Consider the following 72089-nt stretch of genomic DNA (forward strand, 5'->3'; position numbering starts at 1 on the left):
GAGGTAAAGTAATGTCATGGCGCTAGTTGAGCTAGGGATATGGATAGTGAACTGCAGCTGGGAAGGAGGGTCTCTAAAATTATCTCATAAATAAATCCATATCCGTCACTAAAAATCACTTGGACATGGTTACAGCTTCTCTTAAAGAGGATTGGATAACACTCTTCAATCTGTACAAGGAAAAAAGCATAGGAAGTGCCACCATCTAAGTGTAGATTGTAAGGGAGAATTAAAAAATTGCACTCACATTTATTAAAAGAATCAGAGCATAAAAACAAAGGAAGACTACAGAGTTTGGCAAGTTTGTGGCTGGATCAGCTGTGTTAATTCTGAGGCGGCTGGAGGAGTGTGTGGAAAGAGCTGAGGAAACACTGCTGATCACAGCCAGGCAGTCTAATGGCAGCCGGCATCCAGGGAGAGAGGCAACAGCAGTGGAGAGCTCGATGCCAGTAACAAGCTGTGGCCATGGCAGAGATGCAGAGAGAATCCGGAGGATGACATGGGGGGTGTGGTTATGCATTTGGGGGCAACAAGGACCGTCCCTTTGGCAAACCATACAGAGGGATTGGATGGATCGCTTATAATGGAAAGAGGGGAGGAGACTGGGCGGGCAATGTGTAAACTATGTTTGATAGATCACCAGTAAACTATTCTATTAATACTGTGTATACAGCACATTTAACATATCAGCGTGGTGAATTAGGACACATAAGAAAAGACTCTTACAAAAATAGTTGGACAATGTGTGAGATAGAAGAATAAGAAATAGAGATCCAATACCATAAAAATATTCAACTTATCTCAATATTCCCTCTCCGCCGATGAGCTTTCTATACTACATAAAGGTCTACATTTTTACTCTATGACAGGACCGAATCTATATACTTTATTTAAAGATCTTAACAAATTTATCAAAAATCTTACAGTAAAAAAGTTTTTCATTAACCAATCATCCCTTGGTGCCAAAAATAATGAGGCATGTCTAGACTATATTTCCATATCTGTCCCTGTTGACAACCTACTGGTAGATGCTAATACCCTACAGATTCTGGAAGAACTACTGTGGGAAAATGGGGATATCAATCCAGAACTTTAGTCTGATCACATTCTCCGGTACATACTCAATTTAAAGCCAAATAATTTTTTTTAACCCACCCACATTAAAGGGGCATTTATTGAAACATTTTATACCATGGTTTACACTGACCTCAAAAAGTTGTGTTCCAATAATACTATCAGCCATCATAATTTAACTCCTTCCAATTTTTTCGGCCCTTAAGGCACTACAGGAGAACCATAAAATCATCATTAAACCTGCCGACAAAGGGGGGGGGGGTGTAGCAATTGCGCACAGAAATGGATGTGGACAACCATTTTGCTAAGATCCACCATCTTGTGTCATTCTCACAAATCAGTCCCCTCCCTTTTTGTTGAATGGCATGTGGTCTGTGTGTGTGCTGAGTTCAGGAGTACACAGGGCACAGCTGGATACACTTCATGGTTAGATGGTTCCATGAGGTCTGCCAGACTCTTGCTCTGGCCTGATAAAGTTATAAATCCGTCAGTCACTGGACATGAAAAGCATTCCGGAGTAGCAGTAAAACGTACATTCCACTGAAATCACTTTTTCATACAAATCCATAACTCCCGACAGGAACAAAGTACAATAAAACAAAGCATCTATTCAGGTAGGACATTTTAATACAAGTCACCTGATACCTCACCCCCTAGATAACGTCTACCCGAGAGTAGAAAGTGATATCTCTTTAACCGTCACAGGCAGATATGTCATATCTGGTGTCTGGACATTCAGCAGATGATTCTGCATATTATCCTACCAGTGAATAGGATGCTACATGTAACTATGGAAGGTTATTAACCATGGTATAAACGTGGGAGGGATTTGGGTCACAGCCTGGGTCTCCGCCTAAACCCCCTCCCCAAATGAGGCGATTGGCCCTTGGCTTCAGTAGACACCCCCTGCTGGGGGACTAGAAAATAGGCTGTCAGGCCTGGAGAGGAAGATGAAGAGATTCTCCCTTTTAACACCAGGAACCAACTTTGGAAGAAAAGGTACCCTTTTGTTCAGGACACTTGAATCTGCTTAAACCAAGGACTTCGGCAAGTATTCTACCTCCCTAAACTTCTTTCTGTTATCTCTCTGTTGTGTTATTGCTTTCTGTATTTATATATATATATATTGGCTACATCTTTTTCTGTAAATATTTTTATTGCACCATTTTGACTTTTTTAGTAATAAATCCTATTTTCTGAAAAGTAACTGTTTCTAAAGCTCTTTAATGCAAACTAAGAATCCCTGTCTCTGAAGAGTGCTACTGTGTGTTTTAAAATCTCTGTATACATCTGCCTGCGGTGACAGTGTGTATACAGATGCTTATTCAAACATCATAGTGTTACTGCTAAGATTTGTGAGTTTCCTCCTTCTCTGTAAAAAAGTGGTGGTGGCAGTGTAAAGGGTTAATTGCGTAATTAACCTGACCCAGTAACAATCGCTTTCAGGCTGCGGGCACATAGATTGTGGTCCAGTGAGCTGGAAAATCTTTGTGCAGGGTGCAACTGAGCATGGCATTGTTATGCAAGTGGCAGCACGGTTTTAGATTGGCTAGTCCTTCAGTCACAAGTTGGTGAGAAGGACTGGGGTCTGATGCCGCGCCCGTCACAGGGGGCATTGTGGCATTGTTGTTTTCAATAAAACAGATTATATGAAGGAGGTCCACAGACTCCTATCTGACTCCCATACTTATCTTAAACTTTGTGGAGATCCATCAGATATTTTTGCTAGTGATATAAAACATCTTGTTCTAGCAGCTAAGAGAGACAAAATTATTAACAAAAAGGAGGCCACTTTCTTTCTAAAAGACTTTTACAATGTACCGTATTTTTATTATTTACCCAAGATACATAAAGACCACACCAATCTGCCCTGAAGACCTATTGTAGCCTCCATGGGGAGTGTGACACATGGGCTGGCCCAGTACATTGATTTTTTCTGACAACCCCTAGTCCAAGAATTACCTTCATATATACGGAATTCCAGTCACCTTATTGACACCCTTAAAAACTACTCTTGGGAACCCACATATTGCTGGCTGTCTTTAGATCTCAGCTAGTTATACACTTCTCTTCTGCATCTTATAGGCCTTAGAGCAGTAGAACATTTTCTTGTGGGAATCACTATTGATATACCATCATGTCATCACCCTTTCACCAAACATATCATATTTTAAAGGAGATATATTGACAACATTGTTGACATTTGGGACGGCCCCCTTTCCACAGTCACAAATATTGTTAACCATTGTAATAACATTGATTTCGGTTTGTCTTTTACCCATGTAGTTGATACCCAATCTCTCATCTTTCTTGACTTGGTTCTTGGTTCCTCAGGCTCCCAGATAATCACCAAGAACCATTTCAAAGCCACAGCAGGCAACTCCAATGTTCATTCGAGCAGTTGTCACCATCCTAGATGGAAACAGAACATTACAAATCAGTTCCATCAACTCTGTAGAAATCATACCCTAAACACTGATTGCCTAGAACAAAGTTCAATATTAAAACAAAAATTCCTAGAGAAAGATTATCCAGTAGCACTTGTTCAAGATACCATCCTTTATTACCTTAATCCTCCAATAAAATCACCTCCACAAGAAGAGATGGACTCTATACGTTTCATTACGCAATTTAGCTCCCAATATAAAAAATTGGAAAGGTCATCGAGAAACATTGAAGAATACCACTACAAGATCCTAAACTTGGACTTTATTACCTTCCCAACCCAGGTTTATGTATCATCAAGCTCATAACATCAAGAGTCACATAGATCCCAGTAATCTCAACAGAAAGAAAGGTTCGCGCAATCCATCTGGAAATGTCTTTCCCAATCTAATAGGCATGTTCTGATGCCAAAAGAAAACACGTTTAACATGTCCATTTGTACAGAATGGTCAAAAATCCTTCACTACAAATGTGAAAGTTTACTCTATCTCAAAATTCTGTACCTATTCCACTGAATTTGTGATTTATGGTGTCATGTGCCCATGTGGCCTACTATACCTATTACAGTGAAGGAAATAAGTATTTGATCCCCTGCTGATTTTGAATGCCCACTCACAAAGAAAAGATCAGTCTAAAAATCGAATGGTAGGTGTATTGTAACACTAAGAGACAGAATAGCAACAAAAAATTCAAAAGACATCCGTTTAACAAATTATGCACTGATTTGCATGTTCATGAAGTCTTGGAAATGCCGGCCTCGCCCACCAGCCCTGACCAATCCACCTGGAAGAAGCCAGTGTGTGAGGACAGCCAAAGGAGAGTGTCAGTGGTGGTGGTGATGGTGTGGGTTGGATTTGGAATCACCCATGCTACAGGCTAAATTTGAGCCTTTAGAAGTAGAGGAGCAGGAAGACTGGTATTCCGATGACACTGAGGAGTGGGACTGGGGAGACACTACTGAGGACTTTGAGTCACTGACAGAGCCATCAGCAAGCTCAAGCACCCCAGATTCTGCTTGACCTCCCCACAGGACTGAACCCATTCATATTAATATGACCTAAGACCAGGGTCAGGAATTCTGACCTCAATCACCTGATTCACAGGGCCCCAAACCCCTGTGTATACCCAGGACTGGGGAACAAGGATAGGCTCCCCAGATACTCCTGGTTTCAGTCAGTTGTACAGAAACGGGTGGCCCAGGAGTGGGGATGGAATTACCCCTACGCTCCCCAGGATGTCATAGACATTATTGATAGTTCCAGGCAGCAGTGGGAAGATGACCTTGTTTGGAGCTATCTTCATGTCCCCAAACCTTTGCAGGGGGCCCTACTTAACCAAAGTCTGGAACTGATTTCAGGACATTAAACACGAGTGGAGCAGTGGCCGGGCTGGACAGCCAGCAAGGACCCACTCTGTAACTGCCCAGAGGACTGATAGCTCCACCGTCAGATTGCCTATCCCACGCCAATACTGCTGATGGTTGATGCCGGATTGCAACCCAGCAGGCCCTGCTACTCCTGAAGTTAAAAAAGGAGGACTGTCTGTCTTTATTTGTTCATGGACTAGGCTGAGGTCTACCTTTGTTATGTTCTGGATATGCTGGTCTGGGAGTACTTCAGTAGACCACCTAACCCCATTGTTTCCTTAGGAGGGGCTCCTCCTTAAAAAACAAAACAAAAGGACATTCTTAAATGCTGCTGCAGTGCCTTTCTACCTTGTAGATAGTTAGTCAGATTTAGGACTGTGTAGTTCTTTGTTGCCATGTGCTTTTTTTTGTGTACCGTTCTGAAGGTAACCCACACGGCTGTCTCCCTGCTTGAAGAATAAGAAGATATCTGGCTACCATGAAGAATTTCCCTTGAAAAGGAGGTGTTTCATATCCTTTGTACATTTTGTATATATGTTACTGTGCATTTTCAGTTATTTGCCTGCTGTTAGCAAAAGTTAGCTAGAGTCAGGATGTGTATATATGTTTGTAAATTTGTATATTTCTCAGAATATATTTTCCTACTAATATTTATTTGTAAATATTTTATCCCCATCCAAGTTTGTTCACTTTTCCACTCTTTTTTTTTGTATGGGATGCCTCGTTCCTGGGCTCAGGAACAATTTATATTGTCCCCCAGCCAGTGAGGACATGGCTGTTTTTCAGTGGGGGTGAATGTAGCACCCTCCTAGTTAGTTAGGGGAGCTAGCTGATTATTTTTTCAGTTAGAAGGCTGAGTAGCCATCTGGTTGATATTCAGAGGGGTCAAATTTGGGTTAGGACTGAGAGGCTCTGCAGATCAACTCACTGATACCTCCTCCTGATCTAAAAACTTGGAGAAGTCTCTAGAACTCAGTGGGTGGGGATGAGGAGGAGCTGGTCTTCCACTCTTGAAGGATCCTGGCCAATTCCCAGGCAGGAGGCTTGGCATGGGATCAGGACAGCCCTTAAGGTCAGGACTGAGCCTGCTCAGAGGCAGGAAAGCTCAGGTGAAAGATGTAGAGAAGGCTGAGATGAAGAGGTCTGGGAGGGGGCTCAGTGGAAAGGGGCTTACCTCCAGGCAGAGGTGCTGGAAAGGGGGATAGTTCAACCTCAGGAGTCCTCTGAGAGAGGACCACCTGTGCAGCAGGGATGGAGCCAGCCCAGCGGAAGGCCTGAAGGCAGCAACCAACCCAAGGAGAGTGATTAATCTTGCACCCCCTAGGCCAAGTAAGGGGAAAGAGACATTCTGGTGGGAAACCTGACTAGCTCTTTACCTGGGATCCCCTTGCCCAGGGATTTGTCCAGATAGCTGGATGAGAAGAGGATTCATCTGGGGTCTGGGTGGTACACCAGGAGAGGCTGGAGAGCTCCCCAAAAAATAACTTTTGCTGTAAAAAAGACTTGTACATAGTTTCCAGGAAGTTGTCCTCATTTACTGTTCCTTTGGCATCCAATACACCCCTTACCCTATCCAAGTTCAAATACCCCTAATAAAACTTAAAATACAAGCTCAAGGACTGTTCACTGTCTCCTGTATGCAAGCTGGAATGCAAGTCTTAAAAAAATGTGTGTTGCCTGGCTGTGCAGGACCATAGGGGTCCCCAAATCTTCAGTAACTCCTAAGGGGGTAGTGCTACATACAGCTGATATCACAGAATAATGGTCTGAAGACATGATCTGACTATCTTTAGGTACACACAATAAAGTGTATGTAAACTATGACTTTTCTTTCTAACCCTTTGAGACGTTACATCATTGAAAGAATTTTGTTATAGACATTTAAAGAAGAAGTAGCACTAAGGTAAGCTAATTTCTTTTGGCGCTCTGCTCTCTCCTCCTATCAGCATGCATCTTGCACTGCAATACACATGATCAACTCCATGTGCTGCTTCTTCCTTCCTTTCTCTGAGCTCTGCTGTACAGGATATTGCAGGGGGACTGATACCAAGTCAAATTCTGGTACTTACACTGCTTGCATTTGGAATTACACATTTCTTTATGTATTGAATATACTTAACGTATAACTAAAGGCAATTTTTTTTATATATTTTATTAGTGTCAACATTACATAAATAAATAGTCTCATTACTAATCATTACAGAAAAAATATCCTTTACATATTTTCCCCAGTACCCTCCCTCCATGACCCCAACTCCCCCCCCCCCCACCACCCAAGCCCTCTTTATCAACTCCCGTTTCTTTTTCCTTTTTCTTCCTATTCCTCCTATACTCTCTGTAACTTCCTTCTCCTCCTTCCTTTCCTCCTGCATCTCTTTTCCCTACCTTTTTAGATATTATTCTTTCTTCTCTTCATTCTCTACTCCTACTAGTTCAACATATCTATTTGAACTTTTAAACTCATTCCATTTTTCCCATGTTCTTTTAAATTTCTTTATTTTATTCTCTACAATATGGTAGCGTTCCTCTATCCTTTATATGTAATTCACCCTATTTATCTAGTATTTTATTTTTGGTGCCTCTTGTGCTTGCCAAAATTAAGGTATTAATCCATTTGCTGCATTTATTAATGGAATATTATCATATTCTTGTATTTTTCCACTGAAAGCTCAGTTTGATGGAATAAACATATACCTGGATCCTTCCCCATAATCTCACCAAAGTATTTGGTGAATTATTTCTTCCCAGTACTCCTGTATCTTGGGGCAATTTATGATAACAACCCCAAACACACCTCCAAGACAACCACTGGCTTGCTAAAGAAGCTGAGGGTAAAGGTGATGGACTGGCCAAGCATGTCTCCAGACCTAAACCCTATTGAGCATGTGTGGGGCATCCTCAAACGGAAGGTAGAGCGACCATCTTTCCATCCAATTAAACATGCTGGAAACCCCCAGTTGTATCGTACGTTTTGTTTTCTCATCTGTTCCAGAAATGGTTTCAAAGTTCTCCTTCTAGTTAATGTTTCCGGTGTTATATCAGCAAATATTTATAAATTTGTTTCTTCATATTTTATTACTGGTATCCCTCTTATCTTCTTCTATAGATCAACTTTATCTTTGTAATGATGAAATCGCATAATCACATCTCTATGTATTCTGTCGATTTTCAACTGATCTGTTACTGATCTATCCTTCATTGTGTTCAATATTTCCTCATTATCTCCATTAAATCTTCTCCCTGCTGTGTTTTGGGAAAACATTGTATCCTCAAATTCTTCCTTCTATCTCTGTTCTCTTGATCTTCCAATTTATATAAAAGTCTTTGCTATTTCGCATATCCTCCATTTGTTTTTCCAGATTGGTTACTACTTAGGCATGTTTATCCAATTTTCCCTTCGTTTCTTCCACTCATGATAGAACTTGACCCTGTCACATACCTTGTGCGCCTGACGGCAGAGGAAGGCCTCTTGTATGGCTCTTGCTCAAGGGCCACTGAAGGTGGGACAGCAACCACAAGAGCGCAGAAGGGTATGAGTGCCTGGTCAGTCCTGTAGTCTGTGTGGGAATTGCTGGCACTTCGCTGGCCGATGGGATGGCTGGACCGGCTGGCAGCAGAGCCGACTGGTAACATAGCAGGCAGGCAGTGGAGCAGGCTGGTAGCAGACTGCATGCTGGGTCAGACAAGCCGGGTCGGTAACAGATAAGCAGATCAGACATGAACGACAGGCAGAAGAATGGTCGGGTCACAAGCCAGGGTCAGTGATGGTGGGAGCATATCAGGCAGGGTCAGAAGGCTGAGGCGGAGTCCAAGAAACAAGCTGGGGTCACTCACAGGTAATCACAGGAACAGGCACAGGAATACAGGAAGGGGAGCTGTAGATCAGACAGCAACTCACTAGTGCAGCAGATGCACCTTTATAGGCCAGTGGGTACTAGAATTAGCCAATGCATACTTCCGTACGCCCACGCATGCGCATATGTGTGCGCATATGTGCACAGCCACACACAACAGTGCGAGTACCTGCAGGCCCGTGCCTGTGCGTTCGCGTGCGGCTACAAGCCTCAGCCATGCCATGGCCAACATGTCCCTGACAGCCCCAAATCCTTATGTATTACTGCCATCTCATTTTTTATGGAGCGTTCTAATCTCATAAACATTTCTGCTGTTTTATTAGGCATTTTTGAGCTTTTCTCTTATTCTTCAGCATTTTCTATATCCAATTATTTTTCCATATCTACAGTTTTTTCAATTTTACTCAGATTGGATATTCCCAGAGACAATTTAGAGCGGTCACTGATGTTATTTTCCATCTCCCTTCTTCCACTTGCTCCATGTTGTCTCTCAAGGGTTTCACTCTCTGGACTTTTCTCTTGTGGGGGCATATATTTTTTAATTGGGCTTTTACTTCTTTGGGATGTTTTGAACCCTCCCCCTTTCACATATTTACTTGTCATAATGTTAATATCTCTATCTTTTTGAATAGAAGGACAGAAGGTTACTTCCACAGAATAGATTGGGGTCACTGGAGCAGGTTAGCTCCAAACTCTTAACACCCGCAAACAGTAGCTGCCACACGTTTTGCAATGGAACATGCACCATTCACAGCATCTGCAGCAGCAACTCTTATTTTTAAGAAATGTCTGTAATGCTTTCTGCCACATCCAGATAGGAATGCAAGTTTTAGAATTGTTTAGCTCACACAGAGACGATAAGTCTTTAATTTTTGCTTCATATTATCCAGAGATTTAAAATGAAAATTAAGGAAAATATCAAAAAGAGCAAAAATGTTTACAAAATAGATGTGGGTTACCTATTCTCATAAATGTCTCTTAGCATTCCTTTTATAGTTGTGATGGAAACAAAAGCTTCTAAGCTGTAAATCGCAGCCATTTTTTCAGGTCCCTGGAGAGGATGTTTACAGAATTACCAAAATTTTCCAGTCTTACAACCAACGTAATATTGACTAGAATTAAATTATGATTTGATAGAGATCAACTCTGATATAAACCAGATGCCTATATTGCTTAAGAGATTTAATGCGTTCCGATCGCCTGCTGAATATTGTAGCATAGGCATGCTTGGTGTGAATTGAGCTTTAAACTAGAGTGTTCTAGTGAATAAACATATGAATCGTACTAACGCTCCACCACAGTCAGATGATTTGAATTGGTTTTCATAGCTGCCTTGGTAATTTTATTCAGTACAACTTCCTCATTCTTCCAACTCAGTTTGGGGTTCAACAGACCTCATTATTGTCACGCCAGGGAGTATCGAAGTCCCAGCATAGGACAATTCACACTAGTCTTGTTTTTAACTGGAGCATGCAATTTTATGTTCTTACCACATTCTTATAATCATCCACACACTTATGCTAAAGGACAAAAGTGGTTAGAAGGCAAAAATCTAACATTGTGGAAAGAAACTGAAGCATTCCAAGGAAATGAAAACAAAGAACTTACAATCTTCATGGGAAGAGTGCCCTGGTGGAATTAAACCCAGAATCCTGTGGTGCCCAACACGTACCTTTTTACAACACGTTGCTTTTTTAAAAACGTTTGCGTCAAGAGAGGCTTTTTTGATAAATCAATGTACATTTTTATTTAAATAAATAGTAGTGCAACTGTACATCAATAATAAATACAAATTTAAAATTACACAGTGGCAAAATGCAAATAAATAAATATTACAAATAAATAAATAAAATATGCATTAATAAAACTTTGAAAGTCTTTTCACCTTTTTAGCAGTGAGGGGTTGATTTACTAAAGGTAAATAAGCTGTTCATTTTGCAAGGGAATTTTCAATCTTCAAGGGAATCTTCCCTAGCTTAATGAAAGGGGTGAAAGTTCACTTTACCAAAAATACCCTATGGAGTGCAAGGAAAATTTAGGAAAAAACTGTATCTTTGTTGCATATAATTGGATGATAGAAGTTATCAAAGCTTCACCTCATTCACTAAGCTAAAGGAATTCCCTTGCAAAGTGAACATTCATTTACAAATCAAACTGCTTATTTGCCTTTACTAAATCAACCCCACTATATTCCCCTTTTGCAGTTCAGGCTTACACAGCTAACCCATATACATACATACAATTATTTACAATTTGAGTTGTCACAAAATTTGTGTTGTCTGGAGTGATAGTCATACAGGCTTAGTCAATATAGCACATTTTTATTGATTTGGAGCATTTAGGAGAATAAGGTTCATTGTGTTTTGCAGATTGTGGTTTTCCTTAATGAATAAGTTCTTTATTGTTCAGTGACCATGTTGTATTTTTTCTGATATAGAGCTATGTATTAAACATTTTCATATGCGTCTAAGTTCTTTAAGTGGCTGTATAAAGGAAGGTATTGCTGCACAACAGGAATGACCATACAACATTGACACCATGTAAGGTGTGAGAATGATTGCACTGGGAGATGATTTTTGTCCGATAGAAAGGTTATCTGAAAAATCAGATACTTTTGTGTATGGCTATCATTAAGTCTGCTATGAAACATACTCAGTGTCCTAAACTGGTTATACATGTAAAAGATTCTCCTGTTCAGCTTAGCAGTTGTCCTACTTCTCTGCTGTCAGAATATGTGAATAGTGAATACTTTTGATTAGCTTAAATCACTGTTTGCCTGACCTTTTTTAAACCCAAGTCCACTAATTTCTCAATCAAAGTTTTTCTATCTAGATGGTGTCAGCAGGCCTCGAACTTCGAACTGCGCATGACTAGCTTTTGTCTGCATTAAAGGCCAAATCTAGTCAAAACTTTTATTAGTTCAGTATTGTAGTAATGTGGGGAAAATGTTGTTCCCCATTGGGGGTTTTTACTCACATCATGTCCTGAAGATGGGGGCATGTTTATTAAATTGCAATTAATGGCAGTTCAGCCATAAGCTCTTTCAAAAATGAAAATCCTTTGTATTTAGGCACATAAAATATACAGATTGGCTAAACCAGATAACTGCACAACCATGTTCAAGCTCTTTCAAGTCAAACTGAACACACAAGCGCACACACAGACACACACACACGACAAACTTTTAAATCACATTTGTCATTGTGTTCTCTTAGTAACCATTATGTCTATACTACATTAGATAAAGTACTGGACATGCCCGTATGAACTAACCACCATTACCTTTAGAACCATATATAAACTATAGAATGGGCATGCACAAATAGATAATTATGTCTAAAAATAAAGAATAGGAATGTGATTGGCATGGTGCACACAAGCCATCTAAGCCATGACATGTATTATTATTAAGCTGTGATTGGTCCAGTACTGAGGAGACACAAAGTAGCTTTCAACAGGTTAGGTGGAATTTGCAGACATTGCCTCCAGTGTATACCAAGTGCACTAACATCAAACCAAAATGTGTTTTTCAAATATTAATGGTCTTTGTGTACTTTGACATTTCATTTGTTTTCCAGTTACTATGCTGAGTCTTTCATGACCTTTGAAGTTTTGACCTGTTTGGTGCAATGAATTTCTTTACTACTGCCTATATATAGCAGGTTGTGATCTATTAAATCACTTACTTTAAATGTGCTTGTATACATAGTATGCTGCTGTAGAATGTAGATGTCCTTTCTTCACATATAAGTCCTTAATAATTACGCCATTTCCCTGAAAATAGGTGAGAAAGCTGCTAAGTCATGAAGCATTACTTTGCCCATGAACCAAAGCTAAAAACAGTTTTAAATAAATAAACCTCTAAGTATAGTACATGTCTATTTCTTTGAGTCCAGACTTGGGCTGAAGATGTTGGATTGATGGATCATTTTAAAAGGATCTTCACCTAAGTCGTCTCCTGGTCGGTGTTCATAAGAATGGTCTACAGCATGGAGGTCCTCTAAGGGTATTGTGTTTTTAAGTGGCATAAATCGTGCCATCTGTCCTCCTGAAGGGTGGCCTCCTCTGGGAGGTGAAAGAGTAAGCTGAGCAGGATATTTCTCAGAGAAATAGAAATTATATCCGTCTGCTAGTGGCACTTCTCGGAAGTTGCATTCATCTTCTTTATAAATGATCTACAGAAAACACAGTAATTAGGGGAATGGTATATGAATACTTGTAAGTTCCTTATTTAGAACTTATTTGTTCAATATTGTATTAAAAAATCACGCATTACTTAAATGGTAAAAGTCAACTTATCGCTATCAGTGATGTTCAGGTCCACAGTGGATATCCAATAAACTTTATTGTAATCAAGGTTAAAAAAACATGCCATTAAGATAAGTCGTCATTGCCAGAAGTCACATGAACACATGTTAAATACACATCCTATGCAGTATCATTATTACACATGCTATACAGCTTTAGATTTACAGTAACATCCCACAACGTCATGGGTCAAACACTCTGAGGTTTGCCCATTTCAAAGATCACTGTTGATAATATAGAATTTCCTTTATCTTAAAGTATAAAACAAGTTCAATGACCCATCTACAAACTCTTTGTGGTAGGTTGCAAAGATATGTTTGGTTGCTTTTGTAAGAGAGCAAGTGATCAGCTCATCTGGCTGTGCACTAATCAATGCTAACAGTCAGGGCCGGTGCTATCATTAAGCAGCTCATGCATTTTGACCAACTTTCCCTTAGTTGTAAGGTCAGTCATAAGCTATGACTAAGGTCAGGAATGGCCAAAGGCATCAGAAGGGGAGACCCTTCTTTTAACTTCATATGCTTCAATAAAGACTATCTGCATTTGTATCATTTGCTGCCTTTTTGGAGATTTGCATGTTTATGTGATCTAATCCTTTTAAAAAGTGGTTGAAAGTGGCTAAAAATTGGTGTGTGTGGCCAGTTAGAATGGAGTTATCTTAATGGACGTTACCCTTTTTTCTGTTCTGCTTACTATATTACTGTGCAATTTACAAAAGGTCTCCAAAATTACATGTTTACAAAGTTCGAAGAATACAGCAATGCTAGCAAATTAAATACAGCCACCTTTCTTGGGTTTGGAAGGAATTTTTGCCCTTTTCTGGATCAACACTGAATTTGTTAAAGGCTGAATTTAACAATTCTGCTTATTTTCACTATGGGTTATTACAATTAGGCATCAGTTTTCAGTAATGAGTTAGTGATCTTTAGTAATGAACTTTGCAAAATGTCATGAAAGGTACAATGCTGAGCAGAGCAGAGTTGAGCAGAGCAGAGCAAGGCAGACCAAACTAGATAATAGCCAGGTTCCAATGTCAATATTTTTATTTGAAATCTTCTAGTCTTTGCCAAAGCATTTTGTCACTCATCTGAAGGTGCATAACCATGCTTTCATGCCTGATATATAATGTATTGATCAAAAACATGCCAATTTTAAATATATATAATAGAGACTTACAGATCCATATAAGTGGTGCCTGGAGTCCATGCAAAGGTAGCGAGTGCTTTTCTTTCCCCGAATCACCAAGATGCTTGGCTTTACTGCTTTGATTTCCAGCAGGCCTGAAAATGTATCATTATTATTTTTATTAGTATGCAGTCTTTTCTGCAAGGAATGATAACTGTATAATTGTAAGCTGCAGACTCAGAAGCTCTTAAAGTTTATCTCAAGCCAACACATTTTTTTAGTGCTAAGAAATGTGGTCAGGTTCTTTTTTAAAGAAAAAACTGAGGTCGGGTTCTTTTTTTTTGCAGTCTGTTTCATTAGATAGATTCACCCTCATTATTTTCCTAAGGACTATTCTGACCGAGACAGAAAATAATGGCAAATCCAATATTTAATGGATGTCACCAGGAGGCGATGGAAAACTTTCAATGGGGACATCCCTCCCCATTTGGAGAATAAACTTCAAGCCATTTTAACCATTACCTACTCTACACAAAATGTAGAGAAAAAGTCAAATAATTATTTTAAACTGCCCACAGTGACCTTTATACATTAAAGGAAATTGTCAAGCTATGACTATGGGAGCTGTTATTGCCAACTTGGTTTTAAAAGGTGGAAGCTCTTGGGCTGTTGTCTTTAATGTTGCTTCAGTGCTTAGTGGGTCATTAATTGAGGACAAACATACAGGTCCAGAGTCCTTACTTAACTGGTTGTACACTTGCTTTTGGTCAGCAACTCACTATCAAGTCCAGAAAATGCAGCTTTAAAAACTGAGTTGGTAATGGCAGCTCCCTTATTCCTACCATATTAGTTTACCCTCTAACAGGTACGCTGACAAACTTTGCTAAAACATGTTACATCATTAGATCAGTGTGCTGTCACACAGACAAGTACTTTTTTCAAGTTGATAAACTCTCTTTATATGAACAAAGACTTGTTGAAAGTTAAGTCATTTTGCCAATGAGAGTTTTATCTCAAGCAAATAAAAATATCGAATTTTGGCATAATAGGTACTCTTCAAAATCTTACTAAACATGTTTGCATTGGTTTAGAGTTTTCATGTAAATACTCTTTTTTTAGCACTGTAATGCATTATGTAATACCTCATGATGCAATGCTGTAGAACTGCTGATAACGTGGTAAGTGCTTTCATAAATACAATTGTTCTATATAAGGTACACTGAGGGCTCACTCGTGCAGATAATCAGCGACCTTCAAAGTTATATTTTCTCTTACTTCCCATGTGCTGGTTTAATTTTAGCTTAATCAGCACATTTGAAATATTCATGTAACTGTTTATCATGCAATCATGATGTCTTTCTGTGTTCAAATGTAGGAATCTTAAATGTACTAAAAGCCTAACTGCAAATTATAGATGAAAATGTAATTATCAAGTTTTGAGGATACTATTGTAGGTCATGTGCAAAGTGCAGTGACTTGTACAAATCAGCAAAGCAGAATTTCATGGATCTCTCTGTGTGGCCAGTTTTACAATAATATAGTGTGACTTGTATGTTTTGTTTTAGGGTGACTGCATTTTTTTTAATCAACTGTGCTTTAAATAGTAACAGATATCTTTTAAAGGGATGCAGCTATTGATTGCCCATTAATGGTAGCCTTTTCCTCCATAGGACTATGGTCCACCAATGAGCCTCAGAGCCATTTTTGTTTTATGCTTTTTATACAGAATTCTGCTTTGATGTGTGCAGACCTTACTACTACTGGCAAACAAATTTCATAGTCCACGAACTTAACAATGCACTTTTTGCTCACAGTTGATGCACATTTCGTGCTATCATAACATCTGTCTAAAGATTCTATCAGCAAGGAAACATTTTCTATAAACACCACTTTGGGTCATGAATTTATTGTTTTTTGTCAAATATTTGTGGAAGTGTTAAAAAATAGCCACCAGACCACAAGGTGAAAAAAATCATCCCATGGGGTTTCAGTGGGAATTTTCCCATAACCATGAGAGATTTCTTCTCACACCTCGCTGTGTCTGAAGAACAAGAAGTAAGGGGAGATCTTTCCAGTGGGATATAAACTGCCAAAAAACTTGGTTGGTTAAATTATTCAAAAAATTTAAAAAGTTTGGGCTATGGACACACTTTAACCAATAGGAAGTGACAAAGCAAAATGCTTCTGGTATTGGTAAACTGGGATTTGATTGGTTGCTACTGTATTCTATTTGTATATGTCCATCAACATTATTGAATAGAAATATAGTACATTATCCAATGACACTTATAAAAGGGTTGCCAATCCATACACCATACCGCTCATCATACACCATACTGCTCATCAGACAGATCCATAATGAACAAGCATTGATGTTGAACTTCAGCCATTCATAATAAAAGTATATTTTAATTGTAACAGCTAGTTAAAACTATCAGCTAGTTTAAAGCCATGAAGTGTTGCCAACATGTTTATATTTGTAGGTGAATATATATGATCTGCTACAAAAGTATGCTAGAATACATAAAACAACATACATCAAGCTGTGAGCAGAGCAGGTCTGCTGATAATCTGTTTTGTGTTCTTTTTTTAAACTTTGTTAATGTATTGCAGGGTTTTTTTTGGCACTGGCAATGGCTACAACTGAGAGCTTAATTCACAGAAAAATGTTAATACCATGAATGCACTGTCATCGTGAATAGGAGAAATATGAATACAGACTGACACTTTAGTTGTTTTTTTGCTTTACAACCATCACTGCAAAATGTTTAAAGTGTCAGTACACCCCAAAGCTGAAATATAAGTGGATACTTGTGAAATGACTCACCCATCAACTCCTTGAGGTTGATTTACTAAAGGCAGATATACTGTGCACTGCAAGTGCAGTTGCTCCAGAGCTTAATAAATGAGGTAAAGGTTCACTTTGTTAAGAATACCCAATCACGTGCAAGAAAAAAAAAAAAAACAGCATTTTTACTTGCATGTGATTGGAGGATAGAAATCAGCAGAGCTTCCACTCATTTCAGAGCTTCCCCTCGGACCTAGAGTAACTGCACTTGCAGTGCACAGACTATTTGCCTTTAGCAAATCAACTCCTTGTGCTTTAGCATCAAGAATTCCTACTGGTATTAGCAACTACTCCCCATCCCAGTGGAGTCTCACTCCTTATGCTGCATTTGCTGCAGTGAAAGAAAATCAAATATGGAAAAATCCAATCATAATGACTGTAGCAAGTGGACCTTGAAAGTCATGGGCAGAGGTTAGCCAGTTCTGCATCAACCCAAAATGAAAGGCATAGTAACCAGAACAGGAACTAAGGGGAAATTCCCTTTGTGGCTACAAAGATTGCAGCAAACACCTTATGAAGGATCTAACCATTTCCCACCCTATCCAGAACAACAGACGTTTTTGCTGGAGTTCCACTTTAGGATTTTTAGAGCTTGCCCTATATGTATTTACATTGCAATGATAATTACTATCTGAACTACAATCATTTTTTGCATTTAATTTCCTCTTTCATGGCATTAAAACCTAAAGAAGAAAAAAATCAATTTGTTTACCACACAAGCTGAAAATTCATAGAAAATAAATACAATTTCCATCCTGTCCAATCCCCTGATTATTTTAATAATCTTAGAAATTCAACTAAATATTAGTTTCTATATATTTATTTCTTATATTAGAAGATCATGATTATTAGACTATTTAACTACTGGTGTGAAGGCATATTCTATTGGTAATATAGCACAATGAGTAATGATGTGCAGTACCCCAGATTACCTACACAGATTTCAGCTTTTCCTGGAGAAGACAGAATAGGGGCCAGAATGGATAGATTAATGGAAATAATAATAATAACAGTTGGATTTGAGTATACTTACTGTATACGTTTTTGTCTTTGGTTCCGCTGACTTCTCCCTCTGAAGTGATCTGAAGATGTAGGTGAGTGTGCTCATTATCTGTATAGAGGTGTCTTAGTCGTACCTGGTCTGAGTACCCCAAAACAGGATTATCATCTCTAATAGGACTGGCTAGCACCCTAATAGAACTACACAGTGCCCAGACCAACAAGCACAGTCCTCCTCCTGCAGACTTCTGGGTAAAAATATTAGGCTGTCTTCTTAGCATCTTCTTGCAGTGAATATGCAATAAAAAATGTGAAAGAATGCTTCCCAGATAAAATATATATAGAGATAAATAGTACAAATGCAGAAATGTATTATTCCAGTTATAATAAAAAGTTCTTAATTTAAAAAGATAAATAATAGTTCTGTTTAAGAAGTCACCTTTCTAGTAATAGAAGCTCCTGTGCTCAGAAGCTACCTGGTTCTTAGTTCAGACTCACGTTTCTAATGACAAAATGAAGAAGAGGAGACGAATTTATACTCTTTGGTCTTTAACCCTTAACACCAGTTTTTCTCTGAGTAATAACTTTTTTTTGCCCCCCCCCATCCTAGATCTGAGTCATTAGGCATGTGAACGAATTCATTTTAAGCAGCTATTTACTTACTTCCTAGCTGGGGGAAGGACAATACTGTAAACATTTTTTCATGTTTCCGACCAGAGATTACCAGGTCTGGGGTTACAAAATGATGCAACAAGAGAGTGATATAAACTGCCTTGTGTGTGTTTGGGGAAAAGGAGAGGAGGAGGGATAGGCATGTCTCCCATTAACCCTTTCTCTACTGCATAGCTGAATATATTATTTTTGTTAAAAGATTTTTTTTTTTAATTAATTTTATTAAATTCTGCATAGATGAGCAATTGCAGTTATTGGAGTGGTGCTATGAAAGCAAATAGGTAAAAATGTGTTACTCTTACTTTATTTCAACTTTTGTCTTTCAAGTGCATTTTTGTAGAAAACTTGTACTCCTTAACAAATACAGGCATGTCTATTTATGTACTGCAGGTGAACAGTGCACTAATCTGTACTAGACATAAATCACTGCTTGAACCAAACACAACGCAGAAGTGCCTGATTACCAAAGGAGGAAAAAAGACAAGTGATTTAACACAAATTACATAAATCCATCTTTTAATTAACCTCTTAAAGGAAACATCTACAGAAAGAAATAAGTAGGCTGCCATAGCTAACCTTCTAAAAAATGATAGTTGCCTGGCTTTCTCTGGTTTCATAATACTCACTAATCCAGGTATGCAGCAACTGAAGTCAGAACTCCAGATCTGCATCACTCCTCTAAAGTCTCCAAAAACAAAACAAAACAAAACAGGTGTTTAAGTAGAGGTACTCCTAATGGTGACCAAACAGTAGGGTACTCCTGATGGTGACCAAACATAATGCTCCATATCATGCAGAGCTCTGAGGAAGGGTACATGTCCCCCAAAACGTGTCAGCCTTCCAACTGTGTGGTACAGAGCCAGATGACATCACCTTCAGCTGGAGCTGTTATATGATACTCCTGTTGTTACTTTTGTTAGTAGGCAATTGTTTTTTGCTATTTCACAGGGTTCGTTATGTTTTTTGATAGTCGTATGGTGGTAATGCACTAGGCATTTACACCCTCCTGTGTGTGTGTTTCCACATTTGCATACTTGTTCTGAGTTAATCAGAAAGTTATGGCTCTCCACCTGATAGAGAGATCAGCAACAGCAGGGTTTTTTTCAGTGGGAATGTGGGGGAAAGCAGTTCTGGCATCTGCAGCACTGAAAGTATGTAATAGCAAGGCGTGCTGGACCTAATATTGCTGGTGGGGGATCTATTGTTGCTAGGGGCCATATGTTACGGGGGGGTCTTTTTTTGCAGGGAAGGATCTATTGTTGAGGGAGGGGTTCTATTATTGCTGGCTGGAGATCTGTTGTTGCTGCTGAGATTCTATTGTTCTTGGGTAGATCTACCATTGCTGGGGGCCTATTGTTGTTGTTCCTGGCTTCAGGGAATCAATTTTACTGCTTTTTTTGTTATCATTAATAATTTCCATACAAATGACTTAGCACCACAAAATGAAACATGGTTCTGTATTATATAAAAGGGGCAATGCGGCATGCCTGAAACACTGGGAGTTGCAGTTCGAGGCTGCAATCCTGTATGGACAGAATCAGTTCTCTGGACTAAAGGTCACACAAGACCCTGTGTGAGCAGGAGGAGCCTGAGGGAGTTTTTTATTAAATTGCCTGGGAAAGCCAGCTGTCTTGGCACTGTGAGAGTTCGAGCATCCAGACCTTTTGGAGCAAGCGGGGGGAGACAAGGCCTTCCAAGAAAGTCTTGGTGTGGACAGGAGAGTGCTGGTATCTGTCCATCTGGTCCACCTTGCGAGGATACCGCTGAGTGCTCACATGACCATCTGTTGTTTGTTGTCCAAGTTACAGCCACACCAGAACCAGACTGAAGGGTCCCTTCTATTTCAAAATTTTATCACCATGACGGGGAGTTGGCGAGAGAGCTGCTGGCCCATCATGTACTGTTATACTGTTAGCAGTAGATGAACCTCTGAGAGCAGGACAACCTTAGCATCCAACCTGTGTTCATCCATAGCAATCAAGTACTCTGCCGCACTCAAAGCCCGTACCGCACCACTACCAACCTAGGACTTTGGTCATATTGAATCATTATTTTTACCTTCAGCCTGCTACTATTCCACCTTGCACTGAACTGAGCTGCACCTGTTGTCATCTTACTATTTGCAGGATTGTAGGACTATCATAAGTGCACCAATGCACAGTTATAGGGCCCCAACGTAAGCCAGGAGAAGACTAACTCAAAGGACTGCCTGTACCATTAGTCTCACAGGTCTCACCCCCCCTTTTTACATTCCTCTATCTTTGCTAATGTTGATTCTAATTTAACTGTGCTTACCCAGTCAGTTTAGGCCTAGAACCACCATCACTAGTGCCCATTGGTAGTATAGCTCTGGTATTGTTAGATAAACCCTCACTGCTGCACATCTTCGATTTTTTGGATGGTATTGCTGCTGTTTATGCTGGTCTGGATAGCCTATGCCCCTTTGTATCTAGCACTCAGGGTTAGCCATCCTTGATGCCACAGTGTTATTATAAATGTTAACTTTCATGTATTAACACCATTGATTAATTATATATTAAGATTATCTTTGCTAACTGGTTTGGTTTCTGCTTTTGGTATAGCACTATTGGTGGGTAATAGGAATTATTTGCTGTGCTTCACTGTGTTTATCTGCTTTTGCACTCAACCCGGTGTGTCAGAGGGGCTGAGGCCCTTGGGAAGGTGGAAGCAAAGAACAGTGGACCCTTCTACTCAGTGGATCCTACAGGAGTAGCGGTACATATATATGCTATTATATTATGCCATTCATGACCAGATAGTTTTGCATATTTGGCCACATGTTAACCTCTTGCCATCTGCACTGTATATATTAAAGTATTTAGCTGTGGCTTAAAGAATTCCTGGATAAACCTAACTAGTCTTAAAAGTGCTCTGCCCCCCCCCCCCCCCAACGCCTATGCTGACTAACCGATGTAATAAAGATGTATATACTTACCTATACCTATACCGCTGTGCTTCATTCATGTGATCCCCTGTGTCAGTCAGTGTCGGCTGCAGGGGAGAGGAGGGAGCGGCAGCAATGAATGAGCCAAAGATGTCAATGGGTGATGTCATGGCCCCATGCTTTACCATCCATTGTCGAGTGCTCTCTCCTCTCCCCTTCGGCTGCTGCTGGCTGTCCCAGGGTAGATCAAGTGATCGAAATTAAGCAGGCATGTTAAAAATAGATAAGCATACAGATCTTTCTTACACAGGTTAATCAACATGCAGTAGGTGTTTGGGGGGGGGGGGCATTTTAAAGACTAGTTAGGTTTATCCTGGAATTCTACTTAAAATCCTTTAACACTTTTGCTGCTGTCCCATAAATGTTACAGGGGTGGCAGTGTTGGTATGTGAATGTACAGTAAGTGTAATGTGATACACTTATGGGAGATGAGGTGCAGACATAGGGCTCCTCATCTAGAGCAAGCACTCTACCACATCACACTAATCTGTTAAAGCATGGAGGCAGGGGTACACATGTGAGGCCCTGGCTACGTGGTTGGAAATCAAACCCATGACCCATTTACTGCAAGGCAGACATGCTAACTGCTAAGCCGCTAAGCTATACTGAGTGTATTTTCTATTGAAAATGTAGATTTGATTAACAGTAGCACAAACACTGTTTGCCTTAAAAAATGCAACTACCATCTTTCTATGGGGTCTCTGGTTTCAGAAAGTATATAATGTTTTATGGTTTAAAGTGCAATTTTAAGTTCAAAATGTATGTGTTTGCAAAATGTAAAAATGTACAGCCTCAGCCTGCTGATGCCACTGCAGCCTGAAATTGACAATGTGCCCGTTAACACTATAACTGTATGATACAGTTAGTATTGATTAAAAAAATAAAAAGTTACAATATTTAATAAAATATATACATTATTTTTGCCTTTAGATTTTGCTCCATTTGTCAGTCTATACTAAAAACATAAACAGGTAATTTCGTTTAAAAAGTTTACTACATAAAAACTTTAGATGTTCTTAAAAAACACTGTGGGGGGAACATAGACACACAGAGGCGGCTCCAGAGTGAGCACACATGAGTGCCCCCAGAGCAAGCAGCTTGCTCTGGGGGCACTCAGAACAGGGGAGGAGCCAGGAGCTCTGGCTCCTGTACAATACGCTTTATGCTGCAGCAGACTTGAAGAGTGAGCTATATGTATTTTCTGTATATCTTGTATATTTTTTGTGTCATTTACATATTATACAGACTCACTCTAGGGATCTCTGTAGAAAATAAAAATGTATGTACTCCCCCTTCTGTTCGATGTAATGTAATAAAAGAAACAACTAGTCTTGGAATTCTTTTAGTTTGGAGATTGAGCCCATTAAGTAATTTCATTCATATTTCTTTTCTGGGAGTCAAGCTTTTGACATGGCCCTGGATGTGATTGGGTGACCTCAGTGTGGGATCTCTGTGACTCCCCTCCATGAAAAATCTGGTATGGGACGCTGGTTGGTGATATTGGTGGACATTAAGAAAAGTTTTTTACCTATTGGTGGTTTGTAAAGACTAACAATAGGATTGTATGTAATTTATTTACAGGTGAAACTCGAAAAATTAGAATATCGTGCAAAAGTTAATTTATTTCAGTAATGCAACTTAAAAGGTGAAACTAATATATGAGATAGACTCATTACATGCAAAGCAAGATAGTTCAAGCCGTGATTTGTCATAATTGTGATAATTATGGCTTACAGCTCATGAAAACCCCAAATCCACAATCTCAGAAAATTAGAATATTGTGGAAAGGTGCAATATTCTCGGCTCAAAGTGTCCCACTCTAATCAGCTAATTAAGCCATAACACCTGCAAAGGGTTCCTGAGCCTTTAAATGGTCTCTCAGTCTGGTTCAGTAGGAATTACAATCATGGGAAAGACTGCTGACCTGACAGTTGTGCAGAAAACCATCACTGACACCCTCCATAAGGAGGGAAAGCCTCAAAAGGTAATTGCAAAAGAAGTTGGATGTTCCCAAAGTGCTGTATCAAAGCACATTAATAGAAAGTTATGTGGAAAAGTGTGGAAGAAAAAGGTGCACAAGCAGCAGGGATGACCGCAGCCTGGAGACGATTGTCAGGAAAAGGCCATTCAAAAGTGTTGGGGACTTTCACAAGGAGTGGACTGAGGCTGGAGTCAGTGCATCAAGAGCCACCACACACAGACGGATTCTGGACATGGGCTTCAAATGTCGTATTCCTCTTGGCAAGCCACTCCTGAAGAACAAACAATGTCAGAAGCGTCTTACCTGGCTAAAGAAAAACAGACCTGGTCTGTTGCTCAGTGGTCCAAAGTCCTCTTTTCTGATGAGAGCAACTTTTGCATCTCATTTGGAAACCAAGGACCCAGAGTATGGAGGGAGAATGGAGAGGCACACACTGCAAGATGCTTGAAGTCCAGTGTGAAGTTTCCACAGTCTGTGTTGATTTGGGGAGCCATGTCATCTGCTGGTGTTGGTCCACTGTGCTTTATTAAGTCCAGGGTCAACGCAGCCGTCTACCAGGAGATTTTGGTGCACTTCATGCTTCCTTCCTGACTTCATTTTCCAGCAGGACTTGGCACCTGCCCACACTGCCAAAAGCACCAAAACCTGGTTCAATGACCGTGGGATTACTGTGCTTGATTGGCCAGCAAACTCGCCTGACCTGAACCCCATAGAGAATCTATGGGGCATTGCCAAGAGAAAGATGAGAGACATGAGACCGAACAATGCAGAAGAGCTGAAGGCTGCTATTGAAGCATCTTGGTCTTCCATAACACCTCAGCAGTGCCACAGGCTGATAGCTTCCATGCCACACCACATTGAGGCAGTAATTGCTGCAAAAGGGGCCCAAACCAAGTACTGAGTACATATGCATGCTTATACTTTTCAGAGGTCCGATATTGTTCTATGTACAATCCTTGTTTTATTGATTGCATGTAATATTCTAATTTTCTGAGATTTTGGATTTGGGGTTTTCATGAGCTGTAAGCCATAATCATCACAATTATGACAAATCACGGCTTGAACTATCTTGCTTTGCATGTAATGAGTCTATCTCATATATTATTTTCACCTTTTAAGTTGCATTACTGAAATAAATTAACTTTTACACGATATTCTAATTTTTCGAGTTTCACCTGTATATATGAAGATGTAATTCTATTGCCTTAGATATACATATATTGATTCTCTTTGTTTTCTATGGCATTTATAGAGCTCTTCCTAGCCATCCTTTTGCTTCAGCTTACCCATGATGAAAGACACTGTTCTGAAACGCGTCAGCTACTTCAACTCAAGAAACACTCCTTTTCCTTTCTTTTCAACCAGTTGAAGTAGGATTCATATTTATATCAAGCTTGTATTACCTACTCAGCCGTCTCATATATACTAATACTATGTTGTTTTTAACTGTATGTGTTCTGTGTTATGGCTTAATGCCTTTTATTTTTTTGCAATAAAAAAGATGTTATTCTTTTTACTTTGGGTTGTGTTGCCTAAATTGCCCCATTATATGCTAAAGGGAAAAATCTTTGTCTATATTTCCTGGGGTGTTGGCAACAATATAGTGGTTCTACAAACGGAATACACCATTAGACAGCGAGCAGACTACAAGAAAGGGCCAGCACATTGGGCCTTGATTACAGGGGACTTAATAAGGATCAGCTGGTCCAGATGCTGGAGAAAGCCAGCCAACAGGAAGAGTCGTGTACAGACAATGGCCAAGCATTTTCTAGGGAAGATGAACTAGAACTCTCCAGTACAGGCAGCAAAAGCCCTTAGGTCATATGGTATGAGGAAGAGATGGTCATTCTGGGAAAGGATGCCACCACAGAAACAAGACTTGTTGCCATTGAAAAGGCACAAAAAAGACAAAAAGAGTGAGAGGCGTAAAGAGCCGAGCAGCCGCTCCTGTGCCTATCCCTGCAGTACCGGAGGACCAAGGAATCTCCAGAAAGTATTTTTTTTAGTCCTACCAAGAACATACGGGCAATGTGGAGGGGTTCTTTCAGAACTTTGAACATCAGTGTGAACTACTGAAGGGCCTGCCCTCAGACTGGACCTGCCATGTGGTAGGGCTGCTAGATGGGGAGGCTGCTGAGGCCTATCGATTGATGGATCCCCTCAAGAAAATGAGCTATGAGCTAAAAAGGGCCATACTGGACTATTACACTGTATCGCCACAGTCTTATTGGGCCCAGTTCCGGACTACCCCCTGCCTCCCACAGACCTCCTTCAAGATGTCTGTGCACAAGCTGTCCTTAGCATGTCGCTGATGGCAACCTCATCTGAGGAGATCATACAAGCATTCCTGAGGAAACCGTTCTTTTTTAAGTGTTCCCCCGAGCTCTGACAGTGGGTGCATGAACGGAAACCCACCTCCCTAGATGAAGCTGCAAACTTAGCAGATGGCACTCTCCTGAATAACCCGCAATGGAAGAAACACGCTCCTGAGGCACCCCAAGCTGCCAGGATGCCCAGCTCTGCATGTGTGTCCTATATGGCTCTCCAATACCGGATGAGCTCACGGGCAATGCTGCCCCCTCAACCCATGGTCTCACCCCATCTTGCCCCCTCACAGCGGCCTCCAAAACCTACCTGGGAAAGGCACTGTTTTAGCTGCGGACAGACTAGTCACTATCAGGCCAGCTGCCCTGCCAAGAGAAAGACTCTTGGGCCTAGCCCTACCAAGCCAGTACATTATGTGGATCTGTACCAGGCTCCTGAGGACCTACCTCAACCCCCTCTGGACTAGAGTCCCTCTCCTGCTGATAGGGACACCCCTATATTAGTCTTTGGCCTACAAAATGTTAAGGCCCTACCTCAATTCTCCAAGGAAAGCACATGCAAAAGGTCACTGTGTATGGACAAAAGGCTGTTGGATTCCGAGATTCAGGGGCATTCCTCACTATTGTGGACCCATGAGTGGTGCACCCTGGTGCTCTCCAGCCCAGCCCTAGGATAGTGATCCGATCAGCAGGGGGCACCAAGCGTTTCATCCCTCTAGCTACTATAAACCTGGACTATGGATTGGGGCCTAAATGCTGCAATGTGGGAGTAATGGGAGGACTACCTGTGGATGTTGGTTACTTCCAGTGTCACTTTGTTGGAGCCGTCACATGAAATCAAGTTCACCAGGAAGCCACCCAGAGGAACGAGGACCCCCAGCATGTAGATGGAATTTCGTTGCCTGTGGTAAGTGACTCTTCCCCTACTTTTGCCACTAGTTGGGTAACCTGGGATTGGGACCAGTTTGAAGAGTACTTATCCACTGACCCTACTCGGGCAAGCTTTCAGACCAGGATAGGGCTGACAGGTCCTAGGGCAAGCGGCCAGATAGTGCAGGAAAATGGGTTACTATACCGAACTGTAGAGGCAGCTCCCGAAGGTGGACCCTAGACTGTTGCCAAACAGCTGATAGTGGTCCAACGGTTCCAGGCCCAACTACTGCACCTTGCCTATGACATCCCCATGGCAGGGCATCAAGGAAAGCTACAGACAGAAAAGAGGTCAGCCCAGGCCTTCTATTGTCTCAAGTGGTGGCCCACTACTGTGATACATGTCAGCGCCGTGGGAGGACTGGCGGCCAACAAGCCCAACTGCAGCTCTTGCCCATCATTGAGGAGCTGTTCCAGTGGGTAAACACAAAGGGGGTATTAGCGTGTACTCGGGTGTCGGGTCACTCCCAATTATATAATACACTAGTGCCATGTCCTAGTTAACCAGACAAAAAATAGGAAAAAAAGCAAGGGGAAGAAGTGCAGATGGACTTTAGAGGCACAGAAACCATAAACACATATTAGTAAAATCACTTGTACTTTATTTTGACAATAAGTCATGACAAAAACATCTTTTAGTTTAAAAAGTCATTGTACAATGTCCCCGCAGACAATGTCCCACAGCCCAATATATTGTATGGAACAAAACCAGTAATAAGACATACTATAACCACCAGGAAGGTCCTATGGGGGAGTGAGAGACATTAAGCCCCTGGAAGAATGGCCCAACATGGTTCGCGACAACAATCGCTTCTTCAGGGGCTAAGTAGTAAAATCTAAAAAAGATATACATATTGTACATTAAATATATCAAATTACATCATATAAATATGAAAAGAATCATACAAATATATCATAAGACTTACATATAACATTAATGGTGGGCTGTGGGACATTGTCTGCGGGGACATTGTACAATGACTTTTTAAACTAAAAGATGTTTTTGTCATAACTTATTGTCAGAATAAAGTACAAGTGATTTTACTAATATGTGTTTATGGTTTATGTGCCTCTAAAGTCCATCTGCACTTCTTCCCCTTGCTTTTTCCCCCCTTTTTTTCTGTTCCTGTGGGTAGGTATTGACATTCTTGGACCCTTGGCTCGCAACAGATGAACGGGGAAGTGGTACATCCTGCCTATTGTAGACTATGATACTCATTATCCTGAAGCAGTGCCCCTATCCTGTATCACAGGAAAAATCTCAGAAGCCCTGGTTACTGATTTCATGCGTTAGCTTTCCAGTCTAAATCCTTTCAGATTAAGAAGCTCAGTTTATGTACGATCTTGTTCAGTCACTCTGGCATACCTGTGGGGTGTGGACCATCCAGACTAACCCTATTACCCCCAAACCAATGGACTGTGTGAGCATTTTAACGGGACCCTGAAGACCAAGACCAGGAGCCAGACTGGGAACGATACTTACCCCACTGCCTTTCCGCCTACTGTGAGGTACCTCAGGAGTCTACTGGGTTTTCTCCCTTTGAGCTGCTGTATGAAAGGAATGTCTGAGGCCCCCTGACCCTGCTGAGAGAATACTGGGAGGGCCAACTCCTCGATACGGGGGTGCCCTATGTCCTAGAACTGCGTGAAAGAATGAGCTAACCAGCTGAACTTGCAGCGGACCATCTCAAAGCTGATAAAACCCATTAAGTAAATAGTGCATGTTAATATGATCAAGGAATGCCATGACAGAAACCTGCCCATCCTGACCTTCTGCCCACTATCCTCTGAGGAAGACGAAGAGGCCCTACCGGATCTCCTGCAAGTCACGCGCCATGCAGCTGATGTGCACCAAGTCTCCCTGAGACTGCAGCTCAGCAAAGGACAACAGATGGCCAGGAAGGCTGTCTTGGGCCAATGCAGTTCCATTTTTTCCACCTGGCCTGGAAGGACTACGATTACCACTCACCATGTGGAGACCCTGGGAACCCAGCCCACCCAACAAGCCCCATTAAGAAAACCATGAGACAGAAACTGAACAAAATGTTGGACTTGGGGATTATCCAACCCTCCCACAGCCCATGGGCTTCACCTGTTGTTCTTGTTCCCATGAAAGATGGCAAAATTTGCTCCTGCATGGACTACCGGCGCCTCAATGATCACACAGTTAGTGATGCTGGGGCCATCCTCAGCTAGGTAAATGGGGAGAGGGAGGAGCACCGTGTGGCTTTCTTTGGCAGGAAGCTACTGGACAGGGAGGTGGACTATGCCACCATCAAGAAAGAGTGCCTGGCTATAGTATGAGCATTGAAAAAACTGCAACCTTATCTGTATGGCTGGGAGTTTACCATCCTCACTGACCACATCCCCAAACCTGGCTTAATCGAGTCTCAGGGGATACTGGCCTCTTGCTAAGGTGGAGTTTAGCCTTACCACCACACAACTGCCCTATTCAGTATCGACAGGGGAGCCAGCATCAAAATGCTGATGGTCTATCCCTTCAACAAGACCCTCAGTAAGGCAAAGTGACCCACAAGTGCCTCTAGGGGAACCTGTTCTAGGGAATCCACTGTCAGCACTTATAAAATTGAGGGGGGGGGGGTGCTGTCACAGGCACCCTGCTCTCTCACCCCCCCAATTCCTCCTTGGGTCCACAGCACAGACCTTCACCATATCCCCGCTGTCCATCTGCCCCATCCTACACCCCCGACGCTCCGCACGTAGACCGCACAGCCTCCGTGCTGGGCGCCAGGGAACTGCCCCTCTGTCAAGTTACCATCCTGTCCTCCCTGGCCGAGCACTGGGAAGTCTGCATCCCTGCTGCATCCAGGCTTGTTGCCAAGCACCCCCTCTTCTGTCTCAGCTGGCACAGCGCAGTCCTGCAATTCCCACACTCTGTGCCCACTGGGAACAAAGGCCAATCTCCCTGTGCGGAGCTGGTGTGGAGAGGCGGGGCCTGTTGTTGGGGCAACTCGATGCCAAGCTGCAGGTTGCCCAGAGATAGGAGTGTGCTTGCACTCCAGTAATAAATGCCAGAGCGAGGCCCTGGCACCAGAGTTCCCCCTGCTCTCTCTTCTCCTGACCCTGCTGCTATGCTGTGTTGTGAGGTCCTGGGCCATGGCCAGACCCCCACAGTTCCTTTCCAGGATCCCGTGTACCACAGAAGACCTCTGCCCTACTGCAGGCTCTGAGCCCTCTCTTCCCTGATGCTCCCCCTGCTGACTAATGAGTCATTAACCCTTCCCATACCAGAGTGCTGCCCAGCCTTGTTTGCCCTGTGGACTATCTGTATTTTGCTGTCCCATATTGCTGTCCTGAGGATCACTCTTCATTGCTGTGTCTACTGTTTGCCCTGTGGACTATCTCTCCATTGCTGTCCCATATTGTCGTCCTGAGGATCTCTTTTCATTGCTGTGTCTACTGTTTGTTCTGTGGACTAGTGCTCCTACTGCCTGTACCCCGAGTTCCCCAATAAAGGCCCACATGTCAGGTTCTTTGTGCTTCACAAAGAACCAGCAAACACAAATGCTCCTGCTCTTGGGGATGGACTCGATGCAGGCTACAACCACATTAAGAATGTCCTGGAACATGCACACCTTGCTGCCCTCAAATAGACCGGGGGAATCCAAATATACTGAAGGAGGAAAGAAAAAACAGAGGTCGCACAGGCCTAGTGCATTACCATAAAAAATGTTTATTAAAAAATAAAGTAGGTGTTGTACTCACAAACGACAATATAGTCAAGGCACATCATAAACAACAGCTGGGTCAACACCGCGCTGAGTAACAGTCTGCAATAGGGAGTGTAGACATCCAAAAGGCTGATGTGATTCGAGGACTTGCCTCTTCCTCAAAGCCAGTGGCTTATTTCTTATTAAACATTTTTTATGGTAATGCACTAGGCCTGTGCGCCCTCTGTTTTTTCTTTCCTCATTCTTTGTGCTTCACCACTTATGTGCTCTCTATCTGCACTCTTAGTTCATCACGACCAGTCTTTATGAATTGTATGAACTGAACTATCTAATGAGAGAGCCCAGAACCAGCCACGCACCTGTTGAATACTCATGCAGACTAAAATTGACTACCCCTTGATAATGTCCTATTGAACGAACCGCATTGGGGAGGAGTTTCTAGTGCCGTCATCATGACGCTGTTTGATCCCGGGTCGGTAGTGGCTTCACGTGTAAGCAATTTATATTGTTTGTTTTAATTGCAGAGTTTTTACATAAAATTTTAATAAATACTACACTATTGGAGACTTATTTTCTCCTGGGAAGGTTTATTTATGGCAGCCTGTTCCTATTGAGAGGTCCCTGTGAATGCAGTTACTGGGCAACATCGCACACATATTGGTATTTAATATGACACATTGGCGTTCATACTGTTGTAATGGCAGCCATCTGTTTCAGTGAGTTTTGAATTTACAGGGAAGCGGTGATGGACCTCTGAATATACTATATGAAGAGAGATCACAACTGTTATGATGGTGGATTGATTTCTTAAGATTATCACTGGGACTTAGTCTAATTTGTGTGGATTGTGTTTTGTGTTTTTCTCTTGTAATTTAGAGAATTTTTTGGATCACGTATTTGTTTATACACTCTATTACTTTGGTTGCGCTGCACTATTTGATTTTTTTTAAACTAAAATTGTAAATGTCACTTTCTGCAGTTGGACAGGAGGAGTGGTATCCCTCCTTTAAGTCATTCAGTTGTGTATATGTAACCTGAGAACCCTTTTGTTGAGGTCTGTTCACAGTACCACAGTAAGAGCCCATTCACACCGGCACGCACAGTAAAATGCAGGGTTTTACTGTGGGCAGCTGTTAGTTGAAGGTCAGGAGTGATGCACATTTAAAAGACAAGATTAGGATTTTTTTTTAAATCATACTTACCTAGTTGAATGTAGTATTGATCCTATGCTGCATCTGTCCCCACTGGTTCTAAGGGTGAGAAGTGAGCTATCAGATACCGCTGATCACTCAGTTCTCTCCCTCCACATGGAGCAGAGAGCCGGGACTGTCGGTCTCCAGCACTCTGTTCTGCCCCCCCCAATGCTCAATGGAGTGCTGGGCTGTGGGGCTGTGGAGGAGGCAGAAGCAGCTGGCTCAGGCTCCCAGTGAATCGCTGATATGTTGAGCCAGGGGACGGTCAAGGGATCTGGGTGGATTTAAGTCGGGATCTTTCCCCAGCCTGGACCGACTGAGTGATGTCAGCCGACAACGTACTTTAACCCATTGATGGCTAAAAACAGGTCACAGGAGTGCAGAACTAACTGCAGTTGTGTGATGCACAGTACAGCCAAACTGCTGCGATATGACTTTGATCTGACTTTCAGTATGATTATGTAGTGCTACTTGAATGCACCTTGGATGCAACATAGACAAGATTTTTATATTCTATGGGGCCAAAATCGCACTGGACTCTCACTAGTAATACAGGAACCTTTTCCAAAATCACTCCCAGTCGCATTGATGTTGACAGACACCATTGAAAACAATGTGATTTCTCTTGTCATGTGATTCTGTGTAACTCAGGTTGTATTTGAAATCGCATCAGTGTGAACCCGACCTAAATGATAACTGAGACTCTGGAGAAACAGACTCACACTTGCCACCTGCTGGCTGGAAAAGGTTTACTATGAAATTTGTGAATGTAATATTTTATATTTACTGGACTGAAAAGAAATTTAAAAAAAATGTTTTTACTCCTGAACATACTGTATATAGAATATATATATATATATATATATATATATATATATATATATATAATTCCCGCACAGTGCTTTCACTCAACAATCATTCATTTTTCTAACTGAATTTTATTGTGAATGTGTGAATCTGGGTGAAAGTTGTATGGAATCTTGGATGAAAGCAATGGTGCGTGGAAATATACAACTTAGCCCCAAACACAACTGACCTGACAGACCCAACCCAGACAATACCATACTGCATTCTTTAACATGTAACCATTTTCATTAATACATAAAGTATCTTAAAAATTCTAAAACTTTACCTCCTCCTCCACCACCACCACCACCAGTTAGGTCCTGAACTTTCATTGTTGTTAGAAAATTATACTGACAAAACACTAGCAAATTATCATCAATGGTATTAAAACCATATATCTTTTCTACATTATATACAGGAGCTGACTTATGTTCCAGGAGTTAATCCATATTACCAAAGAGTACAATAAACAATGGTATACTATCCAGTCCTACTGACACGACAATAATCATTGGTTTTGTAACACTTGATGCAATTATTTGTGCAACATACACACATCAAAATCAAAAAGATCTTTATTCTTAATTGTGTAAAGAAAAATTAAGGTTGGATATTTTTATCCAATAGACAGTATTATACGTTAGCCCCCCAAAATGGCAAATGTCTTTGAAATATGGCGGGCATTTTCCAAAAGAAAGATGACAGTAATCCAAAAAAAACAAAAATGGTAGGAGGTGGGTAAAGGAAATACTGCCATATACAGTAATAGATGCACAATATAAACAATCAGTTATTTAAAGGTTGCAAAACATACATACATACATCCCTCATAAAGATAAAATTGAACATTTTCTGAAACATTTTTTCCTTTAGTTAACCTTTTGTGTGATATTGATATCTTTTCTTTCAATAGGAACTATTTGCAAGTAACTTACCAGGATAAGGATCATGACTTTCAAACGAAAGTTAAGAGCTATTTTCAACAGAGTCCAATGAAATTTGAAAAGTACTCTCACATTGCTGAAAATTCAGATTCTTATCTTTGTGTTGACCTTGTGAGTTGCACCTTAGGCGTTGTACAAAGCAAATGTTGACTGTACATGATAGGCAGATATAAACTATCCCAATTTGACCCAGGCATACTGTATATTCTTTTACAAATGCTTTATTGTATCTTAAAGTGCTTCAGACTGCCAATATATTAGCCTCCCAAAGTTCCCTGCCTGATAAGACTCAAACTGTGGAAGGAATGGGCAGAACTGTAAGCCAATTAAAGATTATTATTTTCAGAGTACATAGGCAGCTAATTTATAGGTGCGGAGAACATAGGGTTGACTTTGTCAGTTTATTGCTGCTCTTTTACCATTCAATCCAAGAAGACACTCGGAGCTCTATTTATAAACCAGTAGCATGGCCTCACCACCACCATACTGCTGCCTAAAAAAAGAAAAACAGTATAAATTTATAAAATCACAGTGCTGTGCTTTGCGTTTTCCCTGATTTGAGATGCAAAAGTGAGTGGACGCCTTTCCCATTAATTGAAAAAAAAGAGAGACCAGTCAAGTGACCTGTCAAAGTCATGCGATCATGGAGATCTATTTGAGTTAAGCACAGCGGGCTGTACACCACAGCATGCATTTTTGGAACTGGACATAAAATGCAGCCTGAAGTGTAGAGTAATACTGTGGCATTACTCTACTGTGATATTCGCTCCATTGTAAATTCCCCCCCCCTCTAGTTTGCTAGAGTATAACAAAAATACCATTATATTTTTCTTTTAGAAAAACACATTTGTTGGTCATATTGAAGAAAATAAAAAGCAGAAACATTGAATTATAACCTGTCCACCAAACAATCTATTTCTTTAATGTTGGCATTCATATTGTACAGTACTGCACAGATATCTGTATATAACAAGTGCAACAGTCACAAACCCCAAACTAAAATGATCAAAATAAATACTAATGAAAAATAATTCTATGAATCACCAAGATGTTACCCCCGATGTCTCCCATCAAAGTACTAACCAGGCCCTATCTTTCTTAACTTCTGAGATCGGACAAGATCGGGAGTATTCAGGGTGGTGTGGCAAGAGGCCTTAATCCTACTGTCTATTGTTATCAGCAAAATGTGAAATCAAAATGCTTTACATAAATAATTTCGTGATAATATACAAAACCATAATTCAACAAAGTGCTTAAATCCAGAAATTCATATAGAGGCAAAACACTGGAAAATACCCTAGGACAAAATGAAAGAGCCCCAAAAGCCATGATGAGAAGGTAGGATGACCTCCTCAGGCCATCACCATCAAACACTTGTAAAGTCTCCCAGGTGTCATTGATCCCATACAAGGCTTACCAAATAATGCAACCCTCCATGTAAGTGTAGTCACATGAGCATAGTGAAATTCCCTCAGGGAAAGGGCACTCTCTCCAGCCTCCCCTCCACAGAGAGACCAAGAATATTGCTGTCAATTGTCACCATATACATCCACAACTTGCAGGGAACCAGTGCACCACTGGGAATTAGCTCAGCAAGACCGATGTACATATGATAAAGGAGACACTCCACATAGCATAAAACCACCTATAAAAAGGAATTTATTAAGTCTTAGCACTTACAAACATCCAGAAGTAACACAACATATCACATGGCACAGAAACATGGAATTCCAGCATAACTATTATTGCACAGATAACACATGCACCTCACTGTCTGCCTCACTGTACAGCATAGTAGGCTACACAGTACCAGCCTTGGCCACACCACAGTTAAAGTATATGTAAACCCAATGTGACTAGCTTAGAGGAAAGTTTTTGGATTATAGGCACATTTTCTCCTCAAGGTTTGAATGAGGAGCTGGATATCGACACCAATATGTGATTTATTTTGGTTAACCTTTAAACTTACATGAATTTTTTCTTTTTTTCTTTAACGTGCGTTTCGCTATATAGGGGTTAATATATGTGGGTGGCTTTGAAGGATGACACACTCTCCCGGCACCTCTCCTAGGCTTCCAGTTTGCCCTCACCAGCCCTTGTTCAGGTGGTCTCTAGCCAGATGTATGACAGAACAACCTGGTCTGGGACATGTGACTTCTGGTGGATGTTCCATCTTAGTGATCTCTGCTATCCACACACTTCTCCCAATGTCCTGAAGCTCCTAGGCTGAGTAACCTATTGTTGGGTCCAGGATCATGTGTCATCTTCCAGCTTTTGGGAATATGTGTGTTTCTCCTCTCCACTGGCTTGGTGATCTATCAATCTGGGCACTCCTACATGTCATGCTTTTTTCGTAATTCTTTATTTATTTTTGTATGCAAGATATCATATATAAAAAGGGAAAACAAATACCATCGTGACAAGTACAAATGGTAACAGTATAGGAGAGAAGGCCTGACCAAAAACAAAGTGGACTGCATACAATAAGACCATAAAAATCCAACTTGTAAAACATGGTATTGTACAGACAGGGACATTGGTCAGACAAAACCAATGATAAGGTTCCATGTACATGGGACACTTCTGAATGATGGAAACTGACTACTGGAATATGTAGGTTAAAAACGTCTGTTTAGCCGCATTTGCATACCGCGTTAATGCGCGTTTATGAGCGTTTGCGTTTAGAAGCTTTTTTAAAGATAACCTCAGGAGACCTTCCAAAATGCCCAGAATGCACTTAAAAACAGTAAAAAAAAACTATTTCAGACATTTTGAGAGAAATAGAGAGAGCAGAAGCAGAGAGAGCAGTATTTGTTGAGATTAGCTGTCTTTTTTTTTGTGGTGTTTGGATGTGTTCCAGCTCATTTCTGTGCAGAAATTATTTCAGCAGTGTCTAACATATATTCTTTCATGCGAAACCTCAAAGTATGGTGTACCAGGTCCATTTGAGTACCGAGAAAATGCTTTGCATGCATTTGTCATGATGAAATAAGGCTCTGGACAGCATCTGGAAATGAAAGAGTTAAAAAAAAATTCCAAACGCTTATAAACTCGGTTAGCCGCATTTACAAGCATTTACACGCATTTAGAAGCATTTGGCGTTTGAAACGCTGATAAAATCTACTCCTGACTGCAAGTTTGGTGCGTTCAAAAAACGACTGTAAACTCAACTGCCTGTAAATGACTGTAAACGACATAGTGTACATGGACACGTAGGAAAACATTAGGGAGAGTTCAGGGGCTGCTGAAAAAAACACAGAAAAGCTCCTAAACGTAAGTTTATCAGCTGCAGTGTACATGGAGCCTAATTGCATCAAAAAGTATAAATCCTGGACAGGGGCAGACTGACAACTCATGGGGCCCCCGGGCAATAGGGGATCATGGGGCCCCTGTGTCCTTGCCCAAACTCAAAAAAGCCTATGAAAAAGCTACCAGGGGCATCTCATGGGGCCCACTGCTGACCCCAGGCCCTTGGGCAGTGCCCAAGTTTCCAAATGGTCAGTCCTCCCCTGATCCTGGAACAATCCTGTGTTCTAGGGAGAATAGGACAGGGCAAAAAGCAGGCTGATGTGCAGTGGGATTGTATGAACAGCATGTATAGCTTTTCCCAGCAGCCAGCACAGAAACAAAGCGATATCAAGGAAAAGCGGGAGCTAGAAGAGAGGCCCTCCTCGGTACCCAAACAAGAATAGGGGGAAGGGGGGAGGAACAAAAGAGGGTCCAAAAGATGGGGAGGAGGGGGGGGAGAGAGAAGCGGAAGACTAGGAAGAACCAAAAAAAGGATGAGAAAGGAGGGTGAATAGGGCAGGCCAGAATGTAGAGCAAACAGTATGTTAAAGAGACCCACCTCCTTAAGGGGGAGTAAATTCATTTTGGTAGACATCATTGTAGACAAAATAAATTCCAGGTTTCTTGAAAGGACTCCTCTTGATTGCGTAGAGTGGTATTTAGGTCCTCCATGTCCCTAAGTTTATTAACCTTTGAAAACCACATGGTAAGTGTGGGAGGATGAATGTCTTTCCGTCAGAGTGGAATACAGGCCACTGCTGTGTTAAGCAGCTGAACGGTCCAGGGGGCTTGACCAAAATGATTGGAGTTTTGGGCATTGCCAAAACATATGTAGGAAGGATCCCTGGTCGGTCCAACAGACACTGGAAAATTTGAGGCGAAATGGAGTGGAGCCTGTGGGAACCCGATACCATCGAGTAGGGAGTTTATAGATGGTTTCTTGAGCCTTGATAGCTATACAAGACTTTTGGGCAAAGTGAAGATTTTTCTCTTTCTGTGACAATGTGAAAGTCATCTCTAGATCAGATTCCATTTGGAGAGAAAAGGGGGAACATACTCAGTCTCAGGTTGGATAAGGGACGAGTAAATAGGTGAAAGGGTATGCCGAACCGGTTCACCCATGTGGCACATGGATTCGAAGGCAGTCAGGAGACGGGCGATGCCCAGAATGCACAAAAGGGAGCTCCGGTAGGCTCGAAGCTGCAATCTACCCCAGAAACTAAGGGTAGGATCTACCAACCTAGTAAGATTGGATGAGACAATGGCCCCAGCTGGGGTCAAAAAGTTGGATAGATGAGTCCGTCTACAAGAGGACAGGCACAAGAATTGCTGGTCGGGGGGAAGTCGGGGTTATCCTGCACAGAAACCAACGGGGAAGGACCAGGGGAGATTGAGGTGTTTTGGAATGCTTCCCAAGTGACCCTCAAGGTAGTGCCCAGAGTCAGGTGGGCGTTGAGATCCCATGGTAGAGGACGTGTCAATCGTGGCCAACTTGTGGATGTACCCTAGGAGTCCTCTAATTCCATGGCTACCCAGTGTTTGATAGCCTGATGGGAATGCCAGTCAATCAGGCATGTGAGGTGGGCAGCTCTATAGTAAGAATGGATGTCAGGTAAACTGACCCCTCCACATCTCTTGGGCAAAGTCAATAGACGCAGGGAAAGTCTGGGTTTCTTATGAGACCAAATGAAAGCACAAAATATGGTACTGACCTTCTGGAAAAACTGTACAGGTAGATGGATAGGGAGTGCTTGCAGGATGAGAGGCTGTGTGGCGGAGGACTTCCGTGATGCTGTGGAAGAGGCCTGGCCGGATTTTGTCAACGCCATCTTAGATGGAAGTTCAGCTGTGGGACCTGGGGAGGAAAGTGAGTGTTGCCACAGAAAATAATGAGTTATCTCCAGACCCTTTGATGCCCTGGAAGCCAGCTGGTGTTCGCCGACACCTGGCAAGGGTTGCTGCTATCAGAGCAGACTAGACTGAACGCTAGGGTGAGCGGTGCGGGCAGAGGCCCCAAAGGTGTGTGTTCACGCCGCCATGTCCAAGCCATGCCCATGTCATGCTTTTAAACTCAACATTAAAGTGAATTTTGATTTTATCTGTTCTGTGGCTTGTGACTATTGACTTCACAGGGTTGGGAGCACTCAGTTATATGTTGTTTTTTTATTCCTCCCACTGACAACTGACAATCTACTATGTATTTGTCCTGCTGACAACTAAATGTGGTGGCTTTTTTTCCTCCTAATGACAACTGACAATAGGTCATTAATTTCTTTCATTAACAACTGATTATGTGGCAATATTTCTTTCACCAGCAGCTGATGCTGGGCATTCATTCCTTCCACTGACAACTGATGCTGGAGCTTTCAATCCTCTCACTGACAACTGGCATTAGGGCAATTATTTCTTCCACTGACAACTGATGCATGGGCCTTTATGCCTCCTACTGACAAATGACACTAGGACATTTATTCCTCGCACTGACAACTAGTGCTAGAACATTTATTCCTCTCACTTACAACTGACCCTGGGACATTTATTCCTCCCACTGGGCATGTAATCCTTCTACTAAAAAATGATACTATGACATTTATTCCTCCCACCAAGAATGTTTTTTTTTCTTCACACTAACCACTGATTCTGGGGCATATATCTTTCAACTAACCACCTAGCCTACAGCATTTCCTCCTAGTGACTGCTAAAACTGAGACATTTATCTTCCCACTGATCAGCAATGTAACACATACTTTGTTCCAGGGGCGGACTGACCATTTGGAAACTCGGGCGCTGCCCGAGGGCCCGGGGTCAGTAGGGGGCCCCATGAGATGCACCTGGTACCTTTTTCATAGGCTTTTTTGAGTTTGGGCAAGGACACAGGGGCCCCATGATCCCCTATTGCCCGGGGGCCCCATGAGTTGTCAGTCCGCCCCTGCTTTGTTCCATACTTCTGATGGTTGTGTTGTGCATTACATACTCCTGTTTCATTAATTCTGTAAGTTTTACTGCATATTATATACTCCTAAAGCCTGTACTCTATACACTATGTTGTATGATACATACTCCTGATCTCTGCCTTGTCGGGCTATGTTGTACATAGTCCTGGTTACTACACTCAATGTGCTATATTGTACATTCAACAATCCTAACAGTAGCATTTTAAAACTTGTAGTGCTGTACATTACATTCTCCTGAACTAATTGTTTATTGTTGCTGCTAATTAGCCAAAACCGAGCTTCTCGTCTTTCCCCCTTCCCGTGCCCCCCCCCCATCCTTTCCATCACTACCAACAACACCACCATCAATCCCGCCCAGCAAGCCAAGGTCCTTGGCGTCATTCTGGACTCAAACCTTTCCTTCCAACCTCATGTCAAATCACTCACAAATACATGCAGGCTCCACCTTCGCAACATCGCCAAAATACGCTCCTTCCTTACCCCAGACACCACTAAACTACTCGTTCACTCCCTGATTATCTCACGCCTTGACTACTGCAACTCCCTCCTCATCGGCCTACCCCAGTGCAAACTCTCCCCGCTTCAGACCATCCTGAACTCAGCTGCCAGACTCATCCACCTCACCAGCCGCTCCACCTCTGCCACCCCCCTCTGCCTCTCCCTCCACTGGCTCCCCATTGCCCAACGCATTAAATTCAAACTGCTCACTCTGACCTATAAAGCCATTCACAACACTGCCCCTAACTACCTCACCGACCTGATTCCCAAGTACCACCCTACCCGTACCCTTCGCTCTTCACAGGACCTCCTTCTATCTTGCTCCCTGGTCTCCTCCTCCCACGCACGACTGCAAGACTTCTCCAGGTCCTCCCCCATCCTCTGGAACTCACTACCCCAATCCATCAGACTGTCACCTTCCCTCCTCACCTTCAGGCGCTCCCTGAAAACCCACCTCTTCAGGGAAGCCTACCCCACCCTCACCTAACAGCCGCTGCCCTTCCCTCCTCCTACCACTCCATCCCCCACAGCCGTTTCCTCCTGTACCTCTACCCCCTCCCTCCTAGATTGTAAGCTCGAAAGAGTAGGGCCCTCTTACCCCTTGTGTGCTGTTTGATGTTACTGTACTGTTTCATGTATTGTCCCCCCTCTGTTGTACAGCGCTGAGCAAACCCTTTGGCGCTATATAAACTCGATAAATAAATAAATAAATAAATAAATTAGGTTGTTGTAATTCCCAGCAGTAACCCAAACTATTAGCTCTATGTCCATATTCTGTATGCCGATCCACATATGTAATAGAAGAGTTTATTTTCTTTCAAAAAATGATCTTTTGTCCTCAGTCAAAGGACAGAGTTTACTGGGTCAGTAGGCAAAGCTTGCTATGTTGGTGGACAGAGCTTACTGTGACAGTGCAGTTTAACCACTTGCCTACTGGGGCAATTTTTTTCATTTTTTGTACACGTTAAAATCTAAATTTTTTGCTAGAAATTACTGTGACCCCCTCTCCTAAAAAAGTATATAGTTTCTGAAACTAGAGACCCTGGAGAATAAAATTGTGGTAGTTGCAATTTTTGTTGTAAGATGTTTGTGCAGTTATTTACCAAATGCATATTTTCAGGAAAAAAATACACTAAAATTAATTTTAGTGCAAACAAACACAATATTATACCCACTATTTTGGTAAAAGTGTCGTACAGGATATATACAATTAGTAATAGGATATTGCTAATTATTTTGGACCCCCTTTCTTTCTTTTTTTTTTATTTTAACAGAAGGGGATGTCTGTGTGAATAACAGTTAATTGCTACAAGTAGAAGAACATAGGTTGTATCCCTTGTGACAGTACTGTGCCCTACCATGGTGTGAGAAAGGTTTTGTATCATCCAGGGGTCTCATTCAGGCAGATTGAAGGGCTCCAGGGTAATTATCTCTTTCAGAGGAAATGGGTTTTCAATTTCTTTAGAGGTTGGTAAGACCCATTTTGGTACCTGGAGTCTAGAGGCTTCGTAGAGACATGGGAAGGATGAAGTCTCTTATCCTGGGTCCAGTTTTTGTGAACAACCACAACACTGATGGTGTAGGTGTAGGTGTGTGAAGGGCTTTTATTAGAGATGTGGCTATGGTTCAAGGCTTCACCACAGCGGACAGAGGAGGCCTCTGCCCAGGAGTCAGATGGGCTCCACAAAGGAGACAGTTGGAAGCCAGTATAGGCAGGAGCTGCCATAACTGTGTGCATTGAGTTTGTATGGGAAGATTTTCTGACAAGGGCCTGATGATTGAGTTCAGAGCAGGAGTGCAGCAAGTGTAAGCCAGAAGGCTGGTGTAAGCCAGAAGGCTGGTGATCATTTGATCTGTGGTGGAGAGATACTGAAAAACCTATGTGTGGAAAACTTGTGTGATGTCTTTAACTTCGTAATAATACCATTAGGCAGGAAAAGCCTTTAACAAGAAATTTTAAGCGAGTGTCTGCTTCCTTAAAGTGTTACTAAACCCACAGTACACACAACATGGAAATGCAATTATCCTACTAAATATAAACTGCCAAATACCTATATACATCAGCAGTTAGAGCAGTCTTGTGACTTTTATCAGTGTCCGGGACACCACTGGTTAAAGCTTGTAGGAGAGGTTTTCATTCTCTCCTCACTGTCCTATGAGACTGCAGGACCCTGGACAATGCTGGTTGGCCCTGTGCTGATCACATGCACTCTTCCAAGGAAAAGAAAAACTCTATAGCAATACATACTAAACTGAGCATGTGCAGAGTGACTCCTAGAGCTCTGTTCTATCAAGAGATGAGTCGGGGACAGTAGAAGCAGGGGAGGATCAGAGAAGACAGGATCAAACATCTTTTTTACATAATGCGGAGGATTAACCCCTTAGGTACCACAGTGAGTATAATAAGCATGCTTTACTGCATATACAGACTGATTTTACTGTTGTGGGTTTAGTAACGCTTTATTGCTGTACTAAACAGCATATAGTACTAAACAGAAGCTGGTTCTCACACTCTGACAGGGTCATATTCAGCACTAGCAGAAATGTGCGAAAGACATCATCTACATTTAACATCACAAACTGAGCAAATGTCATTTTTAAGGAAATACAAGGATTGGATGATCTACAGCTGACACACCAAGATAAACATGGAGTATAATAGATTGATAAACGTTAGGAGAAGAATGTTGGAGTTTCCCGATTACATCATGGTATTGGCATACTTCTAACAGACATATTTGCGAATGTATTCTCTTGGGAGTGGTAGGCTGCACATATGTGCTCTCTGGCTATTTATGTTTCAGTAAAATCTGTTTTATAACTTCTGTGACTGGTCTGTAAAAGATTATAACATTCTTTATTTAGAATGAGTGTATAAAAGTTTTTTCATTTCTTCATTTTTAAAATTCTTTATTGTCCTCTCTGTTTTAAAAAAAAAATCTTTTTTTCAGATTTTGATCCATACGGGAATTAGCATTCAGGTTGAAAGGCCACAGAAATCATACATTATAGTCATTATTATTATGTACATAGCAGAAATAGAACACCCAAATAGAGCTTTCTTTCGGTGATATTTGATCACCTGTGCGCTTTTTATTTTTCACGCTATAAACAAAAAAAAGCCAAAAATTTTGAAGAAAAATGATATTTTTTACTTTCAGCTATAAAAAATATATAGTAAACTCAAAGTTGGTTATAAATTTAGGCCAAAATGTATTCTGCTACATGTTTTTGGTAAAAAAAATCCCAGTAAGTGTATATTGATTGCTTTGTGTGAAAGTTACAGCGTCTACAAACTATGGTATAGATACTGCAATTTACGCCATTTTTTTGCTATACAGCGCTGCGCTAGTTTAACAGACAATTGCGCGGTCATGCAATATGGTACATAAATGAAATTTACATCCTTTTTTTTCCCACAAATTGAGCTTTCTTTTGGTGGTATTTGATCGCCTGTGCGGTTTTTTTTTTGCGCTATAAAAAAAAAGGCTGACAATTTTGAGGACTTTTTGCTATAAAACATGTCCAGTAAAAAAAAATTTAAAAATCAAATTTAGTCATAAATTTCTGCCAAAATGCATTCTGCGACATGTCTTTGCTAAAAAAAAAAACCCAATACGTGTAAATTAATTGGTTTACGTGAAAGTTATAGCGTTTACAAATGGAGGAAAAGATACTGGGATTTTTAGTTTTTTTTTATACTAATAATGGCGGCGATCAGCGACTTATGGCGGTGATCAGGGACTTATGGCGGCGATCAGCGACTCATGGCAGGACTGCGGGACTGCAGCGGACATTCTGACATTGGGGGGTACTGACTTGGGGTCACTGACATCCCCAGTGACACCAATACAGTGATCACTGCAAAAAAAAAACCACTGACACTGTACTAATGGCACTGGGGAGGAAGGGGTTAAGTTTATTATTCAGGGAAAGGGTTAACTGTATGAGGGGAGTGTTTTACTAGGGGGCGGGGGGTGTACTGCAGGGGACACCGCTGATCGGGAGAGAGAAACTTTTCTGTCCCGATCAGCGTGTCCTGGAGCTGTCAGGGAACTGACAGAAAGCACAGCTACTGCAGTTGTGCTCTCTGTCAGCAATTGCCACCGATCGCCGGGACATAGCCGGTAACGACCGGCTGTGACCCGGCGACTGACATCCGCGGCTGTGATCGGCGGGACAGGTAGGGCGGCGGAGCGCCCTACCTGTTTTAAAAACACACGTTTTAAAACGTGCTTTTGCCCAGCCGTGCCACCCTGCCGCCGTATTTATACAGTGGCTGGGCTGCATGTGGTTAGGTAAATAAAGCCCAGTGATTTCCATATTTCACTATTTAGGTTTCTATGCATTACTGTTGAGAGAACTGATCCAAAAAGGCAGAAACTTCTCAAAATTGTCTATTATATTTTTACATTTCTTAAATGCTGCATGCCTGGACCACTGCCTAATTACTGCATGCATTTAATTACTCATTTTCCTTTGTGAATTGAGTTTACCACCTTTTCAAGTGGTATTTACTGAGCAATTTGCAGCAAATACCACAAAATAGTATAGTGAATTGACAGTTTCAGGATCGCTTGCGATATTTAGGAAAAATGGACACCTAAATACCGCATGTGATCTGCTTCTGTGAATAGAGCCCAGTGTTGTTAATCAGTGTGGTAATATTGTTTAGTAAAAAAATGAAATATGCATTTTAGGTTCAGGTAAATGAAAAACCAAGTATTTAAATAAAAATGCCATATTTATGTTCCCAATAGTATTCTGAAACATTGTAAGGGGAAAACGCAGTTACTAGTGGTAGAAAAATGAATAAATAAAAACAAAGGATCATACTTGGGATGGTGGAACTATTGCAAAAGACACCTGGGGCACTCAGTAGATGACATGGGACATGTGGAGGAGTGCTAGGATATAGCAACACCCTATCTCCAGCAAATGCTTAAACCTGTTGTGTCACTTGCTGGTGGAAGGCAATGCATGGCAACTGGCAACTTTTATCAGACAGCTTTGTCCCATGTATTCATTTGTCAATTTATGAACAAATGACAGCTTGTGTGTAATAAGTTTCTACAAGCTTTGAGAAAATATTTACACAAACTTGTAAAAATCATATTTAGCATTTTCAAAATTAAATTTGTATTTTTTGTGTGTTTGTAAATTTTTTAATTTGAATTTTCAGATTTTTAGTCTTTATTCCCCACAACTGAATGATGTTTGGTGGCAAAACTGATGTTTTTATTAAAGGATAGTTAACGTGGAGGGTGATATTCAGAACTGATGATTTATGGAATATGAGAAAACACCAACAACTGATAACAAAAGATCATCTCATTTGTGGTCACACATTCACAATATGCAGAGCTGGGAGTCAGGGCGCCTTTGTTTGTGTCTTTGGGGATGCTGAACTGCTAAGAAAGATGGGATTACGTCAAAGGAAAACTTGATCTTAAAGTGGAACTTCACCCTCTCAGTCAACATTGACAATTTGTAATCCCTATGCTGCTAGCATTAGTAAATAGATAGGAAAGTATATCATATGAGCTTGTTTTAAACTTCTTTTTTTACATTTCTTCAGTTAATTCTTGGTTTCCATGCCTACACAAATGATGTCTCACATCCCAGGAGTCTTTGGGAGGGGAGGAGGGATTTTCTCAGCTAAACACACCTTCTTGGCTGCATGTCTAAACTACGGATTCCAGGAAGTAAATACTATATGAGTCACCTGCCATTACTTAAGATGGCAACTGCCAGAAATGCTAGGGGGTGTTTTTCAGAGTGATTTCTCAGCAAAATAAAGAATGTGGTGCTCAGATACAGTATCCTGCTTTAATTTAGTCATTGATGAATAGGTCCAAGTTAAGGTTTTCGCATTGTATAGGGAAGGACTACTTTTTACATTGGCTCATTGATCTGGTACAGTGTCATCACCTTCAAATTTATTGGTTCAAAATTGCCATTTAATAGCATAAATGTGATTTCGCTGTACATGTGAAACTCGAAAAATTAGAATATCGTGAAAAAGTTCATTTATTTCAGTAATGCAACTTAAAAGGTGAAATTAATATACAAGATAAACTCATTACATGCAAAGCAAGATAGTTCAAGCCGTGATTTGTCATAAGTGTGATGATTATGGCTTACAGCTCATGAAAACCCCAAATCCACAATCTCAGAAAATTAGAATATTGTGAAAAGGTGCAATATTCTCGGCTCAAAGTGTCCCACTCTAATCAGCTAATTAAGCCATAACACCTGCAAAGGGTTCCTGAGCCTTTAAATGGTCTCTCAGGCTGGTTCAGTAGGAATCACAATCATAGGAAAGACTGCTGACCTGACAGTTGTGCAGAAAACCATCATTGACACCCTCCATAAGGAGGGAAAACCTCAAAAGGTAATTGCAAAAGAAGTTGGATGTTCCCAAAGTGCTGTATCAAAGCACATTAATAGAAAGTTATGTGGAAGGGAAAAGTGTGGAAGAAAAAGGTGCACAAGCAGCAGGGATGACAGCAGCCTGGAGAGGATTGTCAGGAAAAGGCCATTCAAAAGTGTTGGGGACTTTTACAAGGAGTGGACTGAGGCTGGAGTCAGTGCATCAAGAGACACCGCACAGACGTATCCTGGACATGGGCTTCAAATGTCGGATTCCTCTTGTCAAGCCGCTCCTGAACAACAAACAACGTCAGAAGCGTCTTACCTGGGCTAAAGAAAAACAGACCCGGTCTGTTGCTCAGTGGTCCAAAGTCCTCTTTTCTGATGAGAGCAACTTTTGCATCTCATATGGAAACCAAGGATCCATAGTATGGAGGAAGAATGGAGAGGCACACACTGCAAGATGCTTGAAGTCCAGTGTGAAGTTTCCACAGTCTGTGTTGATTAGGGGAGCCATGTCATCTGCTGGTGTTGGTCCACTGTGCTTCATTAAATCCAGGGTCAGCGCAGCCGTCTACCAGGAGATTTTGGAGCACTTCATGCTTCCTTCCGCAGACGAGCTTTATGGGGATGCTGACTTCATTTTCCAGCAGGACCTGGCACCTGCCCACACTGCCAAAAGCACCAAAACCTGGTTCAATGACCGTGGGATTACTGTGCTTGATTGGCCTGTAAACTCGCCTGACCTGAACCCCATAGAAAATCTATGGGGCATTGCCAAGAGAAAGATGAGAGACATGAGACCGAACAATGCAGAAGAGCTGAAGGCCGCTATTGAAGCATCCTGGTCTTCCATAACACCTCAGCAGTGCCACAGGCTGATAGTTTCCATGCCATGCCGCATTGAGGCAGTAATTTCTGCAAAAGGGGCCCAAACCAAGTACTGAGTACATATGCATGCTTATACTTTTCAGAGGTCTGATATTGTTCTATGTACAATCCTTGTTTTATTGATTGCATGTAATATTCTAATTTTCTGAGATTGTGGATTTGGGGTTTTCATGAGCTGTAAGCCATAATCATCAAAATTATGACAAATCACGGCTTGAACTATCTTGCTTTGCATGTAATGAGTCTATCTCATATATTAGTTTCACCTTTTAAGTTGCATTACTGAAATAAATGAACTTTTGCACAATATTCTAAATTTTCGAGTTTCACCTGTATACATATAGTTACAGTATATGCCATAATGAAAAATTGCATAACGTCTGCCATGTATTTCCGATAACATCATGTAACTAAAAGTCATAAAATGCTGGCTGTTGGCTTCTTTAGTGAGTTTATTTCACTTTTATGTGTCTGTAAAAAGAAAAAACTCTTTACAACACCCACAGTGAAGGAAAAGAAAACACATGCTGCACATAAACACAGCTCTATAACTCTAGAATCTGAGCTTTGGCACTTACTTGGGAGGGAAAGGTTCCAATGTTTGGATTTCATAAAATACAAACAGGAAACGTGGTACTGTGGCATTTCCTCTATGTTGAATGCACGTGGTTGGGGGTTAGGAAGCCAAAATAACACAATTCATGTGCCGTCTGTATTTTACATAAAGGAATGTCTCTTTGCCTTCCACAAGTGACAGTACAGTAATGGTGTCAATACAGTGTGAGAGTGACAACTTTGAAAAGTGAATAAATGACAATCATGAATACTGGCTGATAGTACAGAAGCATCAGTGATGTTTCCAGTTACAAAGGACTATGGGAAAATATTTTGGCAGATAACATATATCATTGGGTTTAGCCTCTATCTAGTAATCATGGTTGCCCCTGAAAAATGTGGTAGCCTACCACTGTCTTGCTGTTGACAAAGATATTAGTTAAAGCAAAATTTGCATCTGAAATGCGACATGAATTTCATGTGTGTGTGGGATGGGGGTGGAGTGGGGGGTTTAATGGTATACTTACCTTTCCCCTGGCTTCTGCCCACACAGCCTGGGTAAGGACACAGTCATTAACCTCCCTGGCGGTATGATTATTTCAGATTTTTGGTGCTGAAAGCGGTACCATTTTTTTGCATGGAAATATGTATTTTTTTTATTGTAGGCTGTAATTTTTAGGAAAAACTCACTGAAATCTGTCCGAACAAGAGTCTAGTAAACATCCCGGGTATGATAAAATTTGAAACACAAAATCATAAATTATAATTTAATAAATAATCATAAAAATAATATAAAAATAATAAAAAATTTAATTCAATAATATAATCAAACCAAAAACACTGAAATGTGAAATAGAGCGCCAAGTTCGCACATTGCTGAGCTCAGTCGCAAAATCGTTTTCAGTTTCTGATGACGAATTTCCCCCACGAATCATTATCACTCAATTCTGTAAGTGGTTCTGATTTACTATCGCTGTTCTCTAGCTGGTCTAAACCGCTTTTGACCTAAAGGGACACTTTTTGGACGCCATGGACATTTCTCAGTTTCCAGGCAGAAAGAACAGACAAAATGCAGGCAGGGCGCAGGACAAAGCACTAGGGACAATATGTATGTGAAATAGGTTGAAACAGCAATGGTTTACTGTGTAAAATGAAAAAAAAAAAAATGACATTTTTTAAAATTTTTAAATTTCCCGCCGGCGGCGGCGCCCGTACGTCCCAACGTCACAGGGATAGGACACAGAAGCCGGATGCCGGCATCGGCCGGAGGAGATGGCCGGGGACGCTGCAGGGGACACATCGCGGGAGCGCAGGGTAAGGTAAGTGAAGAACACATGCCGGAGCAGCGCCGCATGGTATTCCCGAGTGTAGCTCGGGGTTACCGCTTTTGGTACTGAAATGTTACCCCGAGCTACACTCGGGAATACCGCCAAGGAGGTTAAGGCAATATCTGGAGAATGTAGAGTACTCCAAATCTCTCTGACAATATACTCCCAACATCTTATTAAAAGATTGCCCAGCATTCCACAGGATCTTGTTGGCAGGACTATGACGTTACCCCATGCATTTTTTTAGCAAGGGGCAGGGTGGGCATTTAAAAATCAGGCCATGCACTGAGCCACTTTAAAGTACTGTAGGTGCTTTTAATAGGGGCCACACAGAGTAATAAAGAGTTATTTCTGCCTGCTATCCTGCCCTTGACTCCAGTTCTGAGTAACATTCATATAGTGACTGTCAACACCTGAGGTAGTGAGCTCTATTGATCCTCAGCTTGTAGTTCCCCAGGGCGTGGAGTCTAAGCCCCACCCTGCTTGTTCAGCAGAGCCCCTGATGGTGGGGATAGACTTGCAGCAAGCTGGGACCAGGTCGCGGCCCCCAGGTACACCCAGCTCAGGTGGAGGAGACCGCTCGCGGGAGCAGAGTATAACAAGAGAAGACAGGCGGAATCCAATAGGCAAGCTGAGGTCAGGACAGGTGGAAAACAAGCAAGATCAGGGAACAAACCCGGGGTCGGTACACAAGTAGACAACATAGGAATCAAACAGCAGAAACACACAGGAGTTCCAACAACTAAGAAGTTGCTCGGGCAAAGTGGCCTACTCTGAGCACGACTTATATAGATAGGCAAACAAGTTGGCGGGACAGGAAGTGATGGAAGGGAAGGAAATAAAACCTAGAGGACAGCAGACGATGCCTGTAGATGAGCAAACACATGAGAAGGGAAGAGAAACAGGACTGCAGCAAGAAGGTAAGAACACAAACGAAACTGCAGGCAAACTTGTGACAGTACCCCCCCCCCCCCCTTACGAGGTCTCCCCACTCTTTTAGGGCCAGGCCTAGGGGGAAACTTCTGATGAAAAAATTCCACCAGTCGGGGTGCAGAAACATCAGTAGAAGGAATCCAACACCTCTCCTCAGGACCATATCCCTTCCATTCAATTAGATACAAGAGCTTCCCTCTGATGAATTTAGAATCCAAGCTTTGCTTGACTTCATACTGATCTGAAGTACTCGCTATTGGGGAAGGATGACAATGAAGACATAAAAATCTGTTGATGATATACGGTCTCAGAAGAGAAACATGGAAAACATTAGGGATTCTCAGATCTGAAGGGAGGCGAAGTTTAAAAGCAAAAGATTGACCTGGCAAAGGATGGTAAAAGGACCAATGAACCGAGAAGCAAATTTCATAAAAGGTACCCATAGACGGATACTCTTGGTAGAGAGCCAAACCTTGTTACCAGGGAAAAATTTGGGACTCACCTGGTGATGACAATCTGCAGCTACTTTGTACTTGGAAGCTGACAGATGTAAGTTCTTGGAAACATTTGCCTCAGAAGGAGTAAGAATAGGAGAACATATGACAGGAAACTGGGCTGGAGCAAACACCAATAATCAGGATGAAGGGTCTGGTGAGGAGGCTGCCAGGGAGGGCACAGGAGTAGGCGTGAAGGCTTTGATTTGTACAGTGGGCAAGACAGGCTGTGCAGAACAGGAACCTGGGGTAATACAAGGGACGGAGGGCACTGTAGGGGTGTATGGGGCAGGAAAGGGGACAGAGGGTACAGTAGCTACTAATGTGGAAACCACGGCTGGATACAAAGCAGCTGAGGTGGAGGAGACCACTCGTGGGAGCAGAGTATAACGGGAGAAGACAGGCGGAATCCAATAGGCAAGTCGAGTTCAGGACAGGTGGAAAACAAGCAAGGTCAGGGAACAAAGCTGGGGTCAGTACACAAGTAGACAACATAGGAATCAAACAGCAAAAACACACGGGAGCTCCAACAACTAAGAAGTTGCTCAGGCAAAGTGGCCTAGTCTGAGCACGTCTTATATAGACAGGCAAATAGATGAGCACAGACAAACACATGAGAAGGGAACAGGAACAGGACTGCAGCAAGAAGGTAAGAACACAAATGAAACTGCAGGCTAACTTGTGACAGTGACAACATGGAGAGCTTTATACAGTCTAAATCATAAAAAGGTATTTTGAAAGCTTCCTTAAGTAATTTGTAGAGCACACTGTACTTTACAAGTAATAATAATAATAAATAGATAAAAACAGGCCAAGATGAGTCATGCTCAGTTCTTAAAGTACACCCTAAACCAGTGTTTCTCAACTTTTTTTCAGTTAAGGCACCCTTTAAAATAATGGACAGTCCCGAGGCACCTTTTAAACTTATGGACAGTCTTGAGGTACCCCAATCTAAAATGGAGTGCCTCTAGACTGTCCATAATTTTAAAAGGGCACCCCATAATAATATGTGAAAAATTATTCTAATAGTTTTATTTAACGCAGCGACATCCACACATGTAGTACACATTAGAGGTAATTTATTCTTCCAAAGCAAATACACTTTTGCACACTGGTACTGACTAGTATTCCAGTGTTTCTGTCCATCACTGAGCTAATGTGACCCCAGCACTGATGGAGAGGGGCAGGGGAGGGTGAAACTAGGATGCTTTGTAGGCAGCTGACATCCTCCTTATCAACTGATGTCATTGGTTGTCAGGATGCCGGCGCCTAGAAGGTTGTAATGATACAGAATGAAAACCTGTGGCTTTGTGTAACTAAAAGGCAGGCTTCTTCCACCTGCTGGAACAAGTTTTGGGCAAATTTTAGCCATTTCGCCAAGGCACCCCTGAGGAAACCTCAAGGTACCCCAGGGTGCCTGGGCACCCTGGTTGAGAAAGGCTGCCCTAAACATACTGTAGGTATATTCATATACTGACATGTCATTTTCCTCTTTCAACAGATCCCATAATCTTTAAATTAAATATTGAAATTGGTGATATGTAAATTACCATCCAGAGACCCCCACTTATTGACAAGGATGGTCACTGGTCAGATCCCATGTGCCATTGGCATTATTTCATAATAACGTTAATGCAGTGAAAAGACATGCAGGTACAGTATAAGAGCTTTGAAATTACCAGATTTCCTTGATTTACATGTAAACTATTTCTTTACTTTGAAAAATAAAGCAACACAGTTTCAGAAATCAGTTCAAGTAAATCTACAAATCTATTACAGTGCAATATTTCTGTCCAAGAAGAACCTTCTCTTGCCATGGTGTAGCAATATAGGTGTGTAATGTGTATAATTACTTTAACGGATAACTTTTATAGAGTCATGATGTTGTTTCTTTATAATTAATTATCTGGATAATTAAAGCATATGTAAATCAATTTTTGTAGTAGGGTAGGATTGAGAAGGATAAAATCTTCAGTTAAACTGACTATACACTGTACAAAATTCAACTGGTTCAGCAGGGACTGCCTGAATTCCAGTCAGTGTGTGGTCATCCCCACCTGACAGTCAAGTAAATCATTTGATCTACTTCTGTTGAGGGGACATGGACAACTGTCAGAATACAATGTCCTGGTGGGAGCGATTAAAGGGTTGGCTCACCTTTACCAAAAAACTGCCTATGCAGATAAGGGACTTCTATAGATAATAACAAACTGTGCAGCTTTGACCAAAGATAAATAATGCCCTTGCTATAGAAGTAGACCATATATGCACCTCCTAATGCCTAGTTCCCTCTTAGATTGTAAGCTCCTAGGAGCAGGGCCCTCCTAACCCTCTTGTATTGAACTGTATTGTTCCTGTATCATCTCCCATTATATTGTAAAGCACTGAGCAAACTGTTGGCACTATATAAATCCTGTATAATAATAATAATAGTTGAAAAACTCCCAAAGGTGGTATAATCCCATCCTGCCTTATTGCTAGGACATTGCTCAACCAGTTCAAACCTTCTCGTAAGTATTCTCCCTCCTCTGTCGCAGTAGCTCTGAGTTCAGCAATGCTGTGAGATAGTGGACCACATGTGCGTGTGTTTGAGAGTTCAATCCTCTGATGTTGGGGGTGAGCAGTAACAGATTCCTCCTCCTGCACAAATAAAGCAGATAGTGGAATCTGTTAGTTTTCAGAGGGAGGGACTAATCCTGTTTAGCCAACTTTAGGCTTCTGTTTTGTATCTTATTGGGGAGATTTCCCTTTAAATCCTGTTCCCATAGACACAACAGGAAGTGGGAGGAGTCAGACTGAGGAACATCTTCTCTTAGACAGCCGTCACTGCAAAAAGTATTACCATTGGAGGACTTCACTCTTATTCCACTTCCAAAAACACTTATAATGTTGGATTTTCCCTCACTTTCAGTCCCAGTGACAGTGGTCACAATGTGGGTGTAGCGCCACCCTGAAGGAGCTGCTTGGAAACTTTGGGTTCTCTGTTCTGTGCCTCAACTCCAAGAACAACCTCAGCCCCTCTGACACACCTGGTTGAGTAAAAATCACTGCAAGCATGGATAAATACAAGTGTACAATATATTAATCTGGCTGTGGATTACTACTAGTAAATAGAGACACACCCATTTAGTGGTAAACAATCTTAATCTATTGATATCAGTTGAATGAATGGCATTTTGAACATAAATGAGCACACACAAGTAGATTATAACAGTCTGCTAGACAGTGTAATAGTTATGCCAAACTGGCAAAAAGTAGATTTTATACCACTAACTAGAATCAAAAGGTGAGTTAGCAAATCAACAATAAACAATATTAATAAACATTAAATGCAGTGTAAGGATATAAGATATACTAGAATGGATTAGTGTGCACTCTAACAGGATTGGCTGGCATACAGCATCTCTTTAACTAAACAAAGGGACACGGCCTCAGGGAAGCAACTGTTACAGTGTTACTAAACCCACAACAGAAAAATCAGTCTGTATATGCGGTAAAGCATGCTTGTTATACTCACTGTGGAACCTAAGGGGTTAATCCTCTGCATTGTGTACAAAGGTTTTTTGATCCGTTCTTCTCTGTTCCTCCCCTTTTTCTTTGTGATCAGCACAGGGCCAATCAGCACTGTCCAGACTGAGGGTCAGGAGATTTCCATCCTCCTAGAGCAGAAATAAAACTCCTCCTACAACCTTTAGCTAGTGGTGGGCTGGGCACAAATAGAAGCCACAAGACTGCTCTAACTTCTGATGAGAAAAGGTATTTAATAGTTTATATTTACTAAAATAATTGCACTTCCATGTTGCATGTACTGTGGGAGACCAGATATAGTGAATGCAGGGTCTGGGGAGACCAGATATAGTGAATGCAGGGTCTGGGGAGACCAGATATAGTGAATGCAGGGTCTTGGGGTTAGTAACACTTTAAGGGCAGTCTTTAGTCCTGACTCTTCAGCCGGCTAAGCATTGAGGGCCCAATAACTGTTGGCGCGCTTTAAGGCAGTCAATAAGGCCATTTAACCAGAAGCAGTGTCACAGCAATGATCCCTCCACTCAGGTTTTCCGCTCACTCTGGGTTGCTCATGGAGACTCTGGTAGGCAGCACAGCAGGTTCATACCCTGGCAGCAGCTTTGTTCCTCCACACTCGAGTCATGCTCTCTACTCTCTGGTAGTCCCACACACGGCTTTCACTGGCACAAGCTCTCTTTACCTTAGATGGTGTCTTTGAGCATGGTCCTCTCTCACACTCTGCCCTGGTAGCACTGAACTAAGGAAAAAACTTTTTCCACAAAGTCCGCTGTCAGCTGACATCACTTAGCTGGTCCAGACTGGGGAAAGATCCTGACTTCAAAGTTGGAATCCACCCCAGAGTCTGGAGTGGCACTTGGCTCAGCCTCTCAACAAACCGCTGAGAGCCTGAGTCAGCCGCTCCCTCCCCCTCCACAGCCCAGCGCTATAGTGAGTGCGGGGGGGGGGGGTGGAAGGAGACAGAGCAGACAGCGGTGATTGACTGTCACCGCTCTCTGCTCAAAGAGGCTATGAGAACTCAATGATTAGTGATCGCTGAGTTCTCACACTTAGAGCCAGCAGGGGACCGATGATGCATCCACCTAGGTAAGTATAAATGGGGGGAAAAAAAGTCCAAGCTTTTCTTCTAACTTTGGTCAAAGCTGCACAGTTTGTTTTTATCTAGCATCATATAATGCTGGATATTCACAATATGGGATGTGGTGCTATCTGATCTCCAGCCCACCTGAAATAAACCTAGAATTTGTTTTTATCTACAGAAGCTAACCCTTTAAAAAAAATCACAATATTCCAAGTAATTTTCCCAGAGATTACAGATGTAGAAGATTCAGAGGTTACCAAGTACTCCAAATAGCACTTAACAGTTTCCGGATAGTAGTGTTAACATGTCCACATCTTCAGTACAAACAGTTCTACTTAGTTGTGTACACTTCTGCTGACTCAGAGCAGCCCTATTAAGAAAGAATAGATAGTGAAATTGCACTTAAGTCTCCAGCACTTCACCTCCTCCATGGAGAGTTCTGTACCATAAAGTCATAACAGTGGTAAAAAGATGAACTCTGATACTATCCCACCACTGTTCAAATCTTCCAGCCGTCCTCAGTTGTTCCTGCAATGCAATTCAGTGCCAATGACAAACAGTTTTGGATTGAAATACACTTTACTGTTCATGCAAAATGAAAATTTACAAATAAACATGTTATACAGGTGCACCCATATTGCTTGTAGGCTCTCTTTCTCTGATTGAAATTCTATATGGCCCTATGTGAGCAAAGCAGGTAGGAGGAAGAGGGAGGGGGATGAATTGCTCCTCTAAACATTTAGCTGTGTGTAAACTGGAGCTTGAGCTATTGAGCAAGTTGCATTTCTTGCAGAACAGCAGTTAATATTAGTTTGGTAAACGTGAAAAAATGCCGAGAGATCCACTTGATGGATGGAAATGTAAACATGAAATATTTATATTCAGTTTTTTACACTTCTCTAACAAAAAAGGAAGAAACTTTTCTATTTTTTATTTTTACTTCTAATCATAACAAAAAAGAAAAATATTACAGCACAATGTCTCACTGGTTAACACACCTGCTTTGAAGAACTGAGGTCCTTGATGAAGATGTAATTGAATATGCCTCAGTTTAAATATCATGATGAATTGTTTTAATATGACCTTTTGGTTATTTTTAGCATTAGTCACTTTATTGTATTAAGTACTTTTTATTGATCCATCTTGCACTTTTTTGATTCATTCATTTTGTACTTTTTACACCTGTCATACTTTGTGACCGTGTTTATTAATGAATTTATATATGAATTGTTTATTTACTCATTAGTCGGTTTTAATCACATTATATCTGGATAATGATTCAATAATTCAAGAGACAGCACACCTAATAATTATACTATATATATATATATATATATATATATATATATATATACATACACACATATAATTTTTTTTAATATATACCTTTAATAAAAATTATATATACAGGGGTTGGACAAAAAAAATGGAAACACTACATGATTTGCAGGGGATGCTGCAACCACCATGCTTTACTGTTGGAATGTATTGGGCAGGTGATGAGCGGTGCCTGGTTTCCTCCGGAGATAATGTTTAGAATTGAGACCAAGCAGTTCAATCTTGGTTTTATCAGACCAGAGAATCTTGTTTCTCATTGTATGAGAGTCCTTCAGGGTGCTTTTCTGCAAACTCCAAGTGGGCTTTCATGTGTTCTGCATTGAGGAGAGGCTTCTGTCTAACCACTCTGCCACAAAGCCTAGATCGGTGGAGGGCTGCAGTGATTGTTGTCCTTCTGGAACTTTGTCCAATCTCCACACAGGATCTCTGGAGCTCAGTCAAAGTGACCATCAGGTTCTCGGTCACCTCTCTAACAAAGGCCCTTCTCCCTCGATTGCTCAGTTTGAATGGGTGACCAGCTCTTGAAAGAGACCTAGTTGTGCCAAACTTTTTCCATCTGAGAATTATGGAGGCCGTTGTGCTCATGGGAGTCTTTGGTGCAGCAGAATATTTTTTTATAGCCTTCTCCAGATCTGTGCTTTGCAGTAATCCTGTCTCTGAGCTCTGCAGGCAGTTCCGTTGAACTCATGGGTTTTTCTCTGATACAGTATGCATTGTCAGCTGTGAGGCCATTTATATAGAGGTGTGTGCCTTTCCAAATCATGTCCAATTTAATTTACCACAGATGTACTCCAATCACGATGTAAAAACATTTCAGCAGCTGTCAAGAGAAACGGGAGGCACCTGAGCTAAAGTGTTGTTGCAAAGGGTTTGATTACTTATGCCAATGTGATATTTTCATAGTTTTTCTTTTTTCATACATTTGTAAACAATTTCTAAAATTCTGTTTTCACTTTGTCATTATGGGGTACTGAGTGTAGATTAATTAAAAAAAAGGAATTTAAACAATTGTAGTATCAGGCTGCAACATTACAAAATTGAAACAAGTGAATGACGTCTGAATACTTTATGAATGCAATATACACTAACTGGCCATTTCATTAGGTACACCTGCTCAAAAACTTGGTAACACAAATTGCTAATCAGCCAATCACATGGCAGCAACCCAATGCATTTAGGCATATAGACGTCTTGAAGCCGACTTGCTGAAGTTCAAACTGAGCATCAGAATGGGGAAGAATGGGGATTTAAGTGATTTAACTTTGAACATGGCATGGTTGTTGGTGCTAGAGGGGCTGGTCTGAGTAGTTCAAAAACTGCTGACCTACTGGGATTTTCACACACAACCATCTCTAGGGTTTACAGAGAATGGTCCAAAAAAGAGAATATATCCAGTGAGCTTCAGTTGTGTGGATGAAAATGCCTTGTTGATGTCAGAGGTCAGAGGGGAATGGGCAGACTAGCTGCTGCAACATTCAGATGGTAGGATCAGAATTTGGCGTAAACAACATGAAAGCATGGATCCATGCCTTGTATCAAAGGGCCAGGCTGGTCAATCTATAATGGTGTGGGGGATATTTCTTGCCACTAGCAAGGTATACCAAATAAAGTGGCTGGTGAGTGTATATACAGTATATATATATATATATTATATATATCTTATGTGACATTGAGAGGCCCTGTCACTGTGCACTGTGTAAATATAGGAACATGTGACACAGGATTCACTTTAGCAGTTAGGTCGATATATACACAGTTCTGAGGATATCTCAGAGCTTCCAGTTTGGGAGATGGAAGGTCTCACCCAAGGGTCAGGGGGCCCCAGCCAGAAGCCAAGAGATAGAGGATCTCACCCAAAGGTCTGAGGTGCCCCAGTCAGAAGCCAGGAGACAGCAGGTCTCATTCCAGGTGTCAGGTTGGCTCCTCTTGGGGTTTCAGGAGAACCCCAATCCATAGGCCAGATGTGGGCCATGCAGCAGGGCCCTGCGACTAAAGGCTAGACAGCTAAGTATCCAGGAGAGCTGGACAACACAGTCAGAAGGACTGGTAAGAGGAGCAGCAATGCTGCCAACAAGTGAACCAGGTGGCTCGGCATTTTCATTGTTTGGATTTTGTGTGGAAGAAACCCCTGCATGGGCCAGTGATGTGCATGTGAACTTTTTGTTTATTTCATAAAAGTGGGCTGCCATGCCCTAAAATACAATCTTGGACTGGAAATATTGAACATTTGGACATTGCAAATGCACCACTCCACTGTATGTGACTGTGTAAGCACTTCAAATCATGGGAACCCTCAGAGAAGAGGAAGCGCATCAAAATGCTCAACATTGCATGAGGCCTCTGAGGTATGCAGAAGCATACATATAACCACTTCAGCTCCAGGCCATTTTTGGCATGTTTTGTTTTCATGTTAAAATCAGTATTTTTTGCTAAAAAAATGTCTTAGAACCCCCAAACATTATATATATATATATAGTTTAATGCAGAGGCCCTAGAGAACAAATTGGTTTGCATTTTTTTATGTCACAGGGTATTTGAGCAGCGATTTTTCAAACGCAATTTTTTTGTGGAAAAATTTTTTGAATTTTTGTGCAACAAAACATAACCCAATTTTTTCTAAAATATAAAAGATGATATTATAATTAGTAAATAGATACCACACATGCTACGCTTTAAAATTGTGCACACCCGTGCGAATGTGACAAACTACGTATATTTTACTATTCACAGGCGGCAATTTAAAAGCCTTTACATGTTACCACTTTAGATTTACAGAGGAGGTCTAGAGCAGGAATTACTGCCCATAATCTAATGTTTGCAATGATACTTCACATGTGAGGGACGATCGCTGTTTGCAAGCGTGCGTTCCCCTTTATGCGTGAACACAGAGGAGGGGTGGGGGAACTTTTTTTTTTACACTGTTGCTTTAAATCTTTTTAAAATTACTTTTATTGCTATCACAAGGAATGTAAACATCCCTTGTGACAGCAATAGACACATGACAGGTACTCTTTATGGAGGGATATGGGGTCTATAAGACCCCAAATCCCTCCTCTGCACTTATAAGCATACAAAACACCAAGATCGATGTTTTTGAATGCTTTCACTTTTTTTAAAATGGCACCGTTTAGTTCCAAGTAAACCAGATGTGATGTCAGGTCATTGCTTTCAATCTACTATAAGGGATCTCAGCTTTGTTCATCTGTCTGGGCAGCTGGCAGACGTCCCGGCTGGTCACTTGGGTCTCCCAGCGAGACAAGAGATTCCAAGAAAGAGCACCAGAAGGCGGCAGGAGAGGGGTGGGGAGCGTCCCCTCCACTCCTGGCACAAGCAATTGAGCAGCTAGTTAGCAACTCGGATTGCTTGTACAAGAGAGCCTCACCACTGGCTCTAAAAAAGGTATTGGGGTGATGTCTGCAGCTGCAGGCATCACTCTGGTATAACCACCTGAAGTCCAACGACATACGGGTACGTCACTGGTCCGGAAGTGGCATAAGTATGGGTATGTATGGGTTTTGTTAGCAAGTAGGTATGAATCATTCAAATCTTGTGAAGTGCCAGGTTCTCTTTAACATCTTATTTACCTCTAACATCCTCCCTCGTGTTTATTAATAAAGAATGTAAATGTTAGTGTTTCATTACATTCATTTAGGTAGCTGTAGCTAAAAACAAAGTTAAAAAAACAAAGCCTTCTGAAAAAGAAATGGAATAAACACGGTAACCACAAAGCACAGGGATCTGAGTGCAATGGAGGTATTGTTTCCTTCTTCAGAATCTGAAAGGACATGAGAATGACACTTATGTACTCATTAAAGGAGATTTATGGTCAAAGCATACATATTCATTTTATAACATCAGCATTGTGATAACAATACAAATAATAGTTATATTTGGCAATCCAATATAAGAGTACAGGCGTACCTCGGTTTATGAATTTAATGCGTTCTCCGGGACATTTCATATTGCGAAGAATTTGTAAACTGAAATGCGGTTTCTCATAGGAATACAGTGAAAACCAATTAATCCGTTCTGGAGGTCAGAAAAAAAGTAAAAAAAAAGTCTTTTATCTGTTCAAAACTCTTTATAAAGTGCACTTTAAAGGCATAAATACTGTACAGGGACATGATTAAAAATTTCCAGAATGGCTCCAAAACTCGATGCAAAAACCGCTCCAACACCTTCACACTTGACGCCACGTGCTACCCACAATCCAGCATGCACGTTGCCGGCGCTATAAACCTTCCAGGTGCAATTCATCCTAGAGAAACTTGCTTCGTATTGCAGAAAAAATTTGTAAATGTATTGAAAACCAATTTATCCATTCCAGAGGTTAGAAAAAAGTAAAAAAAAAGTCTTATCTGTTCAAAACTCTTTATATAGTGCACTTTAAAGGCATGGGCCTGTGCTATAAACATCCCAGGCGCAATGTATCCTCGGGAAACTCGCTTTGTATTGTGAAAAAAAATTGTAAACCAAAGCATTATTTTTAATGGATTTTCATTCGTAAACCGAACATTACGTTAACCCAGGGGCGGACTGACCATTTGGAAACTCGGGCATTGCCCGAGGGCCCAGGATCAGTAGGGGGCCCCATGAGATGCCCCTGGTACCTTTTTCATAAGCTTTTTTGAGTTTTGGCAAGAACACAGGGGTCCCATAATCCCCAATTGCCCGGGGGCCCCATGAGTTGTCAGTCCGCCCCTGACCAATGCGTTTGTAAACCAAGGTATGGCTGTACTTGTAAAATCTCCTTTCATGTGGTGAGGGCTGCCTGTCTGCTGCTGCTGGCTGCCTCTTTCTACGAATCCACGGATTCTTTGCATGCTTTGCAGCTTCTCCTCTGTTGTTTACTTTCGATTTCAAAGGACTACATATCCCATGGTACCTTGCTGCCTGCAAGCTATGATTGCAGTCTTGTCTCCTCCTCTCAGTCCCTCTGTAGTTCAGAAGGCGAGCTCTGTGAAACGTGGGACACAGCAATGCCTACTCACAGGGCATAGTGAATTCAAGTGAGTAAACATGCAGGGATCTTCGCAAAGTAAGTTTACAAACTTCATGATTAATAGGAGTAGGCTAGAAATAACTCAAATACAATGTATAAATGAATATATGATTTTACATTTTGACCACAGATACACATGAACGTGGACATTCAATAACCGTACATGTTTACAAAATATATGCATGACATATCACAGTATTGCAAAAGCATCATTCTTGAAATACAGTAGGTTCCACCTTTTATCATTAAAACAGTCCTTGGCTTCTAGTCAAATGACTATCATCAGTCTGCTGTAGACAGGAGGAAACATTTCCTCAGTCTCCTTTCCTCCAATGATCAGGCTGAAACATTTTCCCTTTGTAAGAAGCCACAAAGCGAAAGCCTGGAACAGAGGGCTGATCTGTGTTAGACATTTGTGAATGCAGTCAAGAACAGAGCAGACACCAGGATCTACATGATTTTTTTATTTCCAAGGTAACAACTTAGGTCAGAAAATAGACGGCTACCATGAATGATGCATGAACAAAGATGGCTATGACCTTCTGGAGAGAAAAGCAGGTGAAGGCATTGATAGGGGGAGTAATGTGATCTCTGGGAAGTAATGGACACCTGGAAGTTATATACTTCCACATTACTTGGCATATGTGCATATGACACACTCTGAGCTTATCACTGCTGCAACATTGGCAGGAGGTGTGCACTACGCATGTGGCATTTATGGACATGAAAGTGCGCATTTGACCCCACTCACACCACATTGCATTTGTTGCACATTTTTCACTCGACAGTATAGGCCAACCCATTCCTTTAAAAGGCTACTCTATGGGCAACAAATGCACCAAAAGAAGCTCCAGGGCTTTTTCCAGCATTGAGCGCTTGTGGACAATGAAGAGCGTGCATTAGGCCTCATTCACACTGCCATGTCATGTTTGTTGTGCATTTTTTTGCACATTTTATGCTTGACAGGATATGAATGAATGGGCTGCCCAATGAGCAACAAATGCACCAAAAGAAGCTCTAGGTCTTTTTCTGGTGTTCATCTTCACGCGTTTCGTTGCGCAACAAAATGTGAGTCTGCTAGCCGCATATGGGGTGTTATTAAAACTTAGTGGAACCGCAAGAGTGACTCATATTTTTCACGCATTGTGAAAAAGGCAGAGATGGGCCTACTTGAATGTCATGTAAAGTAAAGCTGGCCACAGATGGGTAGACTTTTTTTTTCGTTTAGCCACTGGGCTGAAGAAAATAAATCAACAGATTCCTCCAACCACTCAGCCATTGTGGATGGAGGAATCCCTCCTGCTGCGATGTCGTATTCTGATAGCGGGACTTTCCACTGTCAGAACACACTGATCAATGGTTGCAGCCACTCAACAAGAAAGGTTTTCCAACATTCTCCTTCAATAGATGTTGATCTAATAATGAAATTCAGGGACAGCCACACAATGATCAAAATTCAGCCAGTCCCCACTGAACAAATTTTGATCTATCTGTGACCAGCTTTAGTCCTCATGCACACTGGACGTTTTTACAGCGGCTGTTTTTGGCGTGTGACGTGTTTTCCTACAGCCAGTAAACTCCGCAGCATACTATCCTATGTGTCCATGCACACATAGACTGTAATCAATGTTTTTTGTAAAGAACAGAGATATACCGCTCAGGCAAACAATCCAGATCAATCCACGACAGGTGTAGGCTCTGGCTTGCCACCACACACGATGCAATAGGAAGAGGGGTCAGCCGCACACCGCAGGATAGATGAATATAATGTGTTTTTATTAATCCATAGGTTACACAAAACACCAGGACATGAATACAGGACCTGTTAATGCGTTTCACACAGTCTAATGCAGTGGTTCTCAACCTTTCTAATGCCACGACCCCTTAATACAGTTCCTCATGTTGTGGTGACCCCCAACCATAAAATTATTTTCGTTGCTACTTCATAACTGTAATTTTGCAGTGGGAGGAATAGTGCCACATCATTGGTGTCAGTGGAAGGAGTAGTGCCCCATCGTTGGTGTCAGTGGGAGGAATAGTGCCCCATCGTTGGTGTCAGTGGGAGGAATAGTGCCCCATCGTTGGTGTCAGTGGGAGGAATAGTGCCCCATCGTTGGTGTCAGTGGGAGGAATAGTGCCCCATCGTTGGTGTCAGTGGGAGGAATAGTGCCCCATCGTTGGTATCAGTGGGAGGAATAGTGCCCCATCGTTGATGTCATTGGGAGGAATAGTGCCCCATCGTTGGTGTCAGTGGGAGGAATAGTGCCCCATCGTTGGTGTCAGTGGGAGGAATAGTGCCCCATCATTGGTGTCAGTGGGAGGAATAGTGCCCCATCATTGGTGTCAGTGGGAGGAATAGTGCCCCATCATTGGGAGGAATAGTGCCCCATCATTGGTGTCAGTGGGGGGAATAGTGCCCCATCATTGGTGTCAGTGGGGGGAATAGTGCCCCATCATTGGTGTCAGTGGGAGGAATAGAGCCCCATCAGTGGTGTCAGTGGGAGGAATAGTGCCCCATCATTGGTGTCAGTGGGAGGAATAGTGCCCCATCATTGGTGTCAGTGGGGGGAATAGTGCCCCATCATTGGTGTCGGTGGGGGGAATAGTGCCCCATCATTAGTGTCGGTGGGGGGAATAGAGCCCCATCATTGGTGTCAGTGGGGGGAATAGAGCCCCATCATTGGTGTCAGTGGGAGGAATAGTGCCCCATCATTGGTGTCAGTGGGAGGAATAGTTCCCCATCATTGGTGTCAGTGGGGGGAATAGTGCCCCATCATTGGTGTCAGTGGGGGGAATAGTGCCCCATCATTGGTGTCAGTGGGGGGAATAGTGCCCCATCATTGGTGTCAGTGGGGGGAATAGTGCCCCATCATTGGTGTCAGTGGGAGGAATAGTGCCCCATCATTGGTGTCAGTGGGAGGAATAGTGCCCCATCATTGATGTCAGTGTGGTGGAGGGATTAATAGTTCCCCATCATTGGGGTCAGGGGGGGGGAATAGTGCCCCATCATTGGTTCGGGGGGGGGGAAATAGTGTCCCATCGTTGGTGTCGGTGGGGGGAGGAATAGTGCCCCATTCTTGGTGTCAGTGGGGGGAGGAATAGTGCCCCATCGTTGGTGTCAGTGGGGGGAGGAATAGTGCCCCATCGTTGGTGTCAGTGGGGGGAGGAATAGTGCCCCATCGTTGGTGTCAGTGGGGGGAGGAATAGTGCCCCATCGTTGGTGTCAGTGGTGGGAGAAATAGTGCTCCATCGTTGGTATTAGTGACACAAATGATGGGGCACTATTCCTCCCACTGACACCAATGATACTTACCTTGCTGACCCCTGCTCCAGCCTGGGCTCGCTCTCTCACTTACCTGTCAGCTGTCTTCCTTCTCTGGCCGCTCTCCTCTTCACTTACTCCGGCAGCTCCCTCGATCTTCTTAGATCTACGCGCGCTGCCGCTCGGCTCCTCCTCTCCAAGCTCCACCTCCTCGCCGGTGATTGGCCGCCTGTGTGCCTCTCCTGAGCTACAGTTCCGGTGGCCAATCAGCGGCGAGGAGGCGGAGCTGTTGAGTGATCCCGGAGGTGTGGCCAGGAGACAGGGCAGCGTATCATCCCGCCCACACATCGACTGAGTCAGAGGAGCGGTGTCTCGGTTCCTAAGACCATCGGAAATATGTGTTTTCCGATGGTCTTAGGCGACCCCTGTGAAATGGTCGTTCGACCCCCAGGTTGAGAACCGCTGGTCTAATGCATGATCATAACGTATGATTAAGCACGAGTTCGTGTGAAACGCGTTAACAGGTCCTGTATTCATGTCCTGGTGTTTTGTGTTTCCTATCGATTAATAAATACACACTATATTCATCTATTCTTCGGTGTGAGGCTGACCCTTCTTTCTATAGAATCAACGTTTTCTGGCAGGGGAGTTTTTTGGCTGGAAAATACCCCCAAGACTAGTGGATTTCTACAGGAGTTTTTTAGCTGTAAAAATGCTCTAACATAGCAAAACACGGTAAATTGTTGCAAACCAGCGTTTTTGGACCTTTTTTTGACCAAAAAAAAACCTTGAAAAAACATAAACGCGAAAAAACGCAGCTAAATGCTAAAACAAAAATGCTGAAAAACTCACATTTTATTGTGACTTTACACAGTTGACGTTACCAGCGGTATTAAAACGCCCAATGTGCATGCAGTCTTAGCACGATTTTTCTAATCTGAACAATTTTTTTACACAACTGGGGCCCCTTGACTGCACAGCCATTTTTAAAGGTGAATTTGCCCTTTAACTGCCTATATGTAATAGTATGAAAATAAATGTAATTAGTTACTATGCAGCTGTGGAAATGTACAGAGCCATAATATGTGACATACAGCAATTTTCTGCTGGTATAACATTTACATGGGCCATTGCTGGAGCACACAGGCTCTATGTATGTCTAAGTGGGACAAAGTTCAGTATCATCTCACCCCAGATGTAGGACGTGCTCTTTGTATACATAAGCCAACGTGTCCTGACACAATAACCTCCTCCAGTGACAGCGTTGTTCACTGGACTCCTCTTGCTGTATAACTAGAGTGGATGTAGCAATGCTTGAGTGCATTTATTAATGATTCATAACATGTTGCATCCTTTGTATAAACAACATAAAATACATTTCTAACTAAGGAAGATGGAGATTACACTGACAGTTGTACAATTATCAGCTTGGATGGAAGTAAAGAATAGCTAATCCATTCATAACACTTTATGGGGAACAACAATTAACTATGGCTATATATTTTAGCTAGCAGGTACTATATTGTATACCTGGATCGTAACAGGCATATTCCCCAATTTACTGCCAGAGCACCCTGAAAATCACATCTTCAGGTATGGGTAGATTAACACACCGTTCCTGCCTCCTACAACATGGTACATTGTTATAGGGTGCATTCACACCTACGAATGCACCTTTCCTCCAATTAGATGTGAGAACCCCAGCAGGGGTTCCCACAATCAGCTGTGAGAGGTGGTCCATTGAAAGCAATGGGAGGCTGCTGGTCCTTGCAGCTACTTGCATGTAATCTCTAATGCAAAGATTACCTAGGAGAACTGGCAGCCTCCCATTGCTTTCAATGGACCGCCTTCCATAGCTAATTGCGTGAACCCCCACTGGCGTTCTCGCATTTAATCTGAGCCAGGGTGCATTCGCAGGTGTGAATGCATCCATATGGGTATGGATTGTGTACTCAAGGCTTCAAAAAGTCATCTTCATCTGCATAAGAATGTCAGGGACTTCTAGCAGAGATCTAGGTAGTGAAGCTGGCCATAGGGGGTAGTTATTTTTCATTCAGCCAGGGGGCTGACAACATGCATGGAGGAATCTCCCCACCAGAACATTGTATTCAGACCGCGGCATGCACTGCTGTCAGAATACAATGATCAGCATCTGCACTTATTTGACTGATTGAGAAAAGTTTTTCATCATGTCCCTTCTGTCATGCAGGGAAGACCACACACTGATTAGAGGAACTGAATTTATTCTCTCTTGAGAAGAGAAGATTAAGGGGGGATATGATCAAAATGTATAAATACATCAGTGGTTCATATAGTGAACTCGGTGTAGAGCTATTCACCCTGAGGTCATGACAGAGGACAAGGGGGCACTCTTTATGTCTGGAGGAAAAGAAATGTAATCTCCAAACGCAGAAAGGTTTCTTCACAGTAAGAGCTGTGAAAATGTGGAATAGACTACCTCAAGAGTTGGTTCTGGCCAGCTCAGTGGATTGCTTTAAAATAGGCATGAATTCTTTCTTGGATACACAGAATATAACTGGTTACTATTTATAGGTAAAGTTGATCCAGGAAATATCCGATTGCCTCTTGGGGGATCAGGAAGGAATTTTTTCCCCTGCAGGAGCAAATTGCATCATGCTTTGCTGGGTTTTTTGCCTTCCTCTGGATCAACTGTGGGTGTAGGATTATAACTTTTTTTTTTTTATGGTTAATTTGGATGGACTTTTGTCTTTTTTCAGCCAGACTAATGCAGGCCATAGATGGGTCGAAAATCGGCCGATTTTTCGGCCGAAAATAAAATCGGCCGATTTTCGGATCGTTAGTGGGCGATTTGATCGGCCGTTTTTCGGTATTTTGGCCGGTTTTTTTTTTCGGTAAAGTTGGAAAAAAATCGGCCGATTTTGCCGATCGGCCGATTTTCGCGGCAATTAGTGGGCAAATTGGCTGATTTTTTACCGATAAAAAATCTGCGCATGAGCAGTGACCTGCAAGAGGAAGACAAAAAGAAGAAAAAGAAGAAGAGGAAGACGATGAAGAAGAGGATGAAGAAGAAGAAGAGGAAGAAGAAGAGGATGAAGAAGAAGAGGATGAGGATGAAGAAGAAGAAGAGGATGAGGATGAAGAAGAAGAAGAAGAGGATGATGATGAAGAAGAGGATGAGGATGATGATGAAGAAGAGGATGAGGATGAAGAAAAGGATGAGGAAGAAGAGGATGAGGATGAAGAAGAAGAAGATGAAGAAGAAGAAGAAGAAGATGAGGATGAAGAAGAGGATGAGGATGAAGAAGAAGAAGAAGAAGAAGAGGAGGATGAGGATGATGAAGAAGAAGAGGATGAGGATGATGATGAAGAAGAAGAGGATGAGGATGATGATGCAGAAGAAGAATAGGATGAGGATGCAGAAGAAGAAGAGGATGAGGATGATGAAGAAGAAGAGGATGAGGATGAAGAAGAAGAAGAAGAAGAGGATGAGGATGAAGAAGAAGAAGAAGTAGGATGAAAATAAGAAGAATTCCAGTCCAGCAAAAAGTATCTCTGCAGAGAGCTCCGCTATTTCTGACAGTTCTCTGACAGTTCCTTGACATTTACAGCGGTTGAAACATTGTATCTATTAGTTTCTGAATAAAAACATCTGTATCCTAAATGGAAACAAATAGATACATTGTTGCAACTTCTATAAATGTCAAGGAACTGTCAGAGAACTGTCAAAGAAATAGCAGAGCTCTCTGCAGGGACACTTTTTGCCGGCTCTAGACGGGTAGAAAATCGGCCGATTTTTTTTTACCATTGATGGTAACGTCGGCCACTTGAACAACCGATTTTTCGTTTTTTAAAAGAAAAATCTGCAGTTTTTCTCCCCATCTATGGCCTGCATAACTATGTAACTATATGATTGAAATTTGGCAAGTCCCTGCTGAACTGGCCACATTTCCATCAGTGTATGACCAACCTTATAGTTCAGGTATACAGGTATAATGGAGAGAAGGGTAGTAGAAGTGCTGAATACATATCTTTCTGGTGCTCTCAGCCCTCACCAAGACACTGAAGTGTACCCTCCTGCTCACTCACAGAGTTCTTCTGTCATATGCAGTTCTTTCCTGGTGCTAAGGTTGCAGTTTACAACAGCTATGGCTGCCTAAGTCTTCCAAAGTACCTTCAATGGGCCAGCAATATGTTAGTTAGTTAGTTAGTTAGTTAGTTACATACATATGTAAAGCATTAAAGCTGAAGTTTAAGTATGGCAATTTTTACATACTTACATTGGGTCCAGCTTCGGCCAGTGTAAGTATATATGTGCCATAACTGTAAGATCCCAATGGAAGCTGGAAGTCACTGGAAATAGGAAAGGCTGCCCTGCTGCTCAACATGGAACCCCAAAGCTAGTGATGATCATTTTAGTAGCTGTGCCTTCTACAATGATTTTGAACTTCCATGGGGATCTCACAGGTATGGTATACTTATAATAGCCCAAGCTGGACCAATGTTACTATGTAAAAATTGCCATATCTAAAAACTTCTCCTTTAAAACCCAAATAAATATTTTTTTCTTAGTGCCCCAAAGTTTTTTTAAATAAAAAGAAGCTCTGGCTGCAATACTCACCTCCTCTCCAGCACTCGCTCCCACAGTAATTTTTTTTTTTACAATAATATACATCACCAGTCTTCCCAATTAATGATGTCAATTATCATTTAACACAATTTCTGTGATTGCAAGGCGTCATGAGCTTGCTCCCTGGGATGGTGTACTGCATTTCACAGTATAATAATGACTCCATCATGTCAGCGCCACTCTTTACATAAATGAAGTCTGCCCAGTGTCAGGGAACAGGTGAAGAGGACTCGGTGGCATCATGTGACTGGCCCGAAGACATCTGAAAATGGTAAATAAATACACACTGGGGGCATCCATGGGACAAGGACTGGACACAAACATATATAAGGCTCATTTTATGGTGGCACATTAGCCTGCCTTGTGAACAAATATATACAGTATTTTCTGGCGTATAAGACTACTTTTTATACTTAAAAATATACCCCAAAAATTGGGGGTCATCTTATACGCAGGGTATAAAATGTGAACCTTGAGTTGGCTGGATGTGTGGTAATACTGTACATACAGTATACCGTGCTGAGCCAAGCTGGCTCAAAAACAAATGTCCCTATGACAGATTAATCTGTCAGCCCGCTGGATGTGCGGTATATACAGTATACTGTGCTGAGCCAAGCGGTTTCAAAACGTACCGGTACGTCCCTACTGTAATCAGCCCGCTGGATGCGTGTATGTACGGTAGCTGCGGCTACATACAGTATACACTGGGCCATTCATGGCGAGTGATGTATTCTACTAATGAATACAAAGCCTTCTCGGATTGGCTAAGTCAGAGAGGTGGGCTGATTATGTCACAACCTCAGCCAATCCGAGCAGGTTTTGTATTCATTAGTAGAATACATCGCTCGTCGTGATTGGCCCAGTGTATACTGTATGTAGCCTCAGCTACTGTGCATACACATATCCAGCAATCTGATTACCGTAGGGACGTACTGGTACGTTTTGAAACAGCTTGGCTCAGTATACTGTATATACCGCACATCCAGCGGGCTGACAGATTAATCTGTCATAGGGACATTTGTTTTGAGCCAGCTTGGCTCAGCACGGTATACTGTAAGTACATTACTGCACATCCAGCGGGCTGTATATATACTGTATACTGTATGTAGCCGAAGCTACCGTATTACCGCACATTAAGCGGTAACCATCTGATTTGGAATTTGATCCATATGATGACTGTCTTACAAATGTATCACAAGATGTCATTCATGAACTTATGATGTCAGAGGATGAACATGAGGATTTTGAAGGATTTTAAGTACCGGTAAGTTATAACCATTTCAAATAAAAAATCTGATGTTTTTAAATGGTGTTGCCTCGGAAGGGGGGTAGTCTTATACGGTGAGTATAGCCCAAAACCTAGGTTTTAAAAGGAAAATTAGGGGGTCGTCTTATACACCCAGTCGCCTTATACGCCGGAAAATACGGTATGTATAAATGTATTTCTTTGTATACACAGAGTTCATCAACAGTGATTTCACTTCCCAAACTATTTTTGCATTTTTTGTTTCTGATTGGAGTATCATTTTGTGTCATCTCCAACCTTTAAGCTGTCAAGTCTTGATGACTGTCAGCTGTTTATGGTAGCCAGCAGCCCCTCATTTTTAATATTTCCTATTTCTTTTTTTCTCCTTCTGTACGTATTTGCTATAATTGTTAACCTGAAGTGCAGTCTGATTTCTCGTCACAAGTGCAGTTTCTTGCCAGACCCGACAGGGAAGAAAGATGCACAAGGAAAGACGTCTCGAAGAGGACAAGCTGTTTTCCTAGCAGAAGTATATAAAAAAGTTTGTTCCTTCATCCTCCTCATCCTGCTGGTGAAATCAATATGTAAACCTGCGTAAAATAGGAAAGTACAGGACTCTCTAGAACACTTTATTTTCTAGCCACAATTTTAATCTATTCTTCATCACAAGGAAATATTTACAAGAAGCTGTGTACACTGGTGGAGAGAGAATAATATTAGACTTTTCCCAGAAGTTCTATGAAAACTCCCAACCCAAACATTTTACATACTACATGGGTAGATGAATAATCCAGTACTGTATACTGTTGGATAAAAAATAAACAACAGAGGTGTCTTAATTTACAGCCTCCATTTTTAAAGAGAACTTTTTAGGATCAAAATATAGCAGCTTTCCCTGCTTAATTCTTTAAAAGATGGAGGCACTGGGCTGTCATTGCTGTACCATTTTCACTGCTTGAGTGAGTCATTGACCGGCATGCAGCTAATGAAATCTGATCTCTGGCCCTGCGTACTTGTACAAGATCAGTGAGCGTGAACCTTCAAAAAAGGTCAAAAATGGCAGATCCAGTATTTTTTCCTAAAGGGCAAAAATTTCTAGACATTTATTTAGATGTAGTAAAGCTACGGAGCTGACACTGTTGACAAA

At 41.8% G+C, this 72089-nt stretch overlaps 1 protein-coding gene across 1 annotated transcript; it reads right to left on the reverse strand.

Moving 5' to 3' along the window:
• Window positions 1-10459: 10459 nt before the first annotated feature.
• Window positions 10460-18549, reverse strand: FGF21 (fibroblast growth factor 21). The gene is made up of 3 exons (XM_089690931.1): window positions 18054-18549; window positions 14224-14327; window positions 10460-12914 (listed from the first exon to the last, which is right to left on the reverse strand). Exons 1-3 carry the CDS (start codon window positions 18298-18300, stop codon window positions 12618-12620), a joined length of 648 nt encoding a protein of 215 aa, XP_089547057.1. The 5' UTR covers window positions 18301-18549; the 3' UTR covers window positions 10460-12617.
• Window positions 18550-72089: the final 53540 nt, after the last annotated feature.

This window comes from Staurois parvus, unplaced genomic scaffold (assembly GCF_062004578.1).
Source record: "Staurois parvus isolate SC_StPar_1 unplaced genomic scaffold, SC_StPar_1.0 ptg000548l, whole genome shotgun sequence".
Lineage (NCBI taxonomy): Eukaryota > Metazoa > Chordata > Amphibia > Anura > Ranidae > Staurois > Staurois parvus.

Excerpts from the sequence above, each read along its gene's own strand:
- FGF21 (XM_089690931.1), bottom strand. The coding sequence starts at position 18,300 with ATGCTAAGAAGACAGCCTAATATTTTTACCCAGAAGTCTGCAGGAGGA. Across the intron at positions 14,328-18,053 it reads CAAAGACAAAAACGTATACA|GCCTGCTGGAAATCAAAGCA; the intron begins GTAAGTATACTC and ends ATACATTTTCAG. Across the intron at positions 12,915-14,223 it reads GGCACCACTTATATGGATCT|ATCATTTATAAAGAAGATGA; the intron begins GTAAGTCTCTAT and ends TGTTTTCTGTAG.